This window comes from Abramis brama (assembly GCF_963993115.1).
Source record: "Abramis brama genome assembly, chromosome: 6".
NCBI lineage: Eukaryota > Metazoa > Chordata > Actinopteri > Cypriniformes > Leuciscidae > Abramis > Abramis brama.
In genome coordinates, this window is record NC_139968.1 from 4,537,916 (window position 1) to 4,610,004 (window position 72,089).

The following is a 72,089-nucleotide window of genomic DNA, read 5'->3' on the forward strand; positions in this document are numbered from 1 at the left end:
CTGCGTTCTCCCCCCTCAAGGGGGAATCAGTATGTATGTATGAGTGTATGTATGTATGTGCGTTTTACAATCAATGGGCTTTTGGTCGAACATCTGTTAACAGTTCGTGGTTTGTTTGTGAGATGTTCGATGCTGTGAGAATCCCCAGGGGTAATAGAATCTCCAGTCCGACTGGCGTTTTGCTGGTCGCAAATCTTAGCCGAAACAGTGAACAGAAGGCTGTGTGTTTACTCAGGAATAGATTAGGGTCTTTTGGATCAGGGATCAATTGATTTATGCGGATAGTAGGCGCCAATCGGTCTGCACGTCCTGCGAGTCGGAATCTTAAGACAATAGAGGGGTTTGTAAATGAGGATTCCAGTAAGTTGATTAGGTCCCAGACTAGAGGGGGTTTGATCACGGGGTAATCTCAGTAATTTAATCAACACGCAGTCTGATCATGTGCTTTGCGTTACAAGACTTTGACAGGTTCTTCTTATTTGCTTTCATGTTACTATAGACAACTATGCCTAGGGTCTTGAAGTTCTATCACACCACATGTAGCCACTTACATGTATGCTTACTTGCTACAGTATATGTAACTCTTTAGGTATTTACAACACCACTGGTCACTATATGATACAAGTGTGAAAATGAATCGTAAGAAGAAGTTTATATTAGTTCCAGTTTGCTCTGTGTGGATGTATTGTTCTGTTCCAGTGATGTTCTATTACTAAATCTGAAGAGAAAAGATATCACCTATGGGGTCAAAGCCTGTTCCCCAATGGTCTCTGCTGAAGCTTTTGCAAGAGGCATATATACCCCTCGGGTCCCAGCAAGTTTTCACCAAGGTGGTAGGACCCAGCAATCCATTTCACCCCTTTGCATACCTTGTTTATTCGTGTAGCCTGTCCTGCAGATAACAAATATGCACTTGCTTTGCATTTCTTCCATTGGGTTATTATGGAATCAAACTAATCAAGAGTTCTAGACTTTGACAGGTTCTTCTTATTTGCTTTCATGTTACTATAGACCAGTGGTTCTCAAAGTGGGGTCCGTAATAATTTTAGAGCACTATGAACGGAATCGCGGAATCCAGTCAGACCATCGGGGAAATTCTTGGCAGAGCGCACCTGCTCTCTCTTTCTCTCACCCCACAAACATGCGCGCATATCCAGAGAGAAGAGTGAATCACAATCGCGGATATACAGTAGCCTATCCTAGTTGTAAAATCAAAGTTAAGAGGCTAGGTTTAAATTTTTCTGTTCTTTTTTTTTTTATCCGTCAGTTTATTTAAAATGTTTTAAAGTAATATTGTTTAAGACGTTTAGTAGGCTAGTTTGCCTATGTCATTTGTAATGGAAGCCCGTTTCCGCCACTGAATACAAAAAAGAAAAGAAAAGAAAAGAAAAGAAAAGGTAATTGTGACTTTAAAGTCAGAATTGTGAGATTAAAAAATCCCAATTAGCCTACCTTTTTTATAGTTTTATGGCGGACATGGGCTTTCATTCTCTTTGATAGGCCTACATGAGTAAAAATGTATGAGCTTTTACACAAGAGTGTCATCTCCAGCTGCTATGAGTCACTTTTAGAACGTTTCAGCATTTAATTTGATACAAAAAATAGGCCTAAATAAATAACAATACAAAACTTTTATTCACTTCAACCCGCCAAAATAAAAGTTTGGTTTAACTTTAAGAAATTATTATATAAATAAAGTAATATTGCACCGTAGAATGTAGCCTGCTTCTCAAAGTAATAATAAAAAATATATTAAAACTAATTACACAATCACACAACATACTGTGTGATTGTGAAAATCGTTTTAATCATTTAAAATAATTATATCATTTTCATTATATAGCTAGACCTAATAAAATAATTTTATTTTTTTATTTTTTTATTTTAACAGTAGGCTAAACCTTTTTTGTGCAGCATTGTTTGCTAAAATCAAATAAATAAAATAAATTAGCCAATTATATTTTCATTTGATTACATTTTAAAATATTATAATTTGGTAATGTTTCATGCCATTTGATTACCCCCGTTTCTGATAATAAATTTGGATTAAATCATAAATCCAGAAATATTAAAAAGAAACTCTGATTTTGTCATAGGCTATAGCTACAATCTGTCAATCACTTCACTCAGAATACAAATCTCTTCCCGCAACGAAACGTTCCTGCTGCTAACTGATAAAAATGGAGAAGTTCGCGACTGAAGCTAATTTTAAATTAGCGGTGTCTAAATTGAGAAAATACTGTGAGTTATATTCAATTTGGATTTATTGAGAACAGCGACGGGAGACCAAAATGCGTTTTATGTCTTCAGGTGCTAGCAAATGAAGCTATGAAGCCCGCCAAATTGAAGCGGCATCTTATTACAAGGCACCCACAATATAAGGACAAAACTAAAGATTTTTTTCTTTGAAAGAGCCAGGAATACATCCAATAGAAAACACGGATGGTAAACCTGGCCACAGGTTCAGAGAAAGCACAAAAGTCTTCTTATTTGGTGGCTCAACGGATTGCTAAAAGTAAGAAACCACACACAATTGCACAAGAACTCATACTTCCAGCGACCATTGAAATGTGTGAAATTATGCTCGGCACAGAAGCAGCTAATAAACTGAAAGCTATACCTCTCTCTGATGACACCGTGAGGAGAAGAATTGAAGATCTCTCAGCTGACATTCTGTCACAGCTACTGGATAGATTGCGTTCCTGTGAGCATTTTTCTATTCAGTTGGACGAATCAACTGACATCGCCAGTGCGGCTCAGTTCATTGTTTTGGTTCGCTATCCATGGGAAGGGAAGATTTTGGAGGACTTTCTGTTCTGCAAGGAGATGCCTGGCAGGGCAACAGGTGAGGAAATATTTAGAATACTGGATGCTTTCATGACAGAAGCGGGACTAAGCTGGGAAAAATTTGTTGCTGTTTGTACCGACAGTGCGGCGGCGATGACAGGCCGGAAAAGTGGAGTTATTGCACGAATAAAGACTTTTAACCCGAAGATTATGGCTACGCACTGTATGCTGCATCGGCAGGCGCTCGCATCCAAAAGCATGGGACCTGACCTTCACTCTGTTTTGAACACAGCTGTCACTGCAGTTAATTTTGTGAAGTCAAGAGCATTGCAGTCACGCTTGTTCGGACAACTTTGTAGGGAGATGGACGCAGGGCATGACACACTACTGTATCACACAGAAGTGCGATGGCTGTCACGTGGTAAAGTTTTGCAGCGCGTGTTTGAGCTACGCAGTGAGATGTCAGTATTTATGAGAGTGGACAAACACGACATCGCAGAGTTTTTTTCGGACCCGGAGTGTGTTGCCAAACTGGCATATCTTGCCGATGTATTCAACTTGCTCAACAGTCTAAACCTTTCTATACAAGGAAGCTATGCATCTATCCTGGAAGTCAGTGATAAAATCACTGCCTTCATGAAGAAAACAGAGCTATGGAGAAAAAGGATACAAGACGGAGTTACAGACATGTTCCCCCAACTGACCGAGTTTCTCCACACAAACAATCTGTCTGTTGCTATGGCGAGAGAGGTAGTTACCTCTCACCTCACTGCACTGAGCAAGCATTTCAGCTCATACTTCCCAGATGTGAACACAGATGCCTGGGACTGGGTGCGAGATCCTTTTGCCCCAGATGCAACAAGTGACCTTACTGGTAAGGCAGAAAAGGAGCTGTTGGACTTATCCTGTGATAGGACACTGAAAGTCCGATTTCAGCAGATGCCTCATGCAGACTTTTGGCCCACCCTCTCACATGAGTATCCTGAACTCACTGCCAAGGCCATGGGAATATTGCTCCCCTTTCCTACCACTTACCTATGCGAGTCATCATTCTCAACTTTGGCTGCAATGAAAACTAAGTACAGGGCTCGTTTGAATGTGGAGAATGACCTTAGAGTCTGCCTGTCATCCATCTCTCCAAGAATAAACAAAATTTGCTCTGAGAGAGAGGCACACCCATCTCATTAGTTCATGTTAGCTCATCAAACTAGTTACTGTAAAAATGTGAGACTATAAGATGCAGACTAATTACTAGATGTGTTCTGCAACAGTGTTAATTCTGTTATGATTTGTTGATTGTTCTGCCATTGATATAAGGTGCAATGAGTTCATTATTTTAAAGTTGATGCACGTAAAGTAACAATACATAATTTAAATGCTATTTTAAAGGGATGGTTCACCCCAAAAAAATGAAAATTGTGTCATCATTTACTCACCCTCACGTTGTTCCAAACCTGAATGAGTTTATTTCTCCTGCTGAACACAAAAGAAGATATTTTGAAGAATGTGGGTAACCAAACAGTTACTGGTACTTTAAAAAAAAAAAAACATATGGAAGTCAATGGGGTCCTTCAACTGATTGGTTACCGACATTCTTCAAAATATCTTCTTTTGTGTTCAGCAGGAGAAAGAAACTCATTCAGGTTTGGAACAACTTGAGGGTGAGTAAATGATGACACAATTTTCGTTAGTGTGTGTGTTGGAAAGACTCCTCAGTCTCCCGGGGGTGTTGTAAAGTGTTATCCTATAGCAAAGGGGGGTCAGGTTACAAGACCATGTTGCTATTTGAGAACATTAATTAGGAGAAACACTTCCAAGTTACAAATCAGAAAATCATAACTATGGCATGAAAGGGCTAACCAAACATGCAGGCCTTAATACATCATCTTCAGACTCTGAATCACTGTTTGCATGTATGTGTGTGTGTGTGTAATGTCACATAGAAAGTTCCGTTATCTCTCTGGCTGAGAGAAAGGGGGTTTGGAATTCCTTGAAACTTTGCAAAGCTAGGGGATGTGGTGTCGTGTTGTTCTGGTTATACTCCAGGGTGCCATAAAGTGTCGGGAGAGCCATAAAAATGGCCACCAAGCCACGCAATTAATGCGTCTATGGCAGACTAGCTGGAGCCAACGCAAATGATTTGCACTCGGGGTTCAGAGTGTGAAAGCAAGAAGGAATGTGCATTTGTGTTCAGATTCAACGAGCCATGATTCATTAATTCAGAACCAAATGAAATGAATGATCTGCTCATCCGCTACAACAAAGAGGCGAAATGGATCGCTGGGTCCTACCACATTGGTGAAAACTTGCTGGGACCCAAGGGTTATATATGCCTCTTGCAAAAGCTTCAGCAGATACCATTGGGGAACAGGCTTTGACCCCATTGGTTATATCTTTACCCTTCAAGGTTTAGTCACAGAACATCACTGGAACAGAACAATACATCCACACAGAGCAAACTGGAACTAATATAAACTTCTTCTTACGATTCATTTTCACACTTTTATCATATAGTGACCAGTGGTGTTGTAAATACCTAAAGAGTTAAATATACTGTACCAAGTAAGCATACATGTAAGTGGCTACATGTGGTGTGATAGAACTTCAAGACCCTAGGCATAGTTTCCTATAAAAATCTCATACAGCAACATGAAAGCAAATAAGAAGAACCCGTCAAAGTCTAGAATTCTTGATTAGTTTGATTCCATAATAACCAAATGGATGAATTGCAAAGCAAGTGCATATTTATTATCTGGAGGGCAGGCTAAACAAATAAACAAGGTATGCAAATTGGCGCAAAGGATCGCTGGGTCCTACCATCTTGGTTAAAACTTGCGGTGACCCGAACGGTATATATGCCTCTTGCAAATGGTTCAGCAGATACCATTGGGGAACAGGCTTTGACCCCATAGGCGATATCTTTTCTCTTCAGATTTTGTCACAGAACATCACTGGAACAGAACAATACATCCACACAGAGCAAACTGTAACTAATATAAACTTCTTCTTACGATTCATTTTCACACTTTTATCATATAGTGACCAGTGGTGTTGTAAATACCTAAAGAGTTACATATACTGTACCAAGTAAGCATACATGTAAGTGGCTACATGTGGTGTGATAGAACTTCAAGACCCTAGGCATAGTTGTCTATAGTAACATGAAAGCAAAAATAAAAAAAATAAAAATAAAAAAGAACCTGTCAAAGTCTAGGACCAGGGTGGGAATTATGTAATTTTAGGGGCAAGGCCATTTGGCCTCCACCTTTTCTTTTTTTGGGGGGGCACCAAGGCCATATGACAGGGCACAAAGGCCATTGAGTACAATTCGATGGTTTTCCCATTCAGATTGATACCATAACATCCTAATTTGGAATAAGACTTTTTTAATAAAAAAAACATTTTTTAATGAGAGAGAGAGAGAGCGCCATTACATCCAGAAGGTATACACCCTCACACAACAATAGAAACAACATAAATGCCAATAAAAGCATTCAGAAACACCACAAATGCCAATAAAAGCATTCAGAAACAACACAAATGCCAATAAAAGCATTCAAAATATTCATTCAGTCCTCTATATCATGTGAGTGTGAGAGAGAAAACCATTTCATCCAGAAGGTATACACCCTCACAATCATTATCGCTCAGCGCTCAACGCAGTTTGCTTCGCGCTCCACTCAAATTGCCCCCCGCTCGCTCCAAAAAAGGAAAAAAATCTACATGTATATCACTTGTAGCGGTCCCCAAGCTTTTTTGCGCCACAGATCGGTTTAATATCAGACAATATTTTCACGGACCGGCCTTCAAGGTGTGGCGGATAAATACAACAAAATAAAATGATACGAACGGCATAAAAACTGGGGTATTTTTTTTAGCCTATAATAATAAACGTGAATCCAATGTGTAGGCCTACTAGCAACTTTATTAGCAGCGTCCTCTAACATCGCGCCTAAAAACAACTGAGAAAGTCTGAACACAAACAAAATGCCCCCAAAAGAAAAAAAATCTCTATGTTTTCGGTGCTGATGCGATGTAAGGGTGGCGCTGCTGCCAATAAAGCACCTAAAAGCTGTCACAACGAACCGGCAAAATTAATGATTATGAATATGTAAAATATAGCAGAAGACATTTTAATTGTTTACTAATAAACCAGTTTTTTTTTTTTATGTCTGTGTCGGCTGGAAAGATGCTGACTCGCGATCTTCGCAGTAGTGAACGCACCAGAGAGAAATGCACATTTCATACGGATTACATAAGAGAGAAGTCTGTTTTCTTTCGTTTTGAATTGTTCTGTTTAAAAGTAGACATTTCAAGCTTTATATATATGTCTCAGGTCTGTGAGGCAAGTAGGCTATACGCTGAGTTTCGGTTCATTTATGAGACAAGCTCCAGTTTCGCCGGCGCCTTCGTGTCGTGATTATCTATTTTCTAATATATTCACTTCTAATTTATTAAATCCAGACAATTGGTTGATGAAACATTGATTAAAATTAAGATACAATTAATACAAAACGAAATTAAATTTAAAGACAGGCTTTGTGCTTTCTGCTTGAGGTCTCTGTTTTATAAAGCAGTCTTTTAGTGCCGCTTTCAGAGCGCTCACGTCCGTAACGGAGAACTGTCCAGTCTGTAACATTATTTTTTTTTTTTTTGTGAAATAAATTTCTAAATAAATGCGACTTAAAGTCCAGTGCGTCTTAGGCTAGGCATATGTGTTTTTTCTTCTTCATGACGCATTTTTTGACTGTTGCGATTTATACTCCGGAGCGACTCATTAATAGTAGGCTACACCTGTATGACTTCTCATTTTCCTTTTTGAAGTACTTTTTGAACTCCATTATTGAGCTGAGTTTTGACTGAAAATAGTCTACTGTTGATGACTGTGCAAGACAGATGGATTCAGGGTCAGGCTTGACTGAGCATGCTTCAGACTCGTGGTGTGAGCGGAGCGAAACTGGAGCGGGAAATAGGGCGACACTCCGTCCTTTTGAAATTGCCGCTCTGAAAATTCCCGTTTCGAGCTGAAAGCAATGAAACAAATGTCAGTTTTTCATATTTGGTTAATACAGAAAAACAGAAAAACAAAATATTGATTCGTTATTTCGTTTTTGGTTTGCCAGATTAAATGGAATACTCGAATGATCGGATGATACACGGACCGAAAACCAGCTCGTTTATTCGTTTTTTAATTTAGTTTAGTTTAGTTTTGGCACGAATTTTCATTTTTCGCTTGTGGTTTACAAATCGGTTTATGGGTTCGATATTTCATTTGCACACGTGGGCGGCGCTGAAACGCCCCTTTCATCTGATTGGTCGAAACACTCCGCCTTCAGTAAGCGACAAGCTTTTCTTTTTGTCAGGCAGAGTAAGAGTCAGTATGAGTCAGTATGAGTGCGGCACTGACAAATGCACTTTAATAAAATAATGTCTGAAACCACCACTCACTGTTAACTACGCACAATATTTGAAGCAGAAATATGTTGCTGGTCACGTAATTCGTGCTGCTGCGACTTGCAAGCGACCCCAATAATGTGAACCACAGTATATGACAGATTATTTTAGCATGATGTATTTCCCATTGATAAATACAGTGCAAATAGTTCCGTCTCTTTGGATAAAAGTGAAGTGGAAATAAAAATCAATAATAGGCTCAACTGTACCATGAAAATATATCCGTAACATTTACCACTCTCGTCTTTTATTTACATCAAAAGGCAGGTAGACGTGTGTGACATATGTAGACTATAAATAATTTTGAAAATTGAATAGAAACTAGAAAAAAAAGTTTGTTGAAACAAACTTTAAGTTGGCTTGTGAAAGCTGGACCAGAGAGTTTGAAGAAGTTCAAAGTAGTTTGAAGTTTAAAGTAGTTTCAATTTTGATTGATAGATTAGTTAGAAAGAAATAGTTAAAGATGGATTATTTAGAAATAAATAGTTAAAGATGGATTAGTTAGAAAGAAAGAAAGATAGATTAGTTAGAAAGAAAGAAAGAATGATTAGATAAAAAAAGAAAGTTAGAAAAAAGAAAGAAAAAGATGGATTAGTTAGATTGAAAGGCGGATTAGTTAGAAAGAAAGGTAGATTAGTTAGAAAGAAAGATAGATTAGTTAGAAATGGATTAGTTAGAAAGAAAGATAGATAGATTACATAGAAAGAAATTTTGAAAAGAAAGAGATTAGTTAGAAAGAAAGAAAGATGGATTAGTTAGAAAGATAGATTAGTTAGAAAGATGGATTAGTTAGAAAGAAAGAAGTAAAGAAAGAAAGAATGATAGATTAGTTAGAAAGAAAGATAGATTAGTTAGAAAGAAAGAAAGATGGATTAGATAGAAAGAAAGATAGATTAGATAGAAAGATGGATTAGTTAGAAAGAAAGATGGATTAGTTAGAAAGAAGGAAGTAAAGAAAGAAAGAAAGAAAGAAAGAAAGAAAGAAAAAAGAAAGAATGATATATTAGTTAGAAAGAAAGATAGATTAGTTAGAAAGATGGATTAGATAGAAAGAAAGATGGATTAGTTAGAAAGAAGGAAAGAAAGAAAGAATGATAGATTAGTTAGAAAGAAAGAAAGAAAGATGGATTAGTTAGAAAGAAAGAAAGATAGATTAGTTAGAAAGAAAGAAAGATACACTGAAAAAAAATTTGGAGTAGGATTTACTTGAAAAAAGCTTGCTAAGTTTTTTCACTCAGAAAATGCTAGTAAATTTACAAAGTTTGCCAAGTAAAAACCTAAACATATTTATCAGTAGCTTTAATTAGAAATCTTTAAGTTAAATTTACTTGGAATATGGAATTAAGTAAACTTTACTTAACCTAGTTAAGTGAAAGTAACAAAGAAAATAAGTAATTTTAACTTGGCTAGTAAAAGGTTGATTAATATCGATTTAGTTGAAATTTCCTTTGCATTACATTTCACTCAAACAATAATATTGAATTATACCAGTCATTTATAGTATGTGCTTTACTAGCCTCATGTGAATGCAAAGACCTCAATACTTGGTAGACAATACACAATGACGGTAACATTTGATGGATCATTTTTGTGTTTGAATGTGTCATTTTGAGCAGAAAATTTACTCGAAATGTCACAAAATGGCAAGTTACTAATCCTGACAACAAAAGCAATGATAAAACTTGAATTAAGTACTGATATGGAATTTACTTAGTTTTTTTAATTCTTGCCTGAACTAACTTTTTCATGTAAATTACATTGTTTTTTTTCAGTAGTATTTACTTCACCAAAAAATCATTTTTTACAGTGTAGAGATACATTAGTTAGAAAGAAAGAAATAGGAAGACAGATTAGTTAGAAAGAAAGAAATAGGAAGAAAGATTAGTTAGAAAGAAAGAATAGTAAGAAAGATTAATTAGAAAGAAAGTATAGTTAGAAAGATAGATGGATAGATAGGTTAGAAAGAAAGAAAGATTAGTTAGAAATAAAGAAAGAAAGAAAGAAAAAGGAATGATTAGGTAGAAAGAACGAAAGAATAGTTAGAAGAAAGAAAGAGAGAAAGAAAGAAAGAAAGAAAGAAAGAAAGAAAGAAAGAAAGAAAGAAAGAGAGATTAGGTAGAAAGAATGAAAAGTTAGAGAGAGAAAAAGAAAGAAAGAAAGAAAGAAAGAAAGAAAGAAAGAAAGAAAGAAAGAAAGAAAGATTAGTTAGAAAGAATGATGGATTAGATAGAAAGATAGATTAGTTAGAAAGAAAAATGGATTAGTTAGAAAGAAAGAAAGATAGATTAGTTAGAAAAAAAGAAAGAAAAAAATTGATTAGTTAGATTGAAAGGTGGATTAGTTAGAAAGAAAGAAAGAAAGAAAGAAAGAAAGAAAGAAAGAAAGAAAGAAAGAAAGAAAGAGATTAGGTAGAAAGAATGAAAAGTTAGAGAGAGAGAAAGAAAGAAAGAAAGAAAGAAAGAAAGAAAGAAAGAAAGAAAGAAAGAAAGAAAGATTAGTTAGAAAGAATGATAGATTAGATAGGCTTTCTCAAGCCAACTTAATAAAGATTATATTTATGAATGTAAGCATGTGTAGCCTACTCAGTTCACATGAAAAGAAAAAGACAGAAAAGAGAGAAGCTAGAATCAGTGAACGTACATTAATATTGACAAAATTACCAGGTTTGGGATTAATTAAAATCATGTCGGTTGAAGAGCACGGCATACCTTTAAAATGTTATTAGTTTTATTATAAAAATAATACAATTTTATTGTCTGAATTGATCGATGTTTCTCTGAGTCTTCTTTATTATGTTGGCTTAAGAAAGCCAGCATATATTTAAACATTATCATGATTATTATGTATTATTATTATGAGAAATTGACTCCGCCTAGAACTTTAATGCTTCACCAAACTCAGCTCAGACCTTCAGACTGGTCTGACTCGCTTATATCTTTTCTAACTGGTCAGACTTACTTTCTCAAAAAAATCCACTGACTTGCGTTATCTGAGCAGTGAAGGCCGTAATACTCAATGCTGTCCACTAGAGGGGGCGACAGGATAATAAGTGTTTTCTACTCTCTTTCCCTGTTTGCATCAGTTTAAATGACAAATAAATGCATGGATTTCATTCATAAAGAGGCCATATCTGTGTATCCACTCTAGTTTCTTTTAAGATATTGTTATTCACACTGGTTTTTGCACTTAAAGTTTGTCTATCTGGAACTTTTATTTGTCATGAGCTCTATATTTTAAGATGTAGCCTACTAGAAAAAAAATATGATTCAACAACACAAAGTGTGTTTTCCTTTCAAGTAGGCTATAGCCAACAAGTTATCTTAATCTTAATATGTCACACCTAAAATAAAAGGATTGAAATAGTACATACAGGTTAATATGAATATACAAAAATAAAATAAAAAATGTACTAAATCAACATATAAAATAGAACAATTGGTCAAAGTCAAAATCAACACCACCACCAACACACACAAGCCAAACTGTCAGTCCATATAACAATTTTTTTTTGGACATGCATAAAAAAACAATATAGCTGGAACAATGATGAACAACAGAGGTTTAACCAATCTAAACAAAAATGTGCCAGACCAAACAACAAACAGGCAGGACAGAGAAGACAGAGTAACAGCAAGATTTCATGTCAAATGTAATGTTGACAGTCCTGACTACCTGTTAGCCACTACTTTAAGTTAAATTTCAAAGAGGCGTAAGTTTTAAATTCCTAATGTGAATTGGAATGAGGTTCCATTCACGAGCAGCCCTGACTGAGAAAGCTGTTTGACCAAGAGCTCTCTTCCTCAACGGGACAATGCAGTCACACCTCTTGCTGTACTCCTTGTAGATCTGTGAGCATTTGGTTTACACACTGGCACAATACAGGAGGAGCCAATCCATGTTTTACAATGTTGTACATAGGGGTGTCGCAATATACCGGTGTTGACGATAATCGTGATATTCAAAGCGTGAAATATCGACATCGTGTTAATTTAGAGTGTGACAATATACCGGTATTGGCGATAACCACAATGTTTAAAATGAATAGGACTCTTATGATAACATGACACGTAAATACTACAGCGCCAGTACCTGGTTGACCTCTCAGATGTCAGTATTGCACCCGTGGACACCTATCAAATAAGAAGACGACGCAGCGCTCGTCCGCGCGCGCAGCTATAGTGAAACAGTCTGTCCACACCCGAACAAAGTAAGCTCGCTAGTATTAAGAACAGAGTTCTTCGACTTCAAAGAAAACAGCACCTTAAAGGTGGTCGCACACCGGACGAGAAGCGCAGCGCCACGTCTTTAAAATTAAAACACATTCTGTATGAGTGTAGCCTACACACACCGGCGGCCGCGGCGCCCAGCAACGGCTCAGGACCTTGTTCAAAATCCTGCCGCGACACAGAGCGTCATTTACATCGTTTTATATTAAATTTACATTATATTTGTCTCAAATCATCGATTTCACCCTGTGCTGCAATATACATTTAATTTTACATTAATTTACAGAAATCAGCTGCTTGAATGAAAATTGCTGATGTTTATCGGATTTACAGGTGATTTTTCTCAATGCATTCAGTTAACGGATGCTCTGAGGTAAAGTGTTCAGATCACAGACTCAGCAACTATTGTATTTAATTGTACAGTATAATCATAACATAGTACAGACATTATCTCAATTCCATAATGTCCTTAAACATAATGATATTGCAGGCCATAAACTGAGAAAGTGCGCGTCGAGTGTGCGATACCTCGAGTTGTCATGGACGCGACGCGCCTATTATTTTACTAGTCATGGAATGGGAAACGTGACATTAACAGGGGGTTTCTGTGTTCATATATTTAATAAAGGGTGATTATTAAAATTAAGAACCCTGTTTTCTTTACTCATCTTATTTTTGTATTTGTATTTGCACTTGATTTTTTTAAATTCAAATCTGCTATCTGCATGACTTTATTGGCGCTGGTGCAACAATAGGTTTAAGAGCTTTTCAGTTCTTCAGGAAACCTTCAGACAGTGTTTTGCTTCAGTTTGAAACCAGATACTTCACATGCTTGTCTTCCTTCACAAAAATTTGCCATAGATTGAGTACGCAAGAAGTAAAAATGCATGTGCCTTGTGTTTATCAGTATCCCTATGTTTGTTAGATAAAAAAGAAAAACTATATAAACAAAGTAAAAATGTATTTTTGAAAAAAAAAAGAAATTCTATAGATATTGCGATATATCGATATCGTGAATTCTTTTGGCCACAATAACCGTGGTGTGAAAAATCTAACATCGTGACAGCCCTAGTTGTACATAAGACAGAGATCTGTATATATAATCAAATTTTCGAAACTTAAAAGATTATATTTTTTTAAAACATAATGATGATAGTATATGGATTTCCTATCAAGTACTTTAAGAGTTTTTTTATATAGAGAGCGGTGTTACTAGCTTGTGACCAGGTTGTCAAACAGTAGCTGATATGAGATAAAATCATTGAGTGCATGAACATCATAGCGGCCCCTTTTGACATGCAGATACGGACATATCTAAAATTTGCCAGGTTGTACTTTATGTGATTGCAAACCTTCTTAATATGTAATTTAAAAGTAAGATTGTCATCAATGTATACTCCAAGGTATTTAAAATCTGAGACGACTTGTAGTCTCTCCCCTGCTACGACTACATCCGGTTCTGCACAGCGGCTTTTAGATTTGCTAAAAAACATACATACAGTTTTGGATACATTCAATTGAAGGCAATTGTGATTTAACCATTCTGTGATCTTTTGCATGGAGATTGATAGCAGATCAGCAGCTTGAGGTGCACTGTTAGCATGTACAAAGATTACTGTGCATATATTTGGGTATTGGCATTAGGACAAACATTTGGCAAGTCATTAACATACAAAGAAAATAAAAGTGGACCCAAAATAGAGCCCTGTGGGACACCTGCAGACAAGGCAATAACACCTGATGGATAATTCCTAACTCTTACACACTGAGTCCGATGTGTTAAATACGATTCCTCCCATTTAATAGTGCCTGTGGCAAAGTTAAAAGTTTGTAACTTAGATAGAAGAACTCCATGATTAATGGTGTCAAATGCTTTTTTTAAATCTAGAAAAACAGCACCAACAACCCCTCTTCAATCCAACAGTGACTTAACTTTGTCAACGAAATAGCAATTAATACAGAAGCCAAATTGATATGAATGTAAAGAATAGGAACTAGTATTTAAATGATTTGTTCTGAGACAAGTTTTTCGGCCACCTTGGAAATCACCGGCAGGATACTAATAGGTCTGTAGATGCAGATGGACAAACAATCACCTCCTTTAAATACAGGAAAGACTGCAGCCAACTTCCACACATTTGGGAACAATCCCTGAGCAATTGAAAGGTTAACAATTTTCGTAATTGGGTATATTTAAAACGGTGGTCTGCTATATTTCACAAAGGAAGCCCATTTGTGCGGTCGTTGGCGTTATACGAGAAGGACATTCTGAATATGAGCCTATACTGTAAAATTAGCTGGCTTAAAAATGCAGATTGATCATTGCAGAGTTACTCCAGATGCCTCCCGGTGCTATTCGTATTGGAATTGTGTAATCACAGATTATGAACAGATGTTTTCAGAGGTGGACACAGTACCACAGTATACAACTTCCTTACACACTGAGGCGGCAGTGGCTCAGTGGTTCATGTAGGTTGTCTACAAACCGAAAGGTTGGTGGTTCAATCCCCGGTTCCACCTGACCAAGTGTCGAGACACCCAACCCCAGCTGCTCCCGACGAGCTGGATGGCGCCTTGCATGGCTGACACCGCCGTCTGTGTATGAATGAGTGAGTGAATGGGTGAATGTGAGGCTATGTAAAGCGCTTTGGTCGCCATAGGTCTGTGAAAGCGCTATATAAATGCAGTCCATTTACTTGAGTGAAAGTTTTATATTTTATTTTTTTTATTATTGAAATAAATGACTCAAAAACATTGATTCCAGCATACCAGCATACAACAGCAATGCTTCACAAGACAAAAATCACACCTTTAAACAAATTAACAAGTCATAAAAAAAAGAAAAAGAAAAATAATAATAAAAAAGAAAAAATATATTTTTCCTATTTAGACTTTCAAGATTCGTAGGATTTAGTAAACATAGTGGGGACATTACAATATCAAGAATTTCTCCATGAAGTTTAACAAAATTTCATTCTTTTTATTTTTAATTAACTTTAACAACTTCTTTAGGGATTCCATCTCGATTAAGAATAAATGACATTTAGGTATGCATTTTGCAAATTTTTGTTTATGGGTGTAATATTTACCATGCAAGATGTAGAAGTTCACCACATATTCAAACATTTTGCTTCTGTATGTGAAAAAACATATAACATTTTTTAGAGATCATTTATAATTCACCTTTCTTGGGGCAAAAAGAAAAGAACTAACATCAGACCAACATTTTAAAGATAAATCACAGCTGTAAAACAAATGAGCCAAGTCTTCCTCATGTACAGTACAAAAATTACATTTGTTGTCAATGTCCATGAATTTTGATAACAAAGCTTTACATGGGTAGATTTTGTGAAGTATTTTAAAGTGTACCTCTTTAACTTTATTCAGCATACAAAATTTATTTGGATTTAACCATGCCTCTTTCCAATGAATATCAGCGATTTGTGCATTCCAAAAAAATGTCCCTCTTGGAGAGATTTTATGATTGGATTGAAAAATTAATCTGATATTTTTATTATTACAGGAATTAGAAAATAGTTTGATACCATCAACTATTAACTCAGGAAGTTTCCTTTCGCTACTTCCAAAAGTAAGGTCACTTTTCATCGAATGTTTTAACCCATTGGGAATAGCTTTAACAACTTGCTGGAACTCTTTAAATGGAATGGGGAAATTGTAGATAAACATAAAACCAGACAAAACATTTCCATTTTCATCAAACAAATCCATGACAAAGGTTTTTTTTTTTTTTTTTTTTAACCATTTGTGTAAAAATAAAGATTTATTCCTAGAGGTAATGAGACAATTGTTCCAGAGAAGCATTTTGTGTGGAGAAAAATTGTGATGGAAATCAATTTTCCAAGCTAATAACACTTGCTGGTAAAATTTGGATAGTTTAATTGGTAATTTCCCAGGCAGATAGTTACATCTCAGTAGAAAAGATAAGCCTCCAAGCTTGTTAAAGATGGACTGAGAACCATAATGAATTTTCATTTCTTTGACAGTTTCTTAACCGATTAAGTTTAAAAGTATTGTTAATATAAATAAAAAAATCTAACATCTCTAAGATCAACTATTTTGCCTGATATAATGTCCTTTTTTAACTTGCAAGGTTTATTTTTCCAAATAAATTTGAGAAAGGATTTATTAATTTCTTTGGAAGTTTTATCACTGACGTAAAGGGAGAGAGCTGGGTAAACAAATCTGGAAAAACCCTCAGCTTTGGAAAGCAAAACTCTCCCAAACGAAGTCAAATCCCTTTGTAACCAGTTGTTAAATATATGTTTAGTTTTTTTTAATTTTAGGCATAAAATTCAATTGTCCACGTGTGTGTTTATTTTTAGAAATATGAATGCCAAGGTATTTAACAGAGTCCTTTACTGGTATGCTTTCAACTAATAGATCTATAGAATCGTGTATAAATAATATTTCACATTTCTTAAGGTTTAACATTAAACCAGAGAGGATCTGGAAAATTTGGATATACATTCCAGGGCCATTTTAACTTGCTTTTTATCTCTCAGAAATAAAGCAGTGTCATCTGCCAATTGAGAAATTTTGATTTCTCTATCAAATATTTTCAGTCCCAGAATGTTATTATTATTCAAGTTCAGCCACTATAAAGGGAGAGAATGGACAGCCTTGGCGTATGCCACGATGAATCCCAAATCTTTTAGAGGTTCCCATATTAAGAATAATAGAGCTATTAATATCTTTATAAAACATTTTTATAATATCAATGAAATTATTGCCAAAACCAAAAACTTTCAGTGAATGGAGTAAGAAGCCGTGTTCGATGGTGTCACAGGATTTACAAAAATCTAACAACACAATAAGAGCCCCTGAATCAATTTGATCAGAATAGTCTAGAAGGTCAATTATAAGGCGAATGTAATTACTGATGTGCCTATTTTTCATGAAACCTGTTTGAGTCTCATTAATGACTTCATTTAATCTGGATTTTAAAGGGACACTCCACCCATTTGCATTAAGCTTTGCTTAATGAATGAAGCTTTTACTATTGAATGGCCGTGCAACACTCTCTCATTTTCCCCTGAGACGGGAGAAATCCGTTATTTACCTCTTACACTTCCTCCTACAATGACGCAAAAATCGTCATTTTGCGTCATTGTAGGAGGAAGTGTAAGAGGGGGGGATTTCTGTTGAGACTACAGACACTCGTTCCTCATCTTTCCCAGGGGGCGGGAACCGCTCACGCTACAGACCTATTACAGATCAGTGGGTGGGACTTTACTCTCTGAAACTGAAAGCAATATCCTCCATCTTGTTTGAAGCTAAGCTAACAGGCGCTGTGGAGACAGATGTAAAGTTATGACAATAGCGGAGGAGAGTGCTCAATATGATATAGAAGAAGAGGATTTCGGAAGTCTGATGCTTGAATCAGGTGCTTGTGGCTACCTTTACAAGCCGCATTATAGCGAAGAGCAGCCGAGGCAGAAGACCTGCCTGCCGCGGACGAGGAGCCCGGACTGGCTCGAGTTAGGGCGGACTGGTGGCGCCGGTGATCTCACTATGCAACTACGAACCGCTACGAACACAGAGATAGAGTCCGTCTGCGGCAAAGAATTTCAAAGATGACAATTTCTTCTGGACGAAATCTCTGAATCAGACGAGGACACGGACGTTTGTGTTGTGAACTATCCTAGTTTCGCACCGCATGTTCTGACTGAACATCCAGGTACCATGCAATAATTCATCTTTTCGAAAGAAATACAAACGAGGAGTAATGCACTAATGAGTTCGCCAACTAACTAGACATTTTGTGTGAAATGAATTTCAAGCTCTGGTGGTAGCTAGCCTTGTAGACGGAAGAGTGATTTCGCTTTCTGGATTAGTGGGAGTGGCTTGCGGAGCTGTGCAATGTGGTGCATTGTGGGAGTTGTTGTCTTTCATACAAATGCGTCCTGAAGTTATTTTTTGTCTTTCCTCGGTCACAAAGGCACCAAATTCAAAATTTATTTTACATTTCGACTACATATATGACCCACTTTAAATAAAAAACAATGTTCAAATGGGTGGAATGCCCCTTTAATCTTTTTCCATATACTAGTGCAAACAATTTATAGTCTATAAATTATAGAGCTGACAGTAATTCCTCCTTCTTAAGGTCAGAGTCACAACGGTTTTTGAAGTCATTACTGATTAATGGAATAAAATCTTGAATGTCATTAGTAAATGATTTACAAAGTAAATAAGTCATTAAGTCATAATCATAATAACATCAGAAGGAGTCAATTAAGAGAAATCAAGTTCATAAACCCATCGCCCAGAAATGAGTTTAATAGTCAATTATGGATAATTTTTTGGCTGAAGTACTATCTGAAAGCGTCTATGAGTATGTATAGAAAGATCAAGGACTCTTCCACCAGAAATATGTTCAGTTGTCAAATATGGATAATAGCCTGGGTGATGAAAAATCAGAAGGAGATAGTAATTATGTATAGATAATTAAAGTTCTAGGTCTCTTTGGCCAGATATATGTTCAATGGGTCAAATTTGGACTAACAATATGGTTGATGTAACATCAAAAGTAGTCCATGAGAATGCATATAAACATACCTTTGAGGACTCTTTGGCCAGAAATATGTTCTCTTGGTCAAATATGGACTACTGTATGGTGGATGTAAAATCAAAAACAGTCTAGGAGAAGGAACAGTAAGTTAAACTTTGATAATTCTTTTACCAGAAAAAAGTTCAGTAGGTCAATAATGGACTTCTGTCTCAATGATGAAACATCAGAACAAGCCTATGATTATGTATAGAACGATCAAGATCGAGGACACTTTGGTTATAGAAAAGTTCAATAGGTCAAATTTAAACAACTGTATGGCTGATTAAACACCAGAAGGATTGTAAGAGAAATTAGTCTACAAATATAAGTTCAAGGTCTCATCCCCCTTTGTTCATCAAGTAATGAAGTGTCCCCCAACAAGATAAGCCTGGGCTCCCTGAGTATATTAGTGTAGCGGGTAGGATGGTTGAGATGGGAAGTGTACCTTTAAGGCCTGCTCATTGGCACTGATTATTTGGATCAGGTGGCGTAAGTGATGCTTTAAATGTGTCGTGAGACATGAACAGAAAAACATTAATGCGGTGTGAGTGAAGAGTGAGCCTCTTGGTGTATCAGCTGTGTAAACGGGAGAACTTCGGTTTGGCGTCTGCGTGTATGGTGACCAGTAAATGGTACCAGCAGTTACGAGTCTACAGATACTTGCTCACATAATAGCGAGTAGGGATTCTACACGGGTTTGGAGCAACAAGCAACACTGAGGAGAGTGCACAGTGTAGCGGGTAGGACGTAGGCAGTGGGAATTGTGCCTTGATTGAATCAGGTGGTGGTCATTTGGCGCTGCACCTTTAAATCCAGCAAGCTGGCGGTCTCTCTCATTACTGTTTTGCTACAGACTCTTGGTTCCTTGGACTCTTGGTTGGTTGTACGAGTTGATGTGAGTTCATGCTTAAATGTATTTTAGCCTCCTTGTGAAAACATGGTTGGCATGGATCTGATTTTGATTCAGACTATTGCATTGTTTTGTAGCGTGATCTGGCGTTTGTGCGGTTATTCAGTGCCGTGGTTACATCCAGCTTCCTGTCTTTACGAGCCCTCACTGGCTATCAATTGTGTCTGCGCGTTTCAACGAAAATGTAAGTTCTCTGCTTTTACTCGTGAGCAGCGTTCAGTTTTTTTCTTTAGGCACTGGCCGTAATGAACTCTCATTGATTCGTGTTCTGTTTATGTTAGTTGCGGGTTTAGAGTGTGACCACTACAAAGTTTGCTGAGTGCTGTTTGTTGTGCTGAGAATGTAAGTTCACTGGCTTCCTTTCTCCCTCACGTGTGTACATTTTCATCACGGAACGCTTGTTCATATGTATGTAGTCATGTTGACTCGCCATGTCTGTATTATAGTTTGGCCTGGGAATGTACGAGTAAAAACCAGACGGAATAAAGCGATCGCTACAATATTACAACTAAACAAGCTCTTGGCTCGACGCTGCGGTCTGTATTCAGCATTCATACAGGTTGGTAAAGTAGGCTACTTTAGCACCTTGCCCTGTTCCGACTGCTTGTATTTAATTGAAGACCTTTTATGTTTTAAGTAACTTTCAGCCCATTGATGCACAGGCTACAAACTAAGCATAGCTTTGATTTGACCTGTATAATTACTTGTATGGTATTGTAACTGTTTTCTTTGCAGGAGGACCGTCACATGCCATCTTGGCCACTGTTTTTCCTGTGCTTTGTTTTTAGTATAGTTGTGCGTGAGAGTGTGTGTGTGGGAGGGAGGCCCACTGGGTTGTCCATCAGTCTCTCCCTTGTGTGCGTTGTTGTATGTTTCATGTTTGTGTATCTAATGTTTGTATCTTAGGCCATTGGGTTGGTGCAATATCCTGGGGGGGTAACAATTGTATTGTGTGTCCACTTGTTTGCTGAGTGTAAACTCTTTTTTTTGTGCATGTGATTTGTGATGTGCCCTATTTATTCTGTGTTTGAGTCTTGCTGAATTTTTATTGAGTGCTATTTATTCAAACACCTTGATTTTGCACTTTGTTGTCCCCGTTCATGAATTTGTTGCCCAGAGGCCTAAGGTCTGTTTTTCATGTGTGTGTCCTACTTGAGAAAAATAAAATAAACTGTTTATATTTTTATAATACTCCAGTCCCTCTCTCTCCTTTCATTTTCCTTCATTGGGATAGCCTGCAAACATCTAAAATTTAGATTGTTGGTTATCCACTTGTGATTGATTTAAAAAGGCCCCCTAGGGGTCACAACAGCTATTAGTCATTCACACCATTTAACTTTGTTACGGGGCATATAGCTGTAATTCATCTAGGCTGGTGTCCAGAGAAAAAACGTGGGCCTAGGATGGAGTTTTTTTGTCTGTTTGGCAATCGTTATAATTCAGCATTCGGCCTATGGGCATTGTGCAATATCTCCTTTGGGGACAGTGTCTATTTTGCAATGTTTACTAGTGTGTTGTGTGAAATGCTGTGTTAATGTATGTACGTACGGCCGATTTGGTTTGAAGTGTTTCTTGCAGTGTGTGTATGTGAACAGTATCTATTTATTCGACTTTATTCACTGTAGTCTAGGTATTGTTAGACTTTATATCTTGTAACTCATTTGCTATGAGACTTTTATTCACTGTGATTTATTTAGTGTATTGTTTAGTGTTTAATAAAAACTATAATGGAGTACATCAGTCCTATTTCCCTCCTTTCATTGGATACAACCTGCCTAAATAGTTTAAAGGGGAGCGCTGTTTGGGTTTTCTAGTTAAGATAATCAAATTGTGTGCGTTGGAGCGCCCCCCTAGGGGTCACATTAGTACCGACAACTGTGCCAATGATCTCTAAGACCCCTTCCCAGTATACCTCAAGGTCAGGACAAGACCACAACATGTGTAAAATTGTCCCTCTCTGCACTTTACATCTGGGACATAGCTCTGAATAGTTACTTTTAAAGGTGTGTAGTCTTACTGGGGTATAATAGACTCTGTGTATCACATTAAATTGATTGAGTTTATGGCGGCTATTGACCGACAGAGTCTGAGCTTTCTCACATATGGTTTCCCATTCATCATCACTGAATGAGCACTCCAGGTCTTTTTCCCATTTAGATTTAACATTGCAAAGATGACCAGCCATCAACTGGGACAGCTTACCATAAATAAATGATATAAGACCTTTAGGGTCTTTTTTATCCAAGCGGCAACCTCCCCGTCTCTCTCTTGAGACAAACACGGAAGGGGAAAACATCTCCCCCATGTTAAAATTACCAACTTTACAGCAGAAAAAAACATGTTTACAGCCTGTGGATCTCTATGTGGCTTTGGTCTATACAGCTAATTTTGCCCTTCATAACAACTGTGAGGGGGGTGAATTTTTTTTTTATAACTCATCCGTTTAGTTGATTAATATTTAAAGTTCTGCATAATTAAGGGTGTGGCCAGTGGCCACTTGAGTGACAGGTGGATTGCCGCTGATGTCAATGCTAGCTGTTTGTCTGCTGTTACTAGCCGTCACTTCACCTCAGCAAATGTTAGCTGCTGAACTTGCCATCTCTGCAGTGTTTTGTGCTTTTTTTCGGGATTATTTCATACAATTTAATACACCCATTACTTCGCCCACGGCTTAGGATTCCGTCGTTGTCGTCGAGTATCGTTCGAGAGAACAACCAGCGCTGTATTTCAGTTGTTTTCCTCTGTGAACATGCACTAATGGATGTCTGACAATTTCGTTGCTTTTTGGAGTTGGAGTTCAGATTTAAAAACGTCAATAAAGGCTTGTTCGTTCTGCTCTCATGGAACAGATAGATTATAATATGCTTATGTACCGTCAGATGTTCCCTTTTGAAAGCTACAATCGATGCTGCGCTGCTCAGTGCATTGGGAACGTCTTTAGTCGTGACCAGCTGTGAATATTGTGTGTAACACGTCGATAGAATTGACCCGGAGGTAATATAGCCTCGGTCGATGACGTCATCGGCGCGCACCCGCAACACGAGGCTATAAATAGATGAGCCACAGGTGCATTGTCAGGTCTTTTGTCTTCAGACCATTCTGTCCATGTGTGAACACAAACACTCTCTATCTCTCATCTGTTCTTAAGATCTTTGCTAGGAGTTAGTTTTGTCAGGCAGTGTGCAGAAAATTCTCATTCTCAATCTTTTTCTCTCACGTTACAACAAAGAGTTTAAAAAGTAAAAAAAGAAGAGAAATGAGCCAACAAAGCAGTAAGCGTTGTGTTCCTCCATGCTCCCGTCCCATGTCTGAGCTGGATACACACGATTAATGTTTTGTTTGTTTGGGGGAAGAGCACACGGTTCTGGCTATAGAGAAAGGTGGGTGCGAGCAGTGTGACCAGCTCACAGTTAAAATGCTTCGCTCTCGTCTGAACTATTTCCAGTCCGCACCCGCATTACCAACGTGGGGCTCTCGTATGGATCTGCATGACGAGCAAGAGACGGGTCCGTCCCTTTCGCTGCGTCACCAGATCCACGCATCCCTTCTCGTGATCCCGAAGCGCGCTCCGGTGTTTCTTCGGTTCACGAGGGGGATGATATATCTCTTGGGTCTTCGGACCACGAGCAGCCCACCTCTGAGCATTCCTCTCGTGAAAAAAGATCTGTCGAGGAATTGCTCGAGGTGGTTACTCGAGGTGGCAGGGGACTCCTTTTTCGAGGACCTCCATGATGAGCTGTCTAAGTCATGGAGTAAACCACATACCTCTCGCGTCTTTGTGCCTTCGACGTCGACTTTTTCCACTATCGTGGGTGCGAAGTCGCGGGGGTATACGGAGATGCCTCGGGTTGAAGAGACGCTCACGAGCTATCTCTCGCCCGAAGCCGCACTTCGATTAAGAAACCTACCCTTCCCCACTAAACCATGTAGAGTAACATCATCACTAGTGGGTAAAGCTTACCAAGCTGCAGGTCAGGCTGGTGCTGCGCTGCACACTATGGCAGTGTTACATGCGTACCAGGCTGACCTGTTGAAGGACTTGAGTGTGGGCAGTACCATCGACGAGGAAGCGTTCTCTGAGCTTCATCGAGCCACAGATCTGTCTCTCCGTGCGACCAAGCAAACGGCCCGCGCCATCGTCCGTTCAATGTCTGCTTTAGTCAGCACGGAGAGGCACCTGTGGCTGAATTAGACGGGTATCAAAGAAAAAGATAGACTGTTTCTGTTAGATTCCCGTTTCTCCCTCTGGGTTATTTGGTGATTCCGTGAACACTGTAGTTACCAGGTTTAAAGAGGTAAAGAAACATGAAGAAGCTTTCGTTCAGTTCCTTCCTTGCCGCACTCAAGGGGAGGGGCCGTCGGCCACCCAGCCCCGCCCTGGTCCTTCAAAAACCAGGGAGGTCAAAAAGCAGAGCGTGGCGGAGCGTGCTCCCCCTCGTAAAGATTGGGGACAGGCTCGCCGTGCTCAGCAACCTCCCAAGCCAGACCTCAGGACTATTATAAACAGAAAGTGAAAGTCCTGATGGTCTGGCGCCCAATCTGGTGGGGGTAGCCCCCCACGGGATGGGGCGCTTTCAAGATCTTTTCGCCCCTTCCCGTTACCCTCACAAAACCTCTCCATCCCCGCCACCTCTCGTGCTTCGGGGGGCAGCGGTTTCCAGCGAATTGTTAGATGTTCCGTTGTTTCCTGCCGTCATTCAGGACACGGAACATCTAACATCCCCTCAAAAGGAAGTATTAAAATTGATACCACTCTCAGAAAGTCTGGCAGCGTGGAAACTTCTGCCAGGCATTTCTGCGTGGGTATTAAGCACAGTACAGATAGGATACAGAATCCAATTTATTCGTCGTCCTCTGTGTTTCAACGGCGTGGTCTTCACTTCCGTGAAACCAGAGCTGATGCACGTACTGTCACAAGAGCTGCAAACTCTTCTGAGCAAAGAGGCCATAGAACATGTTCCTCTTCCAGAGAGAGAGTCGGGCTATTACAGCAGATACTTCCTGGTTCCCAAAAAGGATGGGGGGGTGCATCCAATCTTAGATCTTCGAGGCTTAAACCGTACAGTCAAAGCGCTCAAGTTCAAGATGTTAACCATCAAGACGGTCGTGACGCAAATTCAACATCACGATTGGTTTGTCACGAACGATCTGAAGGACGCATATTTTCACATAGAAATATTGCCACAACACAGGAAATTCCTGAGGTTCGCTTTCGGGGGCGAAGCGTACCAATTTCGTGTTCTTCCATTCGGCCTAGCCTTGTCACCCCGCACATACCCAAAATGCATGGATGCAGCACTGGCTCCATTACGACTCCAGGGCATTCGCATTTTGAATTACATCGACGATTGGTTAATACTAGCACAATCGTGAGAGATGGCGCTCCAACACAGAGACATCGTGTTAGCTCATCTAGTTTCTCTAGGGTTGAGACTCAACACCAAGAAAAGTGTTCTTTCTCCTGCTCAGAGAACGACTTATCTCGGGATCGTTTGGGATTCGGTCACGATGCGGGCACAACTGTCTCCCGCTTGAATCGAGACCATTCGGCAGACCATGACCAAAGTCAGGCTAGGCCAAGATCGCACTGTTCGTCAGTATCAAAGAATGTTGGGTTTCATGGCTTCAGTATCCACGGTGATTCCGCTGGGGCTGTTGCACATGAGACCGTTTCAGTTGTGGCTAAAAGCCAGAGGATTTCATCCAAGAGCCAATCCTCAAAGGCAAATAAAAGTGACGCGCCGCGGGCTTCGTACACTATCTCTTAGGCTCAGACCCCGGTTCCTCGCCTTGGGTCCCACTCTAGGGGCGCCGTGTCGTCGCAGACTGCTAACGACGGACGCCTCCCTGATGGGCTGGGGAGCGGTCTTAGATGGCCGTCCAGCTCAAGGGGAATGGGAGGGCCATCATCTCAATTGGCACATCAATTGCCTCGAGCTGATGGCTATTTTCTCCATCAATTGAGGGGCTGTCATGTCCTAGTGCGGGTGGACAACACAGCGGCAGTCTCTTATATAAATCACCAGGGAGGTCTGCGCTCACGCAATCTGAACAGAATAGTGAGGCAGATTTTTCTCTGGGCCCAGGACAAGTTCCTGTCACTCAGGGCAGTATACAATCCAGGGCATTTGAATATGGGAGCAGATTTACTGTCCAGACAGACACTACCGACGGGGGAATGGAAACTCCACCCGGAGGTAGTGAAACAGATTTGGACCAAATTTTACAAAGCGGAGGTGGACCTCTTCGCCTCACAACAGACAGCGCAATGTCCCCTCTACTTCTCTCTGAGTCACCCAGCTCCACTGGGTCTGGATGCAATGGCGCACTCATGGCCCAAGATGCGCCTGTATGCGTTTCCTCCAGTTTCTCTGCTCCCGGGAGTTCTAGCCAGAGTTCGCCAACAAGGGTCTTGCCTCTTGCTGATAGCGCCACATTGGCCGAACAGAGTGTGGTTCTCGGAGATAATAGCTGTGTCCCAAAGTGAAGGCTGCATCCTTCGAAGGACGCAGACTTCAAACGATGCAGCCTATGCGTCCTCCGAACGACGCACCATGTAGCCTTCGTAGGTTTTCCTAATTGCGCAGCCAGGTGTTCCCGATTACCGCTCCAGGCGCCAAGCAACGGTGCGAGAGTATGCTGCCATCCTGACAATTCATTTGATATAATTGAGTAAACAGCTATGGAGCCAGAATTGGCTATTGTCATTTTTATGTTTTATATTTTACTGGAGGACATGGTATTAAGGATGTTTCAGGTCATGTACTTTCGGCTTAGCCGATCGATTCAAATGTTCATTTATATCTTACCTTGATGTGATTTTGTAGGCTTGTGTATTATTTTTATTATGCACATAAATAAACCATAGTAAATATATTTACACAGGTTTTCAACCCTATTTGAATATAAAACCCAGTTGAATATAAAAAGTCCAGTGCGAATGTTACTCCCGCTCGTCATCGGCAGCTGTCAGTCACTGTTGCTAGGCGACAAGAACAATCGTCCGTAGGCTAGACCGGTCCGAGCGCTTCAGATGAGCCCTTCGAAATGGGACGGAGCTGTAGTTAGCAACAATTTGTTAATATTGTGACAATAGGCCTACATTTTGTTACTTTAATTGTCAAAATAACCAGTGGTGGTATGTAAGGAACTACATACTTAGTTAATACTCGAAGTAATTTTCCCACACAGGACAGCAACACTACAAAATTATGTTATTTTACAATATGATGCATTGTTTTACAATAAACTACACAAAAGTATATAGTTTAAATGTATCAACCTTGAAAATATTCATAAGTAAAATGCAACATATGCAGTAATATAAAAGCAGAACCATCATAAAAACCCCGACAAGGTTTTTTTTCCTGCAGAATTCCTTTACTTTTACTCTTGATGCCTTAAGTACATTAGAGTATGCAAGATAATTTTGCTTAACTAAGGTTTGAAATATATGACTAGTAGTTTTTCCCCAATGTGGTATTAGTGGTTATTAAAAGTATTTTAGTATAATAAAGTATCTCAATATTTATTCCACGAGTCAGCCCTGCAAACCTGTTGGTAGACAACTTAGTGGATAGTGAAAATATGCAGTCAAACACTCTGGAGACCATCCCAGATGATGTCCAACCAGCAGGAGGCCTTACCAGGGTCTCTATTGTGGAGCCCATCCCGGTCCAGCAGCACACCAGGGTCTCCCACTCAGCTGAATAAAAGTCTACATCATTTTTTCTTATTTTATGTACTGTAAATTTAAATGTTTATGTTGAATTTGAGATGTTTAACGTATGTTGTAAATAGTTGGGGGGGAAAGTTATCGAAGAATTTGTTTCATGTAGAAATTATGACTGTCATTACAAAAATAAACAATGTCCAGAGCAATGAATTCTCTTTTATTTACACATTTAAAGTTGCATAATTTTTTTTTCCTTTTAAAAAATATAAGTGAAAAAAGTTAAAGAATATTTACATATACATATTTCTCAATCATTCTTTCAAGAAGAGAAAACAGCCTGTCCATTATCTCTTGTGCTCTCCTCGCCTCTGCAGTCCCATGTCTTCTCTAATCAAGTCCAAAAACTCGTCCTCTCTGTCTCGCCTTCTTCGTGGTGCTGGTGCTGATGCTGTTGCGGGTGCTAGTGCGGGTGCTCATGCTGCTGCTGCCCCTGGCTCCTCCTCTTCTAGGTCACACACTGCTGAACTCGGCCCTGGTGTGTCCTCAGGGATTGAGGCAATGAGGGTGCAATGCCTCTGTCCCAACATCTCATCCATGAGGACAAACCAGGGCCGAGTTGCAGCAGTGAGTTTCCCACTCACACCATCACCTGTCCCAGGACACGTGCAATCCTAAGGCAGAGCAAATTAACCATGGCTTGTTAACAACAACAGCACAATACATTTCGGCAAAGATGTGATCTCAACTTTCTTACTTTGTATTTTTAAAATCATATTCATATTCAGAAATCATATTCATTAATACTCAAATTTGGTTAAAACCTTTGTAGACATAGCTTGCATGACAGCACTACAAAAACACATAAAAGTGAAACCCCATTGCCTTATCTACTGCTTTTCCTATTGTTGTGGGCTTTATAGGGTGAGTGATATTTCGTATTTACACAAGTTAGACAGACTAGTGCAAATATTACAATAAAATTTAATTTAATTTATTTCGTTTATTTTTTATTTTTTTAATTGCAGTTTAATAAATTGAGCTGTCTGCTCCTTGCTCCCTGAAAACAATTATTAAACTAATATTAGCACAAGTTTTGCCTCAGACCACCTGACAAATGAAGCCACGCAATGGTGACGAATGAGTTAAGATGAAGTTTAAAAGCAAGAAAAACTTGTGGCTTTTAACTCTGGTTTCGCTAGCTATTTGAGTAAATGAAAACATAATACTTACATTTAAATGTGAATTTGCCGTCCACCAGCGAACTCTCGGCCGTCATTTTGTTTTTGTTTTTTTTATAAAAATGCTGTTGTCACCGCCGCGCGATGACTTATGGGGTAGGATAGTCCGCAAAGTGTCCATTTATGTATCCTTCCTTTCACGGGGAAACGAAGGGTGCATTTGGCGTCGCTTTAGCCTTCGTCGCGCCGCGATGACGCAACCGGCCTTCGAATACGGCCTTCGGAGGATGCAGAATTGAATTGGGACAGCCTTCATCGCGCCGCGGTGACGCAATCGGCCTTCAAATGCGACCTCCGAAGTGTGCAGCCTTTGAATTGGGACATCCTTCGTCGCTCCGCTGTGACGTTTCGTCGCGCCGCTGTGACGCATTCGGCCTTCAAATACGGCCTTCGGAGGATGCAGACTTCACATTGGGACACAGCTCCTGTCTCTTCCTCGACGGCTCGCCGTGGGCGATTCCGGAGAGGAGGGGCCTTCTGTCTCAGGCGGAGGGCACGATATTCCATCCCAGGCCCGACCTGTGGAATCTTCATGATTGGCCCCTGATGGGAACCAACTGAGGGACACTGGGCTTTCGCCTGCCGTTATTGAGACCATTCTAAGTGCTAGGGCTTCCTCCACTAGACAAAGTTATGCCAGTAAATGGGGTGTTTTGAAAGGTGGTGTGCTGTACACAATGTAGATCCAGTCAACTGCCAGATTGCTTCAGTTTTGGACTTCATGCAAGAGAAATTATCAACAGGCACATGCCCTGCTACTCTTAAGGTTTATGTGGCCGCTCTTTCGGCTTGCCACGCCTTGGTAGACGGGGCGCCACTTGGGAGACACCCTCTGCTCTCTCGCTTCCTTCGTGGGGCCAGGCGACTGAGGCCTCGAGTAAAAACCAAGATCCCTTCATGGGATTTAGCTATAGTTCTCGAGGGTCTGGTTGAAACCCCCTTTGAACCTATAGAATCAGCGTCTGATAAACTTTTGACTCTAAAAATGTTTTTTCTCATGGCAATAACTTCCTTGAAGAGAATTGGGGATATGCAGGCTCTGTCTATCTCTCCATCCTGCTTAGACTTTGCCCCAGGAATGGTGAAAGTGATTTTGCATCCTCACCCTGATTACCTGCCTAAGGTTCCATTTTCGGCTGTACATCCGGTCATTCTAGAAGCCTTCTGTCCTCCACCGTTCACAACGCCGGAGCAGGAGAAATCTCATAGACTGTGTCCAGTCCGTGCTCTTCAGGCTTACATCCACCACACTAGCCAGTGGCGTAAGTCAGAGCAACTCTTCGTCTGATATGGTGGTAGTAACAGAGGAGCAGCTGCCACCAAGCAGACCATGTCTCATTGGGTCAGGGATGCTATTGCTCTTACTTATGAGGCGCGTGGTCAGGCTTCGCCTACAGGTCTTAGGGCTCACTCCACCAGGGGGGTCGCCTCTTCTAGTGCTTTGGCAAGGGATGCCCCCCTACAACAGGTTTGTGATGCGGCAGGTTGGTCCTCTCCGCACACATTCATAAGATTTTATAGTTTGGATGTTCATGCCACTCTGGGCTCTCATGTCCTTGAGTCAACATCACAAAGCTAATGTCTGAGGCCTTCTTTGCGTTCTTGTGAGCACATGCACAACCGTGGGGGTCCAGACATTTTCAAGCACGGCAGCGTGGGTATTCTCGTTCCCAATGCGCTGAGCAGCGCAGCATCGATTGTAGCTTTCGAAAGGGAACGATCCCGGTTACTTAACTGTAACCTTGTTCCCTGAGAAAGCGGAACGAGATGCTGCGCTATTTTGCCGTGCTGAAGATGTCCCAGGACTGCTCCACAGGCAAAATATCCTGACGATGCACCTGTGGCTCATCTATTTATAGCCTCGTGTTGCGGGTGCGCGCCGATGACGTCATCGACCGAGGCTATATTACCTCCGGGTCAATTCTATCGACGTGTTACACACAATATTCACAGCTGGTCACGACTAAAGACATTCCCAATGCGCTGAGCAGCGCAGCATCTCGTTCCGCTTTCTCAGGGAACAAGGTTACAGTTAAGTAACCGGGATCGATGTCCATATCTGACCTTTTGACCTTATTTGTGGTCAAAGTGTCCTCAACATTTTTCAAACTACATAAAGTTATAGACGCCTTTTGATGATAAATCAGCTATTCAGAGGTCCCCTTTTGACGTCGTAAACATATTTCTGTCCAAAGAGTCCTCAATCTTGGGCTTTCTGTACATATAGACTCCTTCTGATGCTTCATAAGCCATATAGATGTCCATATCTGACCTTTTGAACTTATTTGTGGTCAAAGTGTCCTCAATTTTTCAAACTATAGAAAGTTATAGACTCCTTTTGATGATAAATCAGCTATACAGAGGACCCCTTTTGACCTCATGAACATAATTCTGGCCAAAGAGTCCTCGATCTTGGGCTTTCTATACATACTCATAGACTCCTTCTGATGCTTCATAAGCCATATAGATTTCCATATCTGACCTTTTGAACTTATTTGTGGTCAAAGTGTCCTCAAAATTTTTCAAACTATAGAAAGTTATAGACTCCTATTGATGATAAATCAGCTATACAGAGGTCCCCTTTTGACCTCATGAACATAATTCTGGCCAAAGAGTCCTCGATCTTGGGCTTTCTATACATACTCATAGACTCCTTCTGATGCTTCATAAGCCATATAGATGTCCATATCTGACCTTTTGAACTCATTTGTGGTCAAAGTGTCCTAAAAAATGTTCAAACCAACTAAAGGTTATAGACTCCTTTTGATGATAAATCAGCTATAAAGAGGTCCCCTTTTGACCTCCTGAACATGTTTCTGGCCAAAGAGTCCTCAATCTTGGGCTTTCTATACATACTCATAGATTCCTTCTGATGCTTCATAAGCCATATAGATGTCCATATCTGACCTTTTGAACTTATTTGTGGTCAAAGTGTCCTCAAAATTCTTCAAACTATAGAAAGTTATAGACTCCTTTTGATGATAAATCAGCTATACAGAGGTCCCCTTTTGACCTCCTGAACATATTTCTGGCCAAAGAGTCCTCGATCTTGGGCTTTCTATACATACTCATAGATTCCTTCTGATGCTTCATAAGCCATATAGATTTCCATATCTGACATTTTGAACTTATTTGTGGTCAAAGTGTCCTAAAATTTTTCAAACTATATAAAGTTATAGACTCCTTTTAAAGATAAATCAGCTATACAGAGGGCCCCTTTTGACCTACTAAACATATTTCTGGCCAAAGAGTCCTCGATCTTGGGCTTTCTATACATACTCATAGACTCCTTATGATGCTTCATAAGCCATATAGATTTCCATATCTGACCTTTTGAACTTATTTGTGGTCAAAGAGTCCTCGATATTGGGCTTTCTATACATACTCATAGACTCCTTCTGATGCTTCATAAGCCATATAGATGTCCATATCTGACCTTTTGAACTTATTTGTGGTCAAAGAGTCCTCGATATTGGGCTTTCTATACATACTCATAGATTCCTTTTGATGCTTCATAAGCCATATAGATGTCCATATCTGACCTTTTGAACTTATTTGTGGTCAAAGTGTCCTAACATTTTTTCAAACTATATAAAGTTATAGACTCCTTTTGATGATAAATCAACTATACAGAGGGCCCCTTTTGACCTCCAGAACATATTTCTGGCCAAAGAGTCCTCGATCTTGGGCTTTCTATACATACTCATAGACTCCTTATGATGCTTCATAAGCCATATAGATGTCCATATCTGACCTTTTGAACTTATTTGTGGTTAAAGTGTCCTCAAAATTTTTCAAACTATATAAAGTTATAGACTCCTTTTGATGATAAATCAGCTATACAGAGGTCCCCTTTTGACCTCTTGAACATGTTTCTGGCCAAAGAGTCCTCAATATTGGGCTTTCTATACATACTCATAGATTCCTTCTGATGCTTCATAAGCCATATAGATTTCCATATCTGACCTTTTGAACTTATTTGTGGTCAAAGTGTCCTAAAAAAAATTCAAACTATATAAAGTTATAGACTCCTTTTGATGATAAGTCAGCTATACAGAGGTCCCCTTTTGACCTCCTGAACATGTTTCTGGCCAAAGAGTCCTCGATCTTGGGCTTTCTATACATACTCATAGATTCCTTTTGATGCTTCATAAGCCATATAGATGTCCATATCTGAACTTTTGAACTTATTTGTGGTCAAAGTGTCCTCAAAATTCTTCAAACTATAGAAAGTTATAGACTCCTTTTGATGATAAATCAGCTATACAGAGGTCCCCTTTTGACCTCCTGAACATATTTCTGGCCAAAAAGTCCTCGATCTTGGGCTTTCTATACATACTCATAGACTCCTTATGATGCTTCATAAGCCATATAGATGTCCATATCTGACCTTTTGAACTTATTTGTGGTTAAAGTGTCCTCAAAATTTTTCAAACTATATAAAGTTATAGACTCCTTTTGATGATAAATCAGCTATACAGAGGTCCCCTTTTGACCTCTTGAACATGTTTCTGGCCAAAGAGTCCTCAATATTGGGCTTTCTATACATACTCATAGATTCCTTCTGATGCTTCATAAGCCATATAGATTTCCATATCTGACCTTTTGAACTTATTTGTGGTCAAAGTGTCCTAAAAAAAATTCAAACTATATAAAGTTATAGACTCCTTTTGATGATAAGTCAGCTATACAGAGGTCCCCTTTTGACCTCCTGAACATATTTCTGGCCAAAAAGTCCTCGATCTTGGGCTTTCTATACATACTCATAGACTCCTTATGATGCTTCATAAGCCATATAGATGTCCATATCTGACCTTTTGAACTTATTTGTGGTTAAAGTGTCCTCAAAATTTTTCAAACTATATAAAGTTATAGACTCCTTTTGATGATAAATCAGCTATACAGAGGTCCCCTTTTGACCTCCTGAACATATTTCTGGCCAAAAAGTCCTCGATCTTGGGCTTTCTATACATACTCATAGACTCCTTATGATGCTTCATAAGCCATATAGATGTCCATATCTGACCTTTTGAACTTATTTGTGGTCAAAGTGTCCTAACATTTTTTCAAACTATATAAAGTTATAGACTCCTTTTGATGATAAATCAACTATACAGAGGGCCCCTTTTGACCTCCAGAACATATTTCTGGCCAAAGAGTCCTCGATCTTGGGCTTTCTATACATACTCATAGACTCCTTATGATGCTTCATAAGCCATATAGATGTCCATATCTGACCTTTTGAACTTATTTGTGGTTAAAGTGTCCTCAAAATTTTTCAAACTATATAAAGTTATAGACTCCTTTTGATGATAAATCAGCTATACAGAGGTCCCCTTTTGACCTCCTGAACATATTTCTGGCCAAAAAGTCCTCGATCTTGGGCTTTCTATACATACTCATAGACTCCTTATGATGCTTCATAAGCCATATAGATGTCCATATCTGACATTTTGAAATTATTTGTGGTCAAAGTGTCCTAAAAAAAATTCAAACTATATAAAGTTATAGACTCCTTTTGATGATAAATCAGCTATACCGAGGTCCCCTTTTGACCTCCTGAACATATTTCTGGCCAAAGAGTCCTTGATCTTGGGCTTTCTATACATACTCATAGATTCCTTTTGATGCTTCATAAGCCATATAGATGTCCAACTCTGACCTTTTGAACTTATTTGTGGTCAAAGTGTCCTAAAAAAATTTCAAACCAAATAAAGTTATAGACTCCTTTTGATGATAAATCAGCTATACAGAGAGGTGAAATGGATCGCTGGTTCCTACCACCTTGGTGAAAACTAGCTGGGACCCGAGAGGTATATATGCCTCTTGCAAAAGGTTCAGCAGATACCATTGGGGAACAGGCTTTGACCCCATAGGTGATATATTTTCCCTTCAAGTTTTAGTCATAGAACATCACTGGAACAGAACAATACATCCACACAGAGCAAACTGGAACTAATATAAACTTCCTCTTACGATTAATTTTCACACTTTTATCATATAGTGACCAGTGGTGTTGTAAATACCTAAAGAGTTACATATGTCAAGTAAGCATACATGTAAGTGGCTACATGGGGTGTGATAGAACTTCAAGACCCTAGGCATAGTTGTCTATAAAAATTTCATACAGCAACATGAAAGCAAATAAGAAGAACCCGTCAAAGTCTAGAACTCTTGATTAGTTTGATTCCATAATAACCAAATGGATGAATTGCAAAGCAAGTGCATATTTATTATCTAAAGGGCAGGCTACACGAATAAACAAGGTATACAAAGAGGCGAAATGGATCGCTGGGTCCTACCATCTTGGTGAAAACTTGCTGGGACCCGAGGGGTATATATGCCTCTTGCAAAAGCTTCAGCAGAGACCATTGGGGAACAGGCTTTGACCCCATAGGCGATATCTTTTCCCTTCACAGAACATCACCCGTTTTGCTTTAAACCCGGCGAGTTTTTCTGCATTAAACAACTATCTCAACTGTTAAATAACAGATGTAAGATTAAAATAATATCATATTTGTCTTATTTTAAATAAACACAAAAAAAAGAGATGAAAAATTAAAATGAGTAAGAAATGTTAATTTGCTCCATCTAGTGGCAATAGTCATGAAATACCATGTTATACTATTTTTGTCCACAAGAGGTCGGCAGAGACACCCAAAGCAGTGCAAACCGTATAGTTTGCCGATAGTGGGGCGGATCATCATAATCGGGCGGCCCTTGTCAAAAAATCCTAAAGGATTCCAATAAGAAAATTGTACAGGATTCTAATTAGAATTTCTATCATATTTTGGAACCATTCCTATTTCCAATAGGAATTGTCTTATAGGACTATACATAAATATCCTATAGGATTCCGATAGAAATTGTCTTAAAGGACAATGCATAAATATCCTGTAGGATTTTCTACAGGATTTTAATGGGATCCAATTGGGTCACTACTCCGATTTATATGGGATTTCCCTTTTTTTTTTTAAGAATCCTAAAGGTGCACTTTACTAATGTTTTTCTTTTACTAATAGTAGTTTTTTGATTGTGTCTTGCAGTTTGCTTAAACTCACCTCAATGTAGACATTGTTCACTGTTTAATGTATGTTGTGCAACCTGCAGTCACATTATAAACAACATGGCAGGTGATTTGGGAAATAAAAACAACAAATGCATTTTCTGTTATTTTAATTTCATTAGTATTTTATTTATTCATTTCTTCTTTCATAACTAATGAATTTATTACTTTTTACAAGATTATATTCATAACAGACTTACACACACATACACTCAAACACACTTTCTCAGACACACTGTGACGATCAGCGGCTGGAGTGCCCGCGTGAGCCACTGGGGGGCACTTCTTCTCTATTTATCATTTCATCTTATAGCTTTACCTGGACTGATTATGCCTTATGTCATTCACCTGTTTCAGATTATGCTTGTTAGAGCCTCTGATTTAAGCCTTGGCTTTCCTTTGTCTCATTGTGAAGTGTTGTTAGACTGTCACGCTGCAAGTCTGTACAATTACCTTGTATCTTGTTCTAGTCTGAGTATCCCTGTTTCCTGGACACCTTGCCTGTATCTAGTTTACCCGTTTGCCTTGTCCCTGTTTTGTACTTATGCTGTATTGGACTGCTTACCTGGACTCTGACCCTCTGCCTGAGTATTCGTTGTGTTATTTGGATTATCCTTCATTAAAGCCTGCTCTTGGATCTCCTCTGTCTGTTTCCTCGTGCAGTTTCATGACACACACACACACACACACACACAACGATAACTGAAATACAACATTAAACATATCCTGAACAAATCAGTCTGATTTACACAAACTCACACACGCATACGCACACACTCACACAAACACACACCAATTGTGAAATGCAATATTAAACATCCTGAACAAATCAGTTTGATTCAAACAAACTCACACACAATCATTGTGGCGCCTTTTTGACATCTTGCATTCATCGGCACATTTCTGTGAGATGGCCTTCTTAATTATACTTGCTTCAATATTGAATTTATTTTTGATGTAGGCTGTAAGGAAAGAAATAAACAGAACATGCGTTAACAAACCATAATGATTAATGAGGAATGATTTTGGGCATCTATGTTCACAATAAAACTCCTCAAGGGAAGCCTGTGCCTATATTCTTGTTCACTATTACGTACTAGGGATTAGGGTTGAGAGAAAAAAATCGCTTCACCTAGCTATTGCAAAACATTTTTTTTACGATTCTAAAATATTTTTTTTTATTCCAGAATCAATATTAATTCAAATTCAATTGCTTTATTTTTGTCCTTGCTTGTAGATGAGGTCGACAGAATTTAGCCACTTTCGTTCCAACAGAGGATGAAATGTGTCGTTATCTATGTGTGATAATAATACATATTATCTTGTATTTGAGTGACGTAATATCCCAAGTGGACGCGTGAAAGAGACATGAGACTGAACGCACTGAAAAGTCCTCGCGCTACTCATATGCTGAGAGAGAGATAAGACAGTAGAGCTGCACAATTCATCTTTAAAATACTGTGATCTCCATTCAAACACCCACACGATCTTCTTTAAATTTGTCTGTCTATTAAACTTTGACAAAATCACATCGCAACATTCAAAGCTGTGTTGGCGCTGCCGCTGACCCGACGAGAGTCGTCATGAAACAGCTTCACAATTTGCTTATATATGAGAATCATTTTCTATTTTGCTAGCAAAGGTGGAGTGTTTAGGCTTTTAATAGGCTAGATCAGGTTATTTCAAAATACTGATGAACAACGATGCCGTTTTCACCTTGGATCTAAATGATGCGTCTGTTAAAATAAGCACTAGACATGTGCCGGTATTCGGTAATGCGATAAATCGCGGTAATGAATATGCACGATATTGTTATCGCGGGCACTTCAAAATACCGTGAAAAATAATAGATCCGAATTTAGATTTTTAAAACGCGCATTATAGCTTATTTTCCATCAACCGCTTAAACAAACACTGCGTATATGCTGCGCGAAACACTTGCGCACTCTGATGTAAACAATCGCCACGTGTATAAGCATGCGGCCGGTGCGCACTTCTAGTCTAATGTAAACAGTCCTCACATGGAGTAGCAGCATGGTGGAAGGAGGAACGCCGCCGCCGATCTATCCGGATCCATCCCGCTTCTAAAAGCAGAGCTGCCAACTCAACGCATTCAGCGCGAGACTCTTCACACGCTAACGCCACACATCCGTTTTCTCACGCAGAGAAAAATCGCGGAGCAAAGAGGACACGAAGACCGTCAAACAAGACAGAGCAGGTTACTTTTGATATGAAACAGGAGAGCAATTGTGTCACAGAACGTTACATTTAAACCATGCATTTAATGACCAGCAGCATGTTAGATGACTAAAACAAATAGATAAAGAGGAGTATTTTGCTGAATATGTGCACTGCACTTTTTTACATATTTATTATATTTTTACTTGTGTCATTACATAATTGTTATTATAATGAAAACCACATTATATTTGATTTAATTAGTTATTTGTAAACTTTAATAATACCAGCTGATAGGGCTCTATATGGTTACATAGCATTATGTGAGATTTTTTTTTTTCATGAAAAAAAAACAAAAAACATGTGGGCTATCACTGTAGCCTTCCTAATATTTATCCAAAATTAGTCAATATTGAATCAAGATTTAAATCAAATCCCAAGTATTGAATTGAAATCATTAAATTTGTGTTAAGCAATACACACAGTAGCCTACCAGTCATTGTACCATGTAATCATTGTAACATGTTGTCACTAAACTTAATAAAATTCAGTTTAGTTACCAAATGTTTTGACAATCACAATTACACCTTGTGATGCAAGTTTTATTTATTTTTTTACATCCCCCCAATCCATCTGTTTCTCATGTGCAATTAAAATATCGTGATAATACCATATACCATGATAAAAGATCACTCAATTAATCGCAGCATGAAAATGTGATACCGGCACATGCCTAATAAGCACTCTTGACAATTTGTGAATGGATCACCTTGAAATTCAATTTTGATGTGGGATGTAGTTTTTTAGTCTGTTTTAAAAACATTTTCTTAGAGGAGTCCTCATACGCATGTGTCAGTGAAGTTGCAATTGTTAGGCTGTGTTGATGTCGTTATGAATTTAGGCTAGGCAAATTAATTGTAATTCCCAATATTAATTTAATAACAATACTAGCTTTATAATAATAATAGTAATAATAATTTAATACATTAATGGTAAAACAAGCTAATAATCATACTGATATCGTCAAAGCCATCTGCCATCAGTGATATCTCTGACTATCGTCGATACACGATACTTTCGTCTATCGGCACAACCCTATGCAATACATGTCGTTTCGGCACACAAGTATCGTGATAGTATCGAATCGGGAGATAGGTGTATCGTCCCAGACCTACTAGGGAGAGGCATTTTTTGTAAATTTCTCTTTTCGATAATTTATGTTTTATGATACAGCCGGTATGACGTATTCGGTCCGGCAAGCTTTAAATGGCAGCATACCACCTCTGCTGAGGTTACAAGCGCACCGTACCGATACTAAAATGTGACGTGAAAACACTACAGATCGCTGATTGGTCAGAGGATTTACAACACGAGACACCAAACCGCTAGATTTAAACAATCAGCAACAGCCACTGCAGTTTTATTTGTTCGCACAATTATTATTAAACGACTTGCTTGAAAAAAATAAAAAACATCTATTTTTAGTCGCAAATGCGAGTGAAATGCTTGCACTGTCGAGCCCTGTTGCTCTAAAGTAGATTGCTCTAAAAAGTAGATACTTTTCCAAATTCCTGAGTATAATTATATCCTGTTGTTTTATATATCAAATGACAATGACAATCCCGCCAAAACTTGTTTTCAGGAAAATAAGTTACTCACCAATTATGTCAGACACTTTTTGAGCCTCCAGTTGTGGCTTTGCTTCTTTGTCTTTGAAGGCATTGGAACTTGTTCCTGTGTAGCAGTGAGTTGCCAGTGTTGCTCTTCCGAAGACAGCCACCAGAAGGTCTTTTGCTGCTTTTTTTGCATCTGTCCATTTCATGTGGCCAAACTGTTCGGCACCAATGCACGTGTTGGGGCCAATTCTAACCTGAAAACAGTGATCGAACAATGAAACAGTAACAGAGTTAAAAAGTGAACTTGATAATATTTTGTTTGTTATGATCAGGGCCGGCGCTCCGCACACGCACATCACGCACTGCGCGTAGGGCACCAAGTGCTTGGGGGGGCACCAAAAAGTCTGGGTCGTGAAAAATCATCACAATAGGCTACTAGTATAAATAACAAATAAAATATGTCTAAAGCATGTTAATATTGGGTTTAAGTGGTAGTTAAATGAGGCCTATTATATGTTGATCCGACATAATGAAGTGTGTACTTAAGTGGTCCAGGGGTAGAATTTTTGCCAAGCGTGTCAGAGGTTCTGAGTTCTAATCCGCACTCATATAGTTTTTTTTTTTTTTTTTCTCTCATCAAAACCGATTATGTTTTTCAGTGGTTGTATATCAGGCAGGGACACTTTTTTGTGCTTTTTGTTTTCTAATTGCACCGGAACGAATAGAGAGTCTCTCCACAACGGATTGAAGCGCGCGTCTGAGTGAAGGCTGTGCGCGAGCCAGAAACAAACATAGTATCCGCGCCACTGATCGCAGCGGCAACGAGCACTTTGATCAGTTGATTTAAAAAAACAACACATTTCAGCGCTAGATCGCCTCTTATTTAAAAAACGAATGAAATGAATGCTCTGCTGGTTAACTGGAGATGTTTTGTTTATTTGTATTGGTACATTCGTGCTTAGGGCACCCAAATGGCTAGTGCCGGCCCTGGTTATGATGAAACCTATGAGCGTAGATTCAGAATCATCCAAGAGCAAAAGTTACTGATGCCATTGTAGAAAGCACAATATTTTTTCAGCCCGATTAATTAATTCTGTGAGTTACGACAAGACACCCCAGGTGAATAGGGTAAAAAAAAAATACTAAGAAACATCAAGGCAATATCACACTCCCTCAGCCGGACTGAGTGGCAGACGAGCTGCTGTGTGACTGGATTTAATAGGAGAAACCTATGCTGCCGCTTTTTGCCACTCAGTTGGCGTGACCACAATCAATCCAGCCGACGGTGACGTCACACGCATACCCTATATTGACATACTTCTCCAAATGATTGATTACATTACTTGCAAACATTTTTGTAATTTTGTTTTCTGAAATGTTATGTTTAAATATGTGCTAATTTGCATATATCTCTAGAAAAATAAATAAATAAAACAAACATTGGAGGAAGTTGTCAGGATTATGTTGTGTTTACTTGTATTTTTGTTCCTTTAAAGTGTCAGATTTACAATTCTGTCTATTTTACATACCGTAATCTGTATCATGTCTCATGTAAAATGTCATTTTCGGTTTTTAGCCAAAAGAGAAAAAAGGCTGAAAATATGAACCAAACATAATCTAACAATTCTGACTTCTTTTAAAGGGCACCTATAATGCCCCTTTTCACAAGATCTAAAATAAGTCTCTGATGTCCCCAGAGTGTGCATGTGAAGTTTTAGCTCAAAATACCCCACAGATATCTTTTTACAGTATGTTTAAATTGTCATTTTTTGGTGCTCAGAAAAACGCGCTGTTTTAGTGTGTGCCCTTTAAATGCAAATTGCCTGCTGCTGCACACACAGGGGGCGGAGCTTCATGAGCTCGTGCTCAGTCTCTCAGGACAATTTCATCTCACGGAATGAAGAATTTTTGACCAAATCATGCAGCCCTAGTAAGAAGGCATTGTTACTTAAAAACGATACCTTTTTGCAGTCATTATTACTCCTAGTCTCATTTACACGAAGAGGCAGTAGAGATGAAGGGGCAGGTACAGGCGAAGACTCTGGGGCTGACAAATCCAAAGTGGGTCCAGGGAGAGGTTGGACTGGTGCAGTCATTAATGGAGTGCATCCTAGAACAAAATAGGTTTTTATATCTTTTGACGCAATCACTTAGAAAAATGAAAAACTTTTCAAAGGATTACCATTTTTTAAAAGTGTAAGAGTTTCCACAAGAACACTCTTAATCTCTTTTAATTCAGCCAAAATTTGTTGATTGACTCCACTGTCATTGCTTGTCCTTGTGGATGTTGTTGCCTCCCTGCTTGATTCCTAGAATTGTAAAACATTTGTTAATACAGTTTGTATGTAGTTATTAAAGGGGTAGTTCAGTCAAAAATTAAAACTTGCTGAAAATGTACTCAACACCAGACCATCCAAGATGTAGATGAGTTTGTTTCATTATTTGTAACAGGTTTGGAGAAATGTAGCATTACATCATTTACTCACCAATGGATCCTCTGCAGTGAATGGGTGCTGTGAAAATAAGAGTCTTGTGAGAACTTTAATAAGAATCAATGTATAATTTATACAGTAAAGTATATGTAGTCTTTTATTTTTTATATTTGTTCATTTAATTTCTTTCTTGTATGCTACTGTTAAATACATCTAGAATGAGTCTAGAGCCCTGATATATGTAACTTTGTTGAAATAATCTTACTTTTTCTAGATTATACTGCTGCAGAAAGGATCTGGCTCTTATCCTTTTGACGCTCTTTTCAGAAACTTGTTTACTGACCGACTGTAAATAAAAAAGAATTATATAATTACAAATATAACCTTCAAATTAGCTGAAAGTGGCAATCATCTGGGTCTAACTTACCTCATATTCTTCACTGCTTTCTGATTCAGAAAGTATTCTGCTGTATTTCTGGCGCTGCCCTCTCCCTAATTCTTCATTCCCTTCAGGTTTGATGTAATGTAAAAAGACATAAATGTTTTATAGGTGTATTAATCTTGGTTAAGGTTTTGTTAGATCTGGACCTCAATTCAGATATAGCTTCGCACCAGCCGGTGGATCTAGCCGGGTTACTGTAGAAGCAACTATGAGTCGCCTGTATGAGTCTTGTAAGTTACATTACGACAGCCTGTTGCTTGCTTTCTCTCAGGAGAGACATGCTCAAGGTCAAAGAACACAAGTTGTTTCTCATTTATATTGTGAGGTTTACAGTGGATTTAGAACAGATAAGGGGGCCATTTCCCTCCAAAATAATGTTTAAAACTGTTACTAAGCAACCAGCAACAGAAACGTAACGTTACGTCCGAGGCATAACCGATAGCCACTGATGATTAAGTCCATTGTGATGTTAACTACAAAAATAACGTTTAAGAAATTACTTAAGTTTCTATATGGTGTATTTCTACTTAAAAGTTTCTACTTGTGGTGTAAGTAGTTGATAAATGTAAGAAAGACCGTTAAACATGATCTAATTATATATATCGAAAGATAGATGACTAACTTACCGTTACTGACCACACTTGTCTTAAGATGTTAAGAAAAAAACATTTTACGCAGGTTTACAAATAAATATTTCTAGATTGTGTCAAATGTTAATATAAAGAAACGTTTAAATATGTTACTTACAATTGTTTGTCACAGCTCGTCGTCTTCCAGAAAGTTCGTCTCCTCCGACCGTTGCGCTGCAGTGAGTGAGCAAGGAAGGATGCGCATGCGCAATTGAATGTTCATGCCTACAATGTGAGTTGTGGGCGGTGTTCTTTGTATGAATATACAAAAAAAAATTCCGTTCAGTTTTTATTATGTTAACTTTCTAACGCCAAGATTGTGTATTATAATTATTATCATTTACATATGCAGTACGTTATACATATTTAATCTTTCCACAACAGTGACAAATGATTCCTCTAAACAAGAAGATATCCCTACATTGAAATGAATGCAAAACAACGAGGCCCTTATAAAAGGTACCCTATTTTTACAGCTTGAAGCTGAGTATAGATAATCATTTCAATTCAGTACATTTGAAATAATTAGTAAATTTAAAATATGAATAATGCAAATTATTTTTCATAAATATTGACATTGTACATCTAATACAATGTTATTTATATAATTATTTGTTTTTGTTGTAAAGAAAGTTTTTTAACCCTCTAGTATTGTTAATTTATATTGTAGCCACACTTATGGTTTACAGTCAAAACAGACCCGAGATTATATTTGTATAATTAATTATTTTATTTTATATTAAAATAATGTTCAACATTTCATTTCAGTAATGTTTCTTTAATATTTGGAATTTTGGAGGACATAACATGTTACTAAACAATATTCTAAATATCTAAATTATGGACCATTTAATTCTACATAATTTGTTTTACAAATCTATTGGTGGTATCAGATGGAAAGAAATAAAGAAAATCATCTATACAACTATGGTTTAGCCACTAGATACCTTCATTCATTCACTCACTCATTTATGTCCTAGCATGGGTGTCTAAATGTATGCATAGCACTGTATATCTTTATAATAGTATTACTTGAAAGCACTACCACATGTTAAAATAGTCTTTGATATTACTAGATTTTTGGATCCAGAATCGAGTTGCCCCCTTCCAAAAACAAGTCGATGGCGGACAAACAACACTCCTCATTACAATTGGGATGATCTTACCCATCAGAATGACTCCCTTGCGGACATTGAGCAAGACGAGGAGGAATTTTATGATTCTTTTGATGAAATGGACCATGGTGAAGATGAGTGGAGTGACACTCAGGGAGAAATAGACTCTACTATGGATGATACTGCTGTCACAAATTCTGATTCAAATGCACAATTTGAAAAATCTGGGGCCCCCCTTTACACAGGATCAGAGATAACAATTGCACAGGCAATAGTTCTAATTTTGTCCTTTTCTCTGAGGCACAGTTTAACAGCAAGTGCTGTGGAAGACCTTTTAAAGCTCTTAAATGTCTTTCTCCCGAGTAGCAACATATTGCCAGAGTCTCTCCACCTCTTCCGAAAAATATTCCATGATCCATCTGAGTCTCTAAATGTTCACCTTTTCTGCAACATTTGCCAAACATATCTTCCAAAGAACAACATGCATTGTCCAGAGTGTAATGAGATAAATGACCCAAAAAAGAATATTGCAGAAGGCAATTTTTAAATAAGTCTCTCTATCGAGGACCAGCTAAGAGACATCCTACAAAAAGATGATTGTGCATTTCAATCAGAAGTATATGGAACAAATGATGTGAGAAAGGGTGAAATGTATCAAACACTTCCTAATTTCACAGCTAATGACATATCACTACTATGGAACTGTGATGGCATTCCAATGTTTAAATCTTCATCTTTTTCATTGTGGCCCATCAGATGTGTAATAAACGAACTCCAACCAAATGTTCATTTCAAAAACATGATACTCGCAGGCGTCTGATTTGGGCGTGGTAAACCTGACATGTCCACCTACCTTAAGCAATTTGTGGATGACATTCTAAAAATCAATTCACAAGGTCTGGAATGGAGACACCCACATACAAACACAACTGTGGTGTCTAAAGTTTTCCCTATTGTATGCTCATGTGACGCAGTAGCCCGATGTGTGCTTCAAGGTACATCAGTTCAATGGTGCATATGGATGTGGACATTGCTTAAATGAAGGGAAAACAGTGCCAAAGGGAAGAGGATATGCCAGAGTCTATCCACCCACTGAGGCACAGAAAAGAACCCATGACCATGTCATTGAATGTGGGCAGAGGGCCATTGAGAACGATGTTGACCATGTGTTTGGGGTGAAGACAGTTTCACCATTAGTCCTCCTGAATCCCTCCACTGGTTTTGACATTGTGAACAGCTTTCCAATTGACTACATGCACTGTGTTGCCTTGGGAGTGACAAAGCAATTCTTGGACTTGTGGTTCAATAGCAAGTACCATGACAGCCCATGGTACATTGGGACATCACATAAGCTTGTTGATCAAAGGCTGCTTACCATCAAACCTCCATCTGATATACCAAGAATACCACGAACTGTGAAAGTTGCACAAAGGTGGAAGGCTGCAGAATGCAGAAGCTGGCTATTATTCTACAGTGGTCCTGTTCTGTACAAGATTCTTCCAACTACATTTTTGAAACATTGGCTACTTCTGGTCACTGCCATGTTTTGCTTTCTGAAAGACACTGTCACAGAAAATGACTTGGTAGCAGCAACATCCAAGATCACAAAGTTTGTGCAGGAGATACCAACGACATATGGCTTGTGCCAAATGTCCTTCAATGTCCATCAACTTACACATTTGCCCTTCTCTGTCAAGATGTATGGACCTCTTTGGTGTACATCTGCATTTTCATTTGAGGGTCACAACCAGAAACTGAAGAGGTTGTGTCATGGAACAAATTGTATTCCATCTCAAATTGCACGCCAATTCAACATACTTCAGTCAATTCCCCAACTACTTAAACGAACAACGACTAGTGCTGATGTCTCAAATAGGGTGGGCAAACTTGTCAATGACTGGCTAGGTGTTTATCCTCTTGTTGCTAAGGCGCAAAAGCTAGAGGGTCTTGTTTTGCTGGGATGTTCTCGACAAAAAATGTTAGATCACAAAGAGAAGTTCTTAATGCTCCCAGTCTGTGATCTATCTGAAAATGATGAGTACTCTGCAGAGACATATGACAGAGCAATTGTGAATGGAAAACTGTTAACGACAGAGAAATACGGAAAGGAGTACAAACACAACAGTTTTACTGTCCAGCTAAATAATGGTTGCATTGGAAAGATTGAGTCAATTGTAAATATCATACATGATCACAAAAACAATCCGCTCATCCAAGTTCAGCTTTTACAAACCACACTTGCTGGTTTTGTGTCTGAAGGATCTCCTTCCCATATAAAAGAAGTGGTGGCAACTCCAACACGTATGATTGTAAAACCTCTGGAAATTGTCCGCAAGGTTGTGCACATTCGCTTTAAAAAAACATGCTATATTGCATTACAACCAAACAGCATCGAGCTTGACTGATGTAGGCCTAGCATAAAGCTCAGCTGATGGCTGAGTATTTTTATAGTAACTGAGCTGCATGGTGTTCCTGCAAGTGTAAATAAATCCTGTTATTGTGTCTACTATATGACATTCTACCTAAACTGTATTTATATTCTTTTATTTATGAATCTATCTATAATGTATATAATTTCTGAATTGAAATGATTAAAATGATCTTGCTGTATAAATGTTTATAATATTTAATTGTAATTACCTGGAAAAACAGCACAACATATAGAAATACAGATATAGAATTTAAAAAAATATATACTACAGGACAAACTGAAATTCCATTAAAATAAATCTGAATGAAGGATTCTAAGAATCTAATAAGATCCTATAAGAATCCAAATAGATCCTACAGGACAACGTGAAATTCCATTAAAATTAATCAAAATGTCCAATAGGATTATAAGAATCTAATAAGATCCTATTGGAATCCAATAAGATCCTACAGGACAAAGTGAAATTCCATTAAAATAAATCAGAATGTCCAATAGGATTGTAAGAATCCAATAAGATCCTATTGGAATCCAATAAGATCCTACAGGATAAACTGAAATTCCAATAGGATTTTTTGACAAGGGGGCCAAGTAATAAAAACACAACATTCTAATTAATCGAGGGTGGATGACAGATAAACCATTATAATGTGTTAAGTTTAATAAAGTCATCACGGTAAAACGCAATGAACGTGCGTCACTCTTTTACTTTCGTTTTCAACAACGTAATTCTTGCCCAACCAGACAAATGCCCTTATTAAAATAATTTTTAACATAAAAAAAATAATAATAATAACTAGGGAATCACCGAAAACGCGAGGATGATTCTGATTTTATTTCATTTAATGTAAGTGGCGATTGATAGCGCAGATCACGCGCATCTCACATGAACACTCAGCCATGTTTCATTATTGAATGATTCAGCATTTTGAACGAATCGGTTGACTCAAAGATTCAATGACCCATTCATAAACTGCCTCATTCTGAATAAATCAGCCGTTTGAACGAATCGTTTGAATGAATGACTCAATGACTCGCTCATTAACACACGGTCGCCTGCCGCCTCCTACTGGCGGTTTAGTTTCAAAGTATCATTCTTTTCAACATTCCTTATTTGTTTATTCCAAAAATATTTACACTCTCATAAACTCATTTAATACATTTGTAATTTTTCAATGTAAATTATTTAATTTGATTGGTAACAGCCTAACGTTAGTGTCTTATTATTCTAATTGAATGTATTGAAATTTAAGAATTTGAAATGAAAGATGGAGCATGCATTTAATAAAATTAGGGAACAAATGTCCCTTATAAAGGTTAAAAAAATATAACCTTATAATGGTTATAATAACCTTATAATAGTTCTAATGTCATAGTTCTAACTGGATGACTCGTTCATGTTTTCCTCTGCAAAACAGGGGAAAAAACATCTAATTTATCAAACTGTTTCCCAATATACACCGCGTTATTAATAGCTCGAATGATTTATACTTCGTGAGAGAAAATAAAAATCAGTTTTCTCACTTGCCTCCGTCGCTTTCACAACAAGATAAAAGTGGAGCCCGTTTGTTTGTTTGTTTGTTTGTTGTTAGATTATAAATGATGCGGATCAGCGTCGCGAATGAACATTAGTTCAGCTCCACCCACTGCTGTTCTGCCGTGTCTGTTTACCGTAACCATAGTGACGGTAATTGAGGAAGTGACGACATTCACTTAAAGTCACCATGAATTCAAAATTGATCATATTTTTTTACACAGAATATTTCACTGTTTATCATTATTCTTATTGTTTAATTCGTGTGCACTTTAATCTTTAATCAGAAACATAAATTTAGCATCAATTCTCCCTCTTGTTTAATTAAAGAAGCAAAGGCTAAATTTGTACATTTTTTTTTTAGACAAAATTGGAAAAAAAAAAAAGTGTTTACAAATAAGGGAGAGCGGGGCACAACCTTACGCTTTTAGACGTTCTCAGTTTGTGTAAATCTACTTAAGGTTCAGAGTATTTATTTTTCCCTTAATTTCACACATGTCTATTGTCTAGTACAATTATGTGGTTTTGTTTCATTAATGCAGCGTATACTTTTCTCTTGATTTACCCTGAATGAATGAAGTGAAATGAGACAACATGCCCCATAGGTGGAGTACATTATCACATGATCATATGACAGATTAAAATGTTTTCTGATCTAATCAAAACATATAGGCCTACAGAAGACAAAATCAAATATTTTGTCAATAAAATAAAATTAATAACTTTTTCATATAAAATAATGGCGATTTTTAATCATTAAAAATAAATTTTGACAACACACACACTGCAAAACACAGCTATACAGCATAGTTCAAAACATAATAATAATGAATAATTTCAGTCTTTATTCACCTTTCTCTCATGGTTTCTCAATAGAATTGATAAAAATATAGAATAGAATATCATAGTTCTAATAGTAACATTCACTGTAACTCGTGTGACAACATGCTTTATTTAATTCCCGTTTTGCTGGTTTAAACCCGGCGAGTGTTTCTGCATTAAACTATCTCAACTGTTAAATAACAGATGTAAGATTAAAATAATATCATATTTGTCTTATTTTAAATAAACACAAAAAACAGAGATGAAAAATTAACATGAGTGAGAAATGTTCATTTGCTCCATCTAGTGGCAATAGTCATGAAATGCCATGTTATACTATTTTTGTCCACAAGAGGTCGGCAGAGACACCCAAAGCAGTGCAATGAGTTATTTTGTATTTATATTAAAGAATGTGGAAAATGTGCTTTTTTTTGTTAAAATGTAATTATTGTTAAAGTTATTGAAAGGTAAATAAAATAAGAAATCGTCCCCTTGGAATTATAAGGTTCTATCTGCGTTCTGAGCAGTTTTGATATATTGAGCTTTAAAGTTTTTGCATTCCATTCGACTGTGTAGAAAGAACCTTTTTATTTTCTAAATAAAAAGTTCCAAAATTTACACAACTTAAAAAACAACATCACATAATGTAAAGAAGTGGTCACAGAATAAGAATATGTGAATAACTAAATTTTGATAAAAATGTCAGATAGAACCTTATAATCCCAAGGGGACGAAATACCAACAAAAAAAATAAGAATGAATAAAATAAATAAATATCAGAATAAAATGATATAAGTTTTCTGGACAAAAAGGGAAAACTGGTTCAAAATGCTTAGTCATGCTGTCAATATTGTTTTATCTTGTATGTGAACAATGACTCAAGGACTTGTCAATGATGGCAGCCAAGTTGTCATTCTGATGGCAGAGTTCATTGACATAAATCCTGACTTTAGAGAGGTGAACTAAGGCTTTTTTAGGCTTTTGCAGATAATGCATTGTGTTCTGCTGTTTGTATGAATTGTTTGGAGAAATGCACTTACTGGTTTGCAGATCTTAAGATGATTCAAGAAATGTACCAAAGCGACTGAGAAAAACTGCTCGGCCATCTAGTGGCAATAACTGATCTTTGCAGGCAATGCAGATTTATTTTGTATTTAGAATGTGTAGAATGTTAAAATGTAATTATTGTTAAAGTTATTAAGAAGTAAATAAAATAATAAAATAAAATAAAATAATAAATAACACCCAAAAAAATGCATTAAAATAGAAAAAAATATCAGAATGAAATGATATAAGCTTTCTGGACAAATAATGAAGTGTAATAGTAATACTTGGATACTTGGATAATACTTGGTGAGGAAAGAAGGATTTGTAATCACACGTGAGGAGAGTATTTAATTATTTAAAGTATGTAAAGGTTTTAATTGTTTAATTGTAAAAGTTACAACTAAAGGAAACGGATCGCTGGAAACGCTTTCTTGAAAGAACTACTCTCAGTGTGTGCGCTCATTCATTACACCGGATTAAAGAAATACCTCGTGATTGGGATATACTCTCATCTCTCATTCATAACATTGCTTACAAAATATATCATAACTTTTATCATTGTAACTCATGAAACTTATGCTCTCATATGCCAGTTCTCTCGTTTTACTGTCGCCAAAGCTTCCCACTATCAATGCCCCTCCCTCTTTCGCTTGTTAATATTTAATATACAATATGCATAATATATGTTAATAGTTAGTATAAAACTTATATTGTGCATTCAAAAGATAACATAACACATTTGCTGTTGCACTGAGTTGACACAATCTAACTTAATACAGTGAAGAATATGTTTCATTAGAACTAACAAGAACTAGCTTATGCATTGTGCATTTAAGAATAAAACGAAATATGCACGAAGTATAAAAATATATATTTTTTCTCACTGTGCAATGAAGAGAAAACACATAAGATATGCTCTGTTTCATTGCACACTGCAAAAAGAGATGTGTCAAAAAACAACACGTGACTGTGTAGATGGTATTATGACTCATGTTGTGTAGATTTTAGCACATTTAAACTAAACAATACATTCAAGTAAATAAATTAAATCTTAATTCATGAAAACTTAAAGATTAACGGGTGTTTTTTGGCAGCCAATCACATCATGCCTCTTTTTCAATGTCTTTTTCAAAAGCTGCTTTCACTTGTTATTAATAACCAGATTGACTTTATTTCTGTCAGACTCTACAGAAACTCTTATTGAGAATTAACAGGTTTTGGTGTTGACGATTCATTGAATGTTTCATTTAAAGTCACCAGAATCGTGATTAGTGTCAGCTTTATTTGGGCTCTTGACCCTTGACTCTTTAACATTAGTTTTCTCTGATTGCTGTAAATGTGTATTTATTTTAACACATTTGAAACAGCAGAAATAATCATTAGAAACATATGCTTAGATGATTATATTATCATCATGGACATGTAAGTTTGTTAAGCTCAGCAAGAATTTAATATTTGAAAGATGAATGTAATATATAAAAGATATTTAAGAAGATTAGCATATTGCAATTAACTTAAAAGTAGTTTTTAAATATACAGTTTGTACAGGACTTTACTGACTATGGTATCAAGCAGAAATCAAGAATCAGCACATGAATCTCAACTATGGTGACAAACGAAAAGCTTGCTGATTATGACATCATCAAGAAACATCTGATCATATTTTCTCTCACCATAATAAATGTATTTTATTAAAATACAGTTAAAGCAGCCAGAGAAAGACTATAAGAAGAGTAAAGGGTCAAGAGCTCAAATAAAGGAGCCATTAATCACGATTCTGGTGACTTCAAATAAAACATTCAGTGAAACATCAACATCTAAACCGGTTAATTCTCAATAAGAGCTTGTCTATGTAGATTCATGATGTCTAAACCATCCAAATGTTCAAACAAACTCTTTATTAAACGTCACTGGACTCCATAAACACAAGTTAACAATACGTTTCAGTGTTCATCCAAACACTCAGTTGTAAAAACACAGGAAGTAACTCTGGCAAATACACACCGACTACAGTCACATGTGACACATATCTGACACAAGTTGTGTAACTATAACACATTAGTGTGTAAAAGGTTTCAACACACTTCTGTGTAAGAGGAATAACACATTAGTTGTGTTAAAGGTAATACAAAATGTGTAGTCCTTATAAACACAGAGATGTGGTAAGAATCGACACAGGTTGTGTGTTAAATTTGACACAACATGTGTTGTCCCTGAGCACACACACAACATGTGTTAAAATCTACACAACATGTGTTGTCCCTGAGCACACACACTACATGTGTTAAAATCTACACAACATGTGTTGTCCCTGAGCACACACACTACATGTGTTAAAATCTACACAACATGTGTCATTTTTAACATCTCTTTTTACAGGTTGTGTTGTTTTCAACTCATCATTTTATAAGAGCGCGCCGACACTCACCATCACTGTGAATGGTATGCAGTGTTTGCTATGTTCTCAAACAAACAGGCCAGTGTAAATACAAGTTATTTATATACAATATTTTGTCAGTTGCTACAATTTTATTAAATTCAAAGTGCAAACTCTATTAACTGTTGTCTCTTCATGAACTTTTGTCAAAAGCAGCATTATCAATTAGGGGTTGAAGCGTGAATAACTGAAAGTCATTGAGCTTGAAACATTGTCTTGTACTTTGTGTGCACATGCATTCTGTCCTGACTATTGATTAAACGGTTAATATTTTTGCATCTGGCCCTTTCGCTTTATTTTTTAAAAATGACACAATTTGTGTGTTAAAATGACTTACACATTTATTGTGTTATATTTGTCATAACACAATAAATGTTGTCCCTGAGCACACTCACTACATGTGTTAAAACTGACACAACGTGTCATTTTTAACACATCTCTTTTTAGAGTGCACGATCTAACATTGTGCAATAAAGATTAATATATAAGCTATGCACTTGTTGCATTGCAATTCATACAATAATTAACTCATTCCGTTGTGCAACATTGCATGAACATAGCCTACTTCATTTGTGGATTGAAAAGACAGTATTAGCCTACAACAAGCTGTTGCGTTCAACGCGTTCAATAAACTAAATCATTTTGCTGTGCAACGAGGAGATAACAGTTGCATTGCATAAAATACATTTGCAACTTATACATTTGTGCATTGAAAAGACACACAAAACATAATGTTGAATTCGCATTGCATTGCATAAAGAAATAGCTTGTGCAACGAAGAGATGATATGTGCTGTTGTATTTGCATTGCACACACAATCTATCGTTGTGCAATAAAGAATAACGCATAAGCAATATTGTTGCATTGCAATGCATACAAGAACTAACTCATTCTGTTGTGCAACGAGGAGATAACGTTTGTGCATTCTAATGCACACACTATTGCTCTTGTTGCAATGCAATGCATCTTGTTATTTCGACATATATGTGTGCGTGCAACAAGCAAGATGTGCATTTGTAAATCCGGTGACGCGTGCATTGATTTTTATTAATAAACTAGTGTTTTCTGACAGTGTGTCGACTGCAAAGATGAAGTTGACGATCGCCATATTCGTAGTGAACGCGCCTATAGAGAGAAATGCACATAATGGATCAGAGAGTAGCCTTTTTCTTTTCGCTTTGAATTATTTCGTTTAAAGACATTTCAAGCTTTGTGTATTTGATGTATTTCTCATGTCTGTGTGAGGCATACACTGAGTTTCGTTAAGTTAGGATGAGATGCTCCAGTTCATGTGCAATGCAAGTGACCGCGCCTCCATGATTATATTGTCTGTTATGTTTGCTTCTTATTTATTAAATCCAGGCAATTGATTGATGAAAAATTGATTAAAATTAAGATACAATTTATACAAAACGAAATTAACTTTAAAGAAAGGCTTTAAATGTAAAAAAAATAACATTATAATAGTTTAACAAATATGAAACTAAATGCGCTTATTTATGGAGTACCCGAATGACCCTAGGAGCTATGTTGTCCGGGGCTATATGCCCCTGGTAGGGTCTCCCAAGGCAAACAGGTCCTAGGCGACGGGTCAGACTAAGAGCGGTTCAGAGACCCCTTATGAAGAAATTAAATCCAAGGACCGTGACATCGCCCGGTATGGCGCAGCCGGGGCCCCACCCTGGAGCCAGGCCTGGGGTTGGGGCTCGTATGCGAGCGCCTGGTGGCCGGGCCTCCCCCCACGGGGTCCGGCCGGGCTCAGCCCGAAGGAGCGACGTGGGGCCGCCTTCCCGTGGGCTCACCACCTACAGGAGGGACCGTAAGGGGCCGGTGCTTAGAGAATCGGGCGGCAGTCGAAGGCAGGGGCCTCGACAGCCCGATCCCTGGACACGGAAACTAGCTCTAGGGACGTGGAACGTCACCTCGCTGGCGGGGAAGGAGCCCGAGATTGTGCGTGAGGTTGAGAGGTTCCGACTAGCGATAGTCGGGATCACCTCTACGCACAGCTTGGGCTCTGGAACCACACTCCTCGAGAGAGGATGGGTTCTTCACCACTCTGGAGTTGCCCATGGTAAGAGGCGGCGGGCTGGTGTGGGTTTGCTTATAGCCCCTTATAGCCCCTTATAGGGACTTCAACGCCCACGTGGAACCGAGCGGTGTTCAGTTATTGGACTTACAGCTTGTCCATAACGAACACCATGTTCAAGCATAAGGGTGTCCATCAGTACACGTGGCACCAGGACACCCTAGGCCGTAGGTCGATGATCGACTTTGTGGTCGTTTCATCTGACCTCCGGCCGTATGTCTTGGACACTCGGGTGAAGAGAGGGGCGGAGCTGTCAACTGATCACCACCTGGTGGGTGAGTTGGATCCGATGGCGGGGGAGGAAGCTGGACAGACTCGGCAGACCCAAGCATACTGTGAGGGTCTGCTGGGAACGTTTGGCCGAGTCTCCTGTCAGAGATCTTCAACTCTCACCTCCGGCGGAGCTTCGACCGGATCCCGAGGGAGGCTGGAGATATTGAGTCCGAGAGAATCATGTTCTCCACCTCCATTGTCGAAGCGGCCGCTCGGAGCTGTGGCCGTAAGGTCTCCGGTGCCTGTCGAGGCGGCAATCCCCGAACCCGGTGGTGGACACCGGAAGTAAGGGATGCCGTCAAGCTGAAGAAGGAGTCCTATCGGGCCTGGTTGGCTTGTGGGACTCCTGAGGCAGCTGACAGGTACCGGCAGGCCAAGCGGACTGCAGCCCGGGTGGTTGTGGAGGCAAAAACTCGGGCCTGGGAGGAGTTCGGTGAGGCCATGGAGAAGGACTATCGGCTGGCCTCGAAGAGATTCTGGCAAACCGTCCGGCGCCTCAGGAGAGGGAAGCAGTGCCCTACCAACGCTGTTTACAGTAGAGGTGGGGAGCTGTTGACCTCAACTGGGGATGTCGTTGGACGGTGGAAGGAATACTTCGAGGATCTCCTCAATCCCGCTGTCACGTCTTCCATTGAGGAAGCAGAGACTGAGGGCTCAGAGGTGGACTCGTCCATCACCCAAGCTGAAGTCACCGAGGTAGTCAAGAAACTCCTCGGTGGCAAGGCACCGGGGGTGGATGAGATCCGCCCTGAGTACCTCAAGTCTCTGGATGTTGTGGGGCTGTCTTGGCTGACACGCCTCTGCAGCATGGCGTGGCAGTCGGGGACAGTGCCTCTGGGAGGGCAGGTGGTGGTCCCTCTTTTTAAGAAGGGGGACCGGAGGGTGTGTTCCAACTACAGGGGGATCACACTTCTCAGCCTCCCTGGGAAAGTCTATGCCAGGGTACTGGAGAGGAGAATCCGGCCGATAGTAGAACCTCGGATTCAGGAGGAACAGTGTGGTTTTCGTCCAGGCCGTGGAACACTGGACCAGCTCTATACCCTCTAGAGGGTGCTGGAGGGTTCATGGGAGTTTGCCCAACCAGTCCACATGTGCTTTGTGGATTTGGAGAAGGCATTCGACTGTGTCCCTCGTGGCGGCCTGTGGAGGGTGCTCCGGGAGTATGGGGTCTGGGGCCCTTTGCTAAGGGCTATCCGGTCCCTGTACGACCGAAGCAGGAGCTTGGTTCGTATTGCCAGCAGTAAGTCAGACTTGTTCCCGGTGCGTGTTGGACTCCGGCAGGGCTGCCCTTTGTCGCCGGTTCTGTTCATGATTTTTATGGACAGAATTTCTAGGCGCAGCCAGGGGCCTGAGGGTGTCAGGTTTGGTGACAACACGATTTCGTCTCTGCTCTTTGCGGATGATGTTGTCGTGTTGGCCTCATCAAGCCAGGACCTTCAGCATGCACTGGGACGGTTTGCAGCCGAGTGTGAAGCGGCTGGGATGAGAATCAGCACCTCCAAATCCGAGGCCATGGTCCTCAGTCGGAAAAGGGTGGCTTGCCCACTTCAGGTTGGTGGAGAGTTCCTGCCTCAAGTGGAGGAGTTTAAGTATCTTGGGGTTTTGTTCACGAGTGAGGGAAGGATGGAACGGGAGATTGACAGACGGATCGGTGCAGCTTCTGCAGTAATGCGGTCGATGTACCGGTCTGTCGTGGTAAAGAAAGAGCTGAGTCGCAAGGCGAAGCTCTCGATTTACCGGTCAATCTACGTTCCTACTCTCACCTATGGTCATGAGCTTTGGGTCATGACCGAAAGGACAAGATCCCGGATACAGGCGGCCGAAATGAGCTTTCTCCGCAGGGTGGCGGGGCGATCCCTTAGAGATAGGGTGAGAAGCTCGGTCACTCGGGAGGAGCTCAGAGTAGAGCCGCTGCTCCTCCACATCGAGAGGGGTCAGCTGAGGTGGCTCGGGCATCTGTTCCGGATGCCTCCTGGACGCCTTCCCGGGAAGGTGTTCCGGGCGCGTCCCACTGGGAGGAGACCCCGGGGAAGACCTAGGACACGCTGGAGAGACTATGTCTCCCGGCTGGCCTGGGAACGCCTCGGTGTCCCCTCAGAAGAGCTGGAGGAAGTGTCTAGGGAGAGGGAAGTCTGGGGATCTCTGCTTAGACTGCTGCCCCCGCGACCCGGCCCCGGATAAGCGGAAGAAGATGGATGGATGGAATGCGCTTATTTAATGGCTACAACCGTATAATAGGCCTACAGACTCTCTATTTGTACAAATTGCAGCACATTCATTTAATTCTGAATTTTGCACACACAAGTTGAAAGACATTCGTTCAAATAAAGTTCACGGACAATTGTGCGTGCATTTATTAATCATTATGATACTAAAATCATAACAAAGTAGGCTATGCTATGAAAAAAATCAGATGAGCCCAGAAGGTATGCTATGTACACAGTGGTGTAGTCTACGTGATACGCAGGTATACGCCGTATACCCACTAGAAAAGGCCAAGGATTTGCGTATACCCACTTAAAAAAAGCGTGAGGATACGTATCAACTTCGTTTTGTGTCAGAACTTTCACACTTTCATTCATAAATTCATCCCGTCTGTGTTTGCGAATCGCGGAATCCAGTCACAAATGGAACGTGCTATATAAAGCAGAACGTCACGGAATTTGGCTATTTTTGAATGAATAAATCAAAAGTAGCTGCTGTACAATGAATAAAATCTCGATATGGACTAGTGTCTATGCATATTAAAGCTAAAAGAGACTGCAATTGTTCTACGCGTCTCTGGGAATGAGCGCTCAGTGTGTGCTCCACTACACACACACACGGAAGCACGCGTGACTCACGCTCGTGGTGTTTTCAGCGTTTCACTGTATTGAGATGATGTAAGCTACACATGTGCATTTCATCGCAGAGCTGCTATCACTTGATGAGAATTTCACCATTTCATTTGATAAAACTATCGCCATTCATTCGTTTCATATACACATAGAAACTGAAATGTCTTTACGACAACCTGTCAAAATAAGTTCTGTATAACTTGTAGAAATTATAACAGAAATATATTACTATTGCACAGAGTATACTTCAGGCCTAATAATAATAATAATAATAGTTTATTAAAACACACAGAAACTCAAATGTCTACAACCCACCAAAATAAAAGACCATTTTCAAAAACACCATTTCTAAAAGTAAATTTGTATTTGTGCCTATAATGTTTTGAAAAAAAAATTGTTGAAAATTATCAACTGATAAAACCTGTGCTTCAGGGACCGTATTCATATAACATCTAAGGCTAAAGGTAGCTCTTAACTGACTGAGTTAGATGGTGATTAACACTAAACAGTAGAAAATCAGTCCAGTCTCCCTAGCTGTAAATGTCATTGGCTGTTAAAGTCTTGTGTTGCTTATAATAAATTGACATGTTGATATCATAATGCTCTCAATTACATGTCGATGCATACTGTATGCATTAGTGAGTGTGGTGGTGCTTATGGGGTGACGCTCTGGGATGGGTGAGTATGCGGGGGGGGGGGGGTTATATTAGAGTATACTCACTACAAAAAACTAGACTACACCACTGTATGTACACTAGCATTGCTCGTGAACTGGAGCGCATCTCATCCTAACTTAACGAAACTCAGTGTATGCCTCACACAGACATGAGAAATACATCAAATACACAAAGCTTGAAATGTCTTTAAACGAAATAATTCAAAGCGAAAAGAAAAAGGCTACTCTCTGATCCATTATGTGCATTTCTCTCTATAGGCGTGTTCACTACGAATATGGTGATCGTCAACTTCATCTTTGCTGTCGACACTGTCAGAAAACACTAGTTTATTAATAAAAATCAATGCACCGGATTTACAAATGCACATCTTGCTTGTTGCACGCACACATATTATTGAATGCTGAATGTTGCGCTTGTTCAATTTAATAAAATTAAAACTTTAATTGTGATTATTAAAATAATTGAATATTAAATATTTAGTGGCCATATTCCGATTTCCCCCTGTGGGTGGTGCTAAATCTGATTGGCAGGAAATGCATTCATTATTTTTCAAATTAAGAGTTTACCCATACGGTGATGCATTGCTGCCACCTAGGCCTAACGTTATATATTATTTTTTCCCCTCAATTTTTTTCGTAATAACAAGATCTTTTGTCGTTAAAACGACATATTTTCTCGTAATAACGAGATGTTATGTCGTTAAAACGACATGTTTTCTTGGCCTTATAAGGACATTTGTCGTCATGTACAAAATATGCCTTTAAAAATATATATATATTTTATATTTTTATATTGTATACGTTTTTTTTATATAATATATTATATATAAGATTTATTTTTGTTAATAGTCTATATCTTCATTACCTAGAGATATAATTAAACAAAAAGTAGTCAAAACACATCTAACAGAACATAGCCTAAGTTGATTATTTTTTACAACATTGTGTTCTTATTTTGTTTAATTAACAAAATGTCAATCTTGTCTTTATAACCGAAGATACAATACAATACAAAAATCTTCAAGATACACCCTACAATCTTCACATGTATAACGGATTGTCACCTAATAAACAGTCCTTTGTGTGGTGGAATAAGCAATGCTATATAGAAATATATGGTTAGTTTCTTAATTTAAACTTTATTTTATTATTGTATTAGTTCATTAACTAATTATGCTAACTCAACTAATTTAATGTAAAGAGCTGGATACAATTACTAATTAAATAATGCCAAATATTAAATGTAGGCTAGGCTATTGATTAGAGTTGCCATAGACTAAAGATTTTTCTAGCCTAGTAGTCATTTATTTAACAATTAGGACTAATCGCACGTTTATATTATATCCTGGGTGCATGTAGGCTATAGCCTATATTCCGCGCTCAAGCGCATGCATAAAACTTGCCGCAAAGCACCCAGTAGCACCGGCAAAAGTAGGCTAATGATAATAAATGTGTCTGAAAAAAAAAACGAAGCATTTTAATTGTTTATTAATAAACAGGTCTTTTCTAAATCAGTGTAGGCTGCCTGCAAACATATCTCCATACATCTCCGCTGTAATGTAGCCTAGATGCGTCTTTATACGGACAGGATTACGTAATCAGATGGTACCGTATATGTATCTGCTGTCGATTGGATTTTTTTCGTTGGTGGACATTTTTTATAAGCTTTACATAGCTATATTTCTCATGTCTGTGAGGCTTTGTCAGTTAATGTTTGAGACGCGCTCCAATTCACAGAGATCATGAAAGCGCGCCCTGTTCGTTTTATTTTCTTTTACAAAAGCACAACGTTTTCTTGTTGTTGTGAGTTTACACAAATAAAAGTAGTTGCGACTGATGTATTATTATTTTCTGTACGACCAGAAATGATGGAGTATTTTAAGTTGTTTCCACTGTTGATAGGAAAATGCGAGTGATGGCACCGGCGCCTCCATCATGTCATGCAGTGCGCGCTCCACACTCCGCACAAACACTCGGATATGCGCTTATTAATAATAGCGAACATTTATCTAGGTTAACGTTAGAGCGAGCGGCCATGCCAGACGGAAAAGTCCTTTTCATGTTTAACAAATCAAATTCTGTTGCATTTTCTTGCGCCTGTTTGAAAAGGGCGGCTGAAACACTTAGCCTATACAGATAAACGCCCAACGCTGGCGTTTTTCTTTAAATAAATTCGTTTAGACTTTAAAATAAATATTGTTTGTGGGCTAATTAATGCCACAATAATTTGTTTGGCTACTTATATTTTTCATTTTTGTTTTGCATTGAATAGGCTACCATTTAAAGGATTTGCTGTGCACCGCAATGCCATCCTCAAAATCCTGTCATCCTCACGTTAAGAGCCACCTTTATTTGCTTTGTAATAAAGTGTTTCTATAGCCTAATGGGAGGAAGACGCTTAACGTTTCGTTATAAATGCGTTGCGTTCATATTCTGGGCTCATCTGCTTTTCTGTAGGATAGTATGGTTTATTAATAAGGTGTGTACAGCATTTGATCTTTATCACTGAAGTAGCCTAAGCCAAATTTTGCTATTGCAGTTCCAGCGTTATGGACGTGCCATTTGCAGTCAACACTTGAAATATAAATGATCAGAAAATGCGTTTAATACTAATATATTGAAACGTCTATATCCATACTCCCTTAATAAAGGAGTCCAGACGTTAGAAAAATATCAGTCAACACATGCGTTTTATATTTAATATGAGGGAAATACACTTGCGTTACGGTATATCTATAAAAAGCTTGGAATGAGTAGGCTACTTTTAAACAAAACAATTCAAAAAGAAAAAAAAAACAGACTGCTCTCTGCTTATGTAATCCGACCCTATGAAATGTGCATTTCTCTCTGGCAAGTTCACTACTGCGAAGATGGCTTCAAGTTCGTCAACTTCATCTTTGCAGCCAAATGTGACACAAAAAAACACTTGTTTATTAATAAACAAATGAAATGCCTCTTTATAATCATTCATTTTCCCAGTTCTATATTCGATATATATATATATATATATATATATATATATATATATATATATATATAATATATATTATATTATATTATATATATATATATATATATATATATATATATATATATTATTATTTTTTTTATTTATTTTTTATCAAAATCTTCTTTTTTTTCTCTGGACACCTCTTTAACTTGCACGAAGTTCTGGAAAACTGTCAGTGAAGTCCCGATATGCAAATTTGTTTAAATTCATACCTACATAATCACCTTGACCAAATTTGTACTTTTTTTTTTTACATTGAATCTTGAAGAAAAAAAATATACCGACGCCTTTTTTTTCTTCTTTTTTTTTGGTTGTTACAGCAAACCAAAATATTTTTAAGGATGGCCTGAGCAAGAGTATATCGGGAAGATATAAAGGGATAGCAAAATCTATTGGCAAGGGAAGGCAAAAGAAACCTATATTGCGAAGGAATGCACTAAGGGTCCGTGTACTTTTTCGTTCATTCATTATTCTTTTTCGGAATGAAGATGAAATTTAAAAAAGGATGCAGCTTGGTTTTTTGTTTAAAAGAAAAAAATCAGAAATGGCTGTATTTTGTTTTCCAGATGTATTGTTATCATCAAATAATAGTATTAGAAAATTGGACGACATTTCCGATCGTTTTTTAATTTGTAAGATTTATTTGTACGTTTATTGTATTTCATTTGACTGATCCTATCTTTACCCGGAAGTAAATTACACCGTCGTGCGAAGTCATAGATATATACACTAGATGTCGCCTTGGCTACGGCAGTTCATTGGAACGAATGCGTCAATAGAGCCGCCATCTTGGAACAGGGGAGCCCCTCCTCTTTAATGCATCAGCGTCAATGTAGGCTAAGGTCTAACGGAAATAATATCACCTAGTTTTTTTGGTTCGTTCCAACGGTCAGACATGTATTTATCATTGAGTCCAGAGAAAATTTAAGGTTTTGATATTAAGTTAATCTAATTATTTTTCAAAATATAATGCATAGTGCTAGTAGGCCTAAGTTTATTAGTCACATTCTTCCACTTGAGTAAACTTAGAATGAACTATCGCTACTAGTATATATATATATATATATATATATATATGCAAAACTTGGCCACTAAATATTTAATATTTAATAAATTAAATAATTTTAATGATCACAATTAAAGTTTTAATTTTATTAAATTGAACAAGCGCAACATTCGGCATTCAATCAAATAATCTAAAAGATGTATTATTATTAATAATGTTATTTCAACATAATATCTCGTTATTTCGACATAATAGCCTATGTGTGCGTGCAACAAGCAAGATGTGCATTTGTAAATCCGGTGACGCGTGTATTGATTTTTATTAATAAACAAGTGTTTTCTCTGACAGTGTCGACTCGGCTGCAAAGATGAAGTTGACGATCGCCATATTCGTAGTGAACGCGCCTATAGCCTAGAGAGAAATGCACATAATGGATTACATAATCAGAGAGTAGCCTTTTTCTTTTCGTTTTGAATTATTTCATTTACATTTAAAGACATTTCAAGCTTTGTGTAGGCTATTTGATGTATTTTTCTCATGTCTGTGTGAGGCATACACTGAGTTTCGCTCAGGATGTATGATGAGATGCGCTCCGGTTCACTTGCAATGCAATTGACCGCGCGGGCGCCTCCATGATTATTATTGTCTGTTATATTTGCTTCTTATTTATTAAATCCAGGAAATTGGTTGATGAAAAATGTATTAAAATTAAGATACAATTTATACAAAACGAAATTCACTTTAAAGAAAGGCTTTCTACAAAACAAAACGTAATGAAGTGGTCAAAATCATGTCTGACTCGCTCCATGTCTCTCGATTAATCATTATGATACTAAAATCATAACAAAGTAGGCTATGCTATGTACAAAAAAATCAGATGAGCACAGAATATGAATGCAACGTTTAATTACACGTTAAGACTTCGCACGACGGTGTAATTTACTTCCGGGTAAAGATAGGATCAGTCAAATGAAATACAATAAACGTACAAATAAATATTACAAATTAAAACACGATCGGAAATGTCGTCCATTTTTCTAATAGGCTAGGCTACTATTATTTGATGACAACAACATTTGGAAAACAAAATACAGTCATTTCTGCTTTTTTTCTTTTAAACAAAAAACCAAGCTGCACCCTTTTTTAAATTTCATCTTTCATTCCGAAATAGAATAATGAATGAACGAAAAAGTACACGGACCACTAAGAAGGGCCTTGGTCCGTGTAACGCTTCACAATTCAGTTTTCAGACCATACAATGCAAATGCAAAAATGCCAAATTGAAACCAGACATTAATTTTTCTTGTTTTTCCAGTACATTATCAATGGATATTTGCCTTTTTCTCCCCTTTTTCAATTTTACTTTTGCTAAATTGTGACTTCAGAAACAAACATTCGAATAAATGAAATCTAACCGATTTTCTATTTTTCCATTTTTCGTCTTGTAATTTGCGCCGTGGGCGGTACCATTAGCATGGGGGTGTGGCCGTGGACTAACTTTACTATCATTTCATTGATGTAACTGCTTTATTTACACTGCATGCACGTTTGAGGAGAAGTTTAAAAGACGGAACACAGGACGACATTTTTCACCCGAAGTGCCATCATTATTATTATTCTGTGCTAAAATATAAGGCAGTCTCGGACCATCGGGAGCAGCCGGGAAAAGTGAAATCCCGGTGGCCTGGGTATGGCACATTGCCCTTGTTTGTATTTACCATATTCATTCTTACTTTATTTTATTAATATATAATATAATATAATATAATATAATATACATTTTCCGGCGCTCCGCACACGCACATCACGCACTGCGCGTAGGGCACCAAGTGCTTGGGGGGGCACCAAAAAATCTGGGTCGTGAAAAATCATCACAATAGGCTACTATAAATAACAAATAAAATATGTCTAAAGCATGTTAATATACAAAAGCAATACAAAAGTAATATAGGCCTAGACCAAATTAGTCGAGAAAAAGGTGAATCAACTGTGCCAGTCTCCCTCTGGTGCCCCCCCTCCCCACCTCCCAGTGGTCTGTTCGATTATGCCTCAATCAATGTCAAAATTTGGCAGACACCGACCTCAGACATGGCGTCGAAAAGGCACCAAGAGTCGGGGGCGGAACGGAAAAAAGAAAAAAGAAAAGACAGCGGGATGATAAAACAGATATAACACTACCATCGATTTAAATAGTACATTGATTGGGTTTAAGTGGTCGTTCAATGAGACCTATTATATGTTGATCCGACGAAGTTAAGCGTGTATTTAAGTGGTCCAGGGGTAGAATTTTTGCCAAGCGTGTCAGAGGTTCTGAGTTCTAATCCGCACTCATATAGTTTTTTTTTTTTTTCTCATCAAAACCGATTATGTTTTTCAGTGGTTGTATATCAGGCAGGGACACTTTTTTGTGCTTTTTGTTTTCTAATGGCACCGGAACGAATAGAGAGTCTCTCCACAACGGATTGAAGCGCGCGTCTGAGTGAAGGCTGTGCGCGAGCCAGAAACAAACATAGTATCCGCGCCACTGATCGCAGCGGCAACGAGCACTTTGATCAGTTGATTTAAAAAAACAACACATTTCAGCGCTAGATCGCCTCTTATTTAAAAAACGAATGAAATGAATGATCTGCTGGTTAACTGGAGATGTTTTGTTTGTTTGTATTGGTACATTCGTGCCGCGAGATGGGATCGCCAAGCATTTGTGCTTAGGGCACCCAAATGGCTAGCGCCGGCCCTGTACATTTTACATGGTACAGTCAAGGCCGTAACCAGGTTTTGAAAATTAGTGAGGTCCGGGGTGAGGTGCAGGGCCGGATTAAGAATTCAGAGGCTCCTGGGCACAATGTCTTGTAGGCCCCCCCCTTAAGCAGGCCAAATGTATAGTTTGTCCAAGGACATTTTAATTTTGCATTAACAGTTTTAGTTTACTGACTTAAAAGGAACTTTGTTGTACTATGTTGGAGTAAATGATCATTCTTTCCCATAGGATTTTGTAAAACTATGTTGGGTAAACCTCTGTCCCTCTAGGGAGGTTCGGGGGCATGCTCCCCCGTAAGAAAATTTTGTACATTTTAAGGTTAAATGCATCAATCTGATGCTCTTTGAGAGCTCAAAATTAAGAGCTTCAACGGGCTTCAATGAACTGTGCACAAAGAAAAAACATTGACTTGTACCTGGACATTAAAGGGGGCTCAAACATATTTTTTAGTTATGATATAGAGTTTCTGTCTACATTACATTATCACTGGTGTTTTGGATGCCAAACAATTAGTATAATAATGTAATAATGATTTATATAATTATTCCTATGACATAAAATCCATATAGCCTAATAAATGAAAATGAATATTTCAAAAGTATATTTTACATTACACTATAGGAAAATTACAATACTTTTGTCCTAATGTCTTCACTTGCAAGAAATAAACCCTTTGATCGCATGAGCAAAGTGCGCACTTTTCTTTAAATCACGCACCACAAACATAATGCCTATATAGGATATTAATTAAAGTCTTGTGCTGTTTTATAAAGCACAAAACCATATCACGGTTTAAATTTGAGTTCATTGGCAAAATATAACGCTAGAGACCTTTATGTTAGGCTATACATTTTACATCTCATGTGTGTTGGGAAAAGGGAGAAGAGCAAGTTCGGCAAAAGGCCGTTTCGAACTCGAGTCGAACGCGTCAAAAGCTACTTAGTTTCAAGCACTTAGTGCAAATATACGCTCCGTTATCGGAAATGTAAAAGAAAAAAAAAGGTTTTTTTTCTTCCCCTCACTTGGGCCCCAAGTGCGCATGGGCCCCTGGGCCCGTGCCCATAATGCCCATTGGGTAATCCGGGCTTGGTGAGGTGTTAAGAATTGTGCTATAATAACACCCACAAATGCAACTCATTATATACAATATAGCCTAAACTTTAAAATACGCATTCTTTTGTCATTCTTTTTGACATCTCATTTGTCTCCTTCTGATCTCTATCCTCTTCCTCTCTCTTGCTCTCCTCTTTGTCCTCATATCCGTCTTCCTGATCTTTCAATTTAGGCTTTTTTTTAAAGAAATACATGTAACGTATTTTGCCGGAACATTTTTGCCCTTCTGCACTCTCTCTGTTCTGTCTGTTTTGGAGGATAAACATTGATAATTTAGACCTTCTTTATTGCATCACAATTTGTTATGTAACAATACTGATTACTGTAATAGATTTCCATAATAAACATTGCTATATGGGTAAGTAATAGTAATTTTGTGCTCCAATGCAGTGATTCTCAACTGGTTAGGCCATTGGACCCACATTTTCCCATGGACATTAAGCTGCGACCCTTTTTATAAGGAATTTGACCTATATAGGCCATTCTACAGAATTGGTGCATACTGCTGTCCCACAACCAAAAAACACATTTAAAAAGCATTTAAGTATTCAAATCTTATATGTTTACAAAGATCCTTCTATTATCTATTGAATCCCACAATAATATTTAAAATATCAGTAAGCTTAATATATATAAAATCATCATTTATTGGGTACTTTCAATTGTGAGGTGGCTGTCCCGAACAGTCATGACCGAAACATGTCATCATTGTTATGGTAGTGACAAAAGGGAACACATAATCATTTATTTGGGGGAAATAAACACAATTGTTGTACAGTTATGCAAATCATTAGTATTTTAGTATGTTTTACTAGTGTTTTAGTATGAGAGTTAAAATTCTGTAATTGCTACAAAAACATTACTGTCACTACCGAAAATGTGCCGTCACGACCGGAACGTGGATGTTTTGTCTAAAAAATAAATAAAGTATATTGAATTATCAACTAAGATGTTAGTATGTTTGGTTCAATGTTTATTCAAACTAATGAATCCTTAACTTTGAAATTAGTATGATTAACAATGCCTTTTACAATGAAAGATTGGATTCAAAATACAACAAATCTTATAAATTACACTTGAAATATTGTCAAAATTGTAATTGTTATTGATTTACCTGTGAAAACTTTTTTTTTTTTTTTTAAATAGCAAAGAAGGTAGATGTAAACAAAATATGAATAGGTCATAAGCCTTATTAAATTATTTATTATTGTGTTTCGGTAGTGACAAATTTGGGAAGAGGAAAAATATTCCAAAACTTTCTGAAAATACAATATATATATACACTGTATATAAGAATATGACACATAGGCCTACTGATGATGAATAAAGTATATGGTAAGGCTATTAAATAGCAGTTCCAAAATAGTTTTTGTAAATACAAATAAGTTGGTATGTCAGACCACAGTCATTTAGAAATATAGTGCAAAAACACAGTGAAAATAAAGTAGCATTTTGGGGTTAAGGAAACAACAGTTACCATGGTAAATAGCCTACACAATACTAACATGAGCTGTTAATGAACATGACCACTGATCCTGATGAATAGAATGAAAATTGAATGAACATAAACCTGCATGTAAATCATTCCAAACATGAAGTTGCGGAATTTATTGGCACTTTTTTGGTAATTTCATGACTTACAAATTGACATCAACTACGATGTTGTTGCATCATGCTTGTAGTTTCTTTTGCGCTTTATTTATAATAAAGTGACAAAGCGCTCTGCCGCATTTGCGCGTGTAATTGAAGAGGACGCGCAACGAGACTGACAGGACAGGAAAGTACGTTTTTTTTTAGGTGAGAGATTTTTTTATTTCGTAACAAGTTACAAATAACGTTAGAATAATGATACAGATCTGTATTATGCTATTGTTTTTGATAGTGTTGTACATTTCTTACAGATAATTACGATGATCATTGCGTTTGTCTTACCGAATGTGGTATCTTCCTGTCAGCAATTAGTTTGTCTAAGCTTCTTCTTTTTTATTAATGCCACAAAAAACATTAAAAAACAAAAAATAATAATAATCCGAAATAAGTTCAAAGCTTGTGTTTTGGAAAAGAAAATTAATATATCACTAGCCCTAACATTCAACTTCCCACTTTATTAACTTCCTAAAGCGTCGCAATAAATGGGAAAAACGAATCCAAAAAGACGGTGGATCTGGCAACACGCACTGTTCTACCTTCTCGCAGCGACATGAATTGCAAACACACATATGACGCGGTTTAAACGGCTAATTAATCATTCAGAGAGCTTGAAATTTTATTTTTGAATATAAAAAAATGACCGAGGTCCGGACCTCGGTGACCTCATAGCTGGCTACGGCCATGGGTACAGTAGCCTAGGCAGCCACAACCACGAGATCCCAGGCAGTTCATTTTCAGTGCAGCAGAACGGGGGTGGCAGCGCTTTTCAAGATCCTTCACGGGAATCTAGAATAACGATAAAAATTATAGCTAGCCTAGGCCTACTAAGCAAAAATATAGAAAAAATAAGGTTTTTAGCTCTCGTTTGTAGGCTAATACAATATTTAATGTCTATAGTGCTGATTCATTATCGAATGGCGAATTTAATGTGCTCGAATAAATAAATAAAAAACAAGCTGGGCAATGTGCCAAACGTAGCAAGGTATTTCTGTTTATTTATTGAAAATAAATAAATATTATTGCTCTTGATTTGCAGCACCATAGTTAACTATAGCCTAGTATCGCCTCATGCTCATATCCTGGCGAACTGCTTCTATTGTAATGAACAGACTATGTTCTACAACTGTGCTAGATTTAAGGGCATTTTACGGGAACGAGAAGCGGTGTAGAGCTAATTAAACACACAGAAGCTCAAGCGGATACCGTGGTAACGAACAATGCCCGCTATAGTGAAAACATCTGCATCTTTATTGAATTGTAGGCTATTACAAACGAGAGCTAAAAACCTAACAAAAAAAGAAGCTTTTTTTCTATATTTTCGCTTGGTAGGCTAGTATTTTTTATTAAGGTCAATACAAACAGGGCAATGTGCCAAATCATACCCAGGCCACCGGGATTTCACTTTTACCGGCTGCTCCCGATGGCCGGTCCGAGACTGCCTTATAATTTAGTAGGCTACACGTAGACTATTAGCCTAATAATAAAAGTTATGGCACTTCGGGTGAAAAATGTTGTCCTGTGTTCCGTCTTTTAAACTTCTCCTCAAACGTGCATGCAGTGTAAATAAAGCAGTTACATCAATGAAATGATAGTAAAGTTAGTCCACGGCCACACCCCCGTGCTAATGGTACCGCCCACGGCGCAAATTACAAGACGAAAAATGGAAAAATAGAAAATCGGTTAGATTTCATTTATTCGAATGTTTGTTTCTGAAGTCACAATTTAGCAAACGTAAAATTGAAAAAAGGGGAGAAAAAGGCAAATATCCATTGATAATGTACTGAAAAAAAAAAAAAAAAAAGAATGTCTGGTTTCAATTTTGCATTTTTGCATTTGCATTGTATGGTCTGAAAACTGAATTGTGAAGCGTTACACGGACCGGGCCTTCTCTCATTCTGCCTTTTGTCTGATAACCACCCTGACCACTGTCAATGCGTGAACATGTTTACATTTAGGCTATTTCAATAGATTTTTTCAGTCAGTTAAGCCAAATAATTGGGTAACAAATAGCATGCATGTAGACTATTAATTTTAGAGGCTAACAAATACAGTATGGGTAAACTCTTAATTTAAAAAATAATTAATGCATTTCCTGCCAATCAGATTTAGCACCACCCACAGGGGAAAATCAGAATATCAAGTGTTTTTTCTGATTTCCGTGCAAGAACGGAAAACCAAAAATCAAGTCATAATTTCGTTTTTCTAAAAAAATTTCATTTTCGTTTTCATATGTGAAAGCAAAAACAAATGAACGAACGATGTACTTTTTGTTCATTTAATTTCCTGTTTGGAATGGAATAACGAGAAATTAAAACCAGCTCGTTTATTCGTTTTTTAGTTTAGTTTAAAAAAACGAAAAATTAGATTTTGGCTCGATTTTTCATTTTTCGTTTGTGGTTTACAAATCGGTTTATGGGTTCAATATTTCATTTGCACATGTGGGCGGTGCTGAAACGCCCCTTTCATCTGATTGGTCAAAACGCTCCGCCTTCAGTAGGCTACGAGCTTTTCTTTCTGTCAGGCAGAATAAGAGTCAGTACGAGTGTGGCACTGACAAATGCACTTTAATAAAATAATGTCTGAAACCACCACTCACTGTTAACTACGCACAATATTTGAAGCAGAAATATGTTGCTGGTCACGTAATTCGTGCTGCTGCAAGCAACCCCAATAATGTGAGCCACAGTATAGCCTATGACAGATTATTTTAGCATGATGTATTTCCCGTTGATAAATACAGTGCAAATAGTTCAGATATCTCTTTGGATAAAAGGGAAGTGGAAATAAAAATCAATAATAGGCTGAACTGTACCATGATAATATGTCCATAATATTAGATGTCCGTAGATGACATAGCCATAACTGTTACATGAGAGTTAGGGGATAACACAGTTTGTACAGTATAGAAATCATTATGTCTAAAGTTCCCATTAAACATGAAAACCCAACAACCCAATGGGAATATATCCTTATTGTGTAAAACATCCAGAGGTGGACAGTAACAAAGTACATTTACTTGAGTACTGTAGGCCTACTTAAGTACACTTTCTGAGTATCTGTACTTTACTTGATTTTACTGTACTTGAAACTGATTTTAATTTTCAACGTTGGGTTTGGTCTTCTAAATGTGAATTTTGCCCTTGTTTTGGTGCACACTAGCTTATAGATAACAGTAAGGCAAACATATTCATACCAAAAGCCAAAAAACATTAAATCCCTCTGGAACTGTGTTCTAGAAATAAATTTGATATTGATATGAGGGTAGAAAGGCAGGCATAGATTCAGAGGCATAAGGTAGCCTACTGTAAGTATTACACACAACAATGCAACAATAATAAAAAAAAATGTTTTTTTTTTTTTTTTTAGTAGGCTACATCTTAAAATATAGAGCTCATGGCAAATAAAAGTTCCAGATGGACAAACATTAAATGCAAAAACCAGTGTGAATAACAATATCTTAAAATAAACTAGAGAGCGGATACACAGATATGGCCTATTTATGAATGAAATTCATGCATTTATTTGTCATTTAAACTGATGCAAACAGGGAAAGAGAGTAGAAAACACTTATTATCCTGTCGCCCCCTCTAGTGGACAGCATTGAGTATTACGGCCTTCACTGCTCAGAGAACGCAAGTCAATGGATTTTTTGGGAAAGTAAGTCTGACCAGTTAGAAAAGATATAAGCGAGTCAGACCAGTCTGAGCTGAGTTTGGTGAAGCATTAAAGTTCTAGGTGGAGTCAATTTCTCATAATAATAATACATAATAATAATAATGTTCAAATATGCTGGCTTTCTTAAGCCAACATAATAGTAAGTAAGTAAGTAAGTAATCTTTATTTATATAGCACCTTTCACAGACAAGGGCCACAAAGTGCTTCACAACACAGTTTAAATCAGAAAAAACATGCAATGAAAACAACACCGAAATCATAACAGCCCAAAAAGTAACTAATTAAAAGCTTGAATAAATAAATAAGTCTTAAGATTACTTTTAAAAGTATCCACAGAGTCAATAGAGCGTAAAGAGAGCGGCAGACCATTCCATAGCCTAGGAGCAACAGCCTGGAAG

General features: G+C 38.1%; 1 protein-coding gene and 1 long non-coding RNA gene across 2 annotated transcripts; both read left to right on the top strand.

Annotated features, from left to right (window-relative positions):
- Positions 1-2,442: 2,442 nt before the first annotated feature.
- On the top strand, positions 2,443-3,975 carry LOC311085829 (zinc finger BED domain-containing protein 5-like; the record flags this gene model as incomplete). Its single annotated transcript, XM_084118449.1, has 1 exon — positions 2,443-3,975. The coding sequence occupies one exon, from the start codon at positions 2,443-2,445 to the stop codon at positions 3,973-3,975; it is 1,533 nt and encodes a 510-aa protein (XP_083974575.1).
- A 39,168-nt stretch (positions 3,976-43,143) lies between these two features.
- LOC311084112 lies at positions 43,144-45,308 on the top strand. The gene is made up of 3 exons (XR_014606437.1): positions 43,144-43,456; positions 43,609-43,683; positions 44,301-45,308. It is a non-coding gene; the product is annotated as an uncharacterized lncRNA (long non-coding RNA).
- Positions 45,309-72,089: the final 26,781 nt, after the last annotated feature.